At 35.6% G+C, this 57,815-nt stretch overlaps 5 protein-coding genes, 3 long non-coding RNA genes and 1 pseudogene across 10 annotated transcripts; 4 read left to right on the forward strand and 5 right to left on the reverse strand.

Moving 5' to 3' along the window:
* Nucleotides 1-7,424: 7,424 nt before the first annotated feature.
* Nucleotides 7,425-9,190, forward strand: LOC149498722 (uncharacterized). Its single transcript, XR_016318478.1, has 2 exons — nucleotides 7,425-7,576; nucleotides 9,001-9,190. It is a non-coding gene; the product is annotated as an uncharacterized LOC149498722 (long non-coding RNA).
* Nucleotides 9,191-14,383: 5,193 nt separating this feature from the next.
* On the forward strand, nucleotides 14,384-16,148 carry LOC149498723 (uncharacterized). The gene is made up of 2 exons (XR_016318493.1): nucleotides 14,384-14,535; nucleotides 15,959-16,148. It is a non-coding gene; the product is annotated as an uncharacterized LOC149498723 (long non-coding RNA).
* Nucleotides 16,149-24,240: 8,092 nt separating this feature from the next.
* Nucleotides 24,241-24,838, forward strand: LOC105629353 (protein CHLORORESPIRATORY REDUCTION 42, chloroplastic). Its single transcript, XR_005178684.2, has 2 exons — nucleotides 24,241-24,542; nucleotides 24,640-24,838. It is a non-coding gene; the product is annotated as a protein CHLORORESPIRATORY REDUCTION 42, chloroplastic (long non-coding RNA).
* Nucleotides 24,839-24,969: 131 nt separating this feature from the next.
* LOC149498724 (wall-associated receptor kinase 5 pseudogene) lies at nucleotides 24,970-26,329 on the reverse strand (annotated as a pseudogene).
* Nucleotides 26,330-27,201: 872 nt separating this feature from the next.
* On the reverse strand, nucleotides 27,202-29,900 carry LOC105629351 (wall-associated receptor kinase 2). The gene is made up of 3 exons (XM_089726363.1): nucleotides 28,916-29,900; nucleotides 28,662-28,808; nucleotides 27,202-28,572 (listed from the first exon to the last, which is right to left on the reverse strand). The coding sequence occupies exons 1-3, from the start codon at nucleotides 29,805-29,807 to the stop codon at nucleotides 27,413-27,415; spliced, it is 2,199 nt and encodes a 732-aa protein (XP_089582489.1). The 5' UTR covers nucleotides 29,808-29,900; the 3' UTR covers nucleotides 27,202-27,412.
* A 375-nt stretch (nucleotides 29,901-30,275) lies between these two features.
* On the reverse strand, nucleotides 30,276-34,197 carry LOC105629423 (uncharacterized). 2 transcript variants are annotated; one of them, XM_089719720.1, is made up of 9 exons: nucleotides 34,083-34,197; nucleotides 33,506-33,987; nucleotides 32,672-32,762; nucleotides 32,319-32,455; nucleotides 31,973-32,216; nucleotides 31,748-31,852; nucleotides 31,397-31,579; nucleotides 31,115-31,319; nucleotides 30,276-30,962 (listed from the first exon to the last, which is right to left on the reverse strand). In XM_089719720.1, exons 2-9 carry the CDS (start codon nucleotides 33,937-33,939, stop codon nucleotides 30,475-30,477), a joined length of 1,887 nt encoding a protein of 628 aa, XP_089575846.1. In that variant the 5' UTR covers nucleotides 33,940-33,987; nucleotides 34,083-34,197; the 3' UTR covers nucleotides 30,276-30,474. The 2 variants fall into 2 exon arrangements, with proteins under 2 accessions (XP_089575846.1, XP_089575845.1); XM_089719719.1 differs by having other exon boundaries at nucleotides 33,506-34,180.
* A 1,225-nt stretch (nucleotides 34,198-35,422) lies between these two features.
* LOC105629347 (uncharacterized) lies at nucleotides 35,423-40,599 on the reverse strand. The gene is made up of 10 exons (XM_012210924.3): nucleotides 40,418-40,599; nucleotides 39,794-40,049; nucleotides 39,400-39,604; nucleotides 39,109-39,199; nucleotides 38,854-39,002; nucleotides 37,378-37,621; nucleotides 37,160-37,264; nucleotides 36,791-36,973; nucleotides 36,493-36,697; nucleotides 35,423-36,101 (listed from the first exon to the last, which is right to left on the reverse strand). Exons 2-10 carry the CDS (start codon nucleotides 40,014-40,016, stop codon nucleotides 35,617-35,619), a joined length of 1,890 nt encoding a protein of 629 aa, XP_012066314.1. The 5' UTR covers nucleotides 40,017-40,049; nucleotides 40,418-40,599; the 3' UTR covers nucleotides 35,423-35,616.
* A 2,756-nt stretch (nucleotides 40,600-43,355) lies between these two features.
* Nucleotides 43,356-46,411, forward strand: LOC105629346 (Tetratricopeptide repeat (TPR)-like superfamily protein). The gene has a single exon (XM_012210923.4). It carries the CDS (start codon nucleotides 43,440-43,442, stop codon nucleotides 45,999-46,001), a length of 2,562 nt encoding a protein of 853 aa, XP_012066313.1. The 5' UTR covers nucleotides 43,356-43,439; the 3' UTR covers nucleotides 46,002-46,411.
* Nucleotides 46,412-46,665: 254 nt separating this feature from the next.
* Nucleotides 46,666-56,643, reverse strand: LOC105629345 (indole-3-acetaldehyde oxidase). 2 transcript variants are annotated; one of them, XM_012210920.4, is made up of 10 exons: nucleotides 55,908-56,643; nucleotides 53,441-55,129; nucleotides 52,255-52,514; nucleotides 51,875-52,084; nucleotides 51,201-51,419; nucleotides 48,977-49,942; nucleotides 48,571-48,666; nucleotides 48,248-48,346; nucleotides 47,913-48,102; nucleotides 46,666-47,164 (listed from the first exon to the last, which is right to left on the reverse strand). In XM_012210920.4, the coding sequence occupies exons 1-10, from the start codon at nucleotides 56,065-56,067 to the stop codon at nucleotides 46,947-46,949; spliced, it is 4,107 nt and encodes a 1,368-aa protein (XP_012066310.1). In that variant the 5' UTR covers nucleotides 56,068-56,643; the 3' UTR covers nucleotides 46,666-46,946. The 2 variants fall into 2 exon arrangements, with proteins under 2 accessions (XP_012066310.1, XP_089582946.1); XM_089726820.1 differs by lacking the exon at nucleotides 55,908-56,643 and having other exon boundaries at nucleotides 53,441-54,543; nucleotides 54,669-54,807.
* Between the last annotated feature and the right edge of the window lie 1,172 nt (nucleotides 56,644-57,815).

Consider the following 57,815-nt stretch of genomic DNA (forward strand, 5'->3'; position numbering starts at 1 on the left):
CTGCAACCAATGATTTCAAGTTAACTGCATACTGTGATGCTGATTGGGCATCATGCCCACTGACCAGAAAATCAACAACTGGGTATTGTGTCTTTCTTGGAAATGCTTTGATCTCTTGGAAATCAAAGAAACAAAGCACTGTCAGTAGAAGTTCTGCAGAATCAGAGTATAGAGCTTTAGCAGTTACTGTTTGTGAATTAATATAGCTTTCATACATCTTAAAAGACCTCCAGATTCCATTAACTCTTCCCATACCCTTATATTGTGATAACAGTGCTGCTTTACACATTGCCCAAAATCCAGTTTTCCATGAGAGAACCAAACATATTGATATTGATTGCCATCTTGTGAGGAATCAGTTACAAGCTGGATTTATCCTTCCTACTCACATAAACACCAAAAATCAAATAGCTGACATCCTCACTAAACCCCTCCATTCTCCTTTATTTAACCACATCCTCTCCAAGATGGGTTTGGCAGATTTCTCCCCAACTCCATCTTGAGGGGGGTGTGAAAAATATACCAACATCACTCATCTTTTTCTTCTTTCTAAATAACTACCACCAATGCCAAAACATCCATTTTCCACCTTGCTTTGTCTTATTTCAGTTGATACAGCTCATCAATACCAGTACATGCTCTGTTAGCATTTACTGGTTACAAATAAATTACAGCTAGCATTTTAGGAATTATTCTTGTATATTCTTTTCTTTTAATCTAAGGGTCAGGATAGTTTTTAGGTTTACTTGTACAGCTATCTCAGTAGTATATATAGCAAACTTATTGTTGTAATTAAACAACTTTTCTGGAATACATGAGAAGTTCCTCATTTTGAGCCTCCATTAAATCGAAGCACTGATTTTTACAGAATCTGAAATTTATCGATCCTTTTTTTTCAGTTCAACTTTGCAGTTCCAATGTCAATGGAACGGTAAGATGATTGACCTAACAAATGTTCAGTCTCTTCACTATTTTGATGATAATCCCCTGATCTCTCATGCAATTTTCTCAATCTGCCAAGCTCTTCTAAAACTTGTTTCATAGTTGGCCTTTTCATGCCACTAACTCGTACACATTGTTTTGCAAAGAAAAAATGGTACAAGGCTTACCAGACATCTCGCTCCCAAATCAAATCTGTGATGGTTGTACTGTGGGGAAACAACATCGGAAAGCCTTTCCACATGCTACGATGTATAGAGCAAAAGAAAAACTTGAATTGGTGTATGGAGATCTCTGCGGCCCAATTACGCCAACAACTCCAGGAGGTAACAAATTCTTTTTGCTTCTAGTTGACGATTATTCACGATACATGTGGATTTTCTTGTTGAAAGGCAAACATGAGGCTTTCGAAGCGTTTAAGAAATTTAAGAAGACAGCTGAAATTGAAACAGAAAAGAAACTGAAGTGTTTCAGAACAGATCGAGGGGGAGAGTTTCTCTCAACCGAATTCAAAAAATTTTGTGATGAAGGGATCAAAAGACAATTGACAGCGCCATATTCCCCACAGCAGAACGAAGTCGTAGAAAGGAGAAATCAAACTGTTATGGAGATGACACGAAGCATTATGAAAAGCAAAAATGTGCCAGCAAATTTGTGGGGTGAGGCGGTAAGAACCTCTGTGTTTTTATTGAACAGATGCCCAACCAAGAGTGTTGAAGGAATGACACCCTACCAGGCTTAGTATGATAAGATACCAAATATACAACATCTGCGTGTATTTGGATGCCTTGTTCATATCAAGGTCGTGTCATCTCGTCAAACGAAGCTTGAAGACAGGAGCTTAAAGGGAATATTGCTAGGTTACGAAGAAGGTTCAAAGGCGTACAGGGTGTTTGATCCTAGAAAGGGGAAAGTTCTTATTAGTAGAGATGTAGTTTTCGAAGAAGGAGCAAGCTGGCCATGGCAGAACAACAAACAAAAAGACGAATCTGATTGTACTGAAACATTTATAGTACAAGTAAAAGAATTTGGGGGTGCTGGTATACCCGAAGCAGTGGATGCGTTTCGCACTCCATCTACGCCATCCTCTTCTTCAAGTATACCAAATTCAGAAATTAATTACCCTCTAATTCAGTCATCTTCTTCGAACACTACAGGTACAGGTTCAGATTCGAGTTCAACTCCACCACGAAAATTTCGATCATTGCAAGAAATTTACAATGAGACCAGAGAAGTGGATGAAGAAGTCGGGTTGTGTTTCTTATCAATGGAGGAACCAACACGATACGAAGAAGCAGTTGGTGACAAAAACTGGAGACGTGCGATGGAGTCTGAAATTGATTCAATTCAAAAGAATGGAACCTGGGAACTCTTTGATTTGCCGAAGAATCAAAGAGCAGTGGGACTCAAATGGGTCTTCAAATTGAAGAAGGATCCAAACGGCAAGATTATTAAACACAAAGCCCGTTTGGTGGCGAAGGGCTATGTGCAGAAATATGGTGTTGATTATAAGGAAGTTTTTGCTCCTGTAGCAAGAATAGAAACTGTTAGAACTATTCTTGCTTATGCAGCTCAAAAACAGTGGAAAGTTCACCACCTGGATGTGAAGACTGCGTTCTTAAACGGAGAGTTAGAAGAAGAGGTGTATGTGAGTCAGCCAGATGGTTTTGTCGACAAAACAAATCCACAAAAAGTCCTGCGGTTACACAAGGCATTATACGGCTTAAAACAGGCACCTAGGGCCTGGAACACCAAGTTAGATCATAGCTTAAAGTCATTTGGTTTTCATAGGTGTCCTTTTGAGCATGCTCTTTATATGAAAAAGGAAGAGGATGACATTACTGTTGTGGGAGTTTATGTCGACGACTTAATTCTCACCGGCTCAAATGGAAAACATATTGAAAGTTTTAAACAAGAGATGATGAGGATGTTCGAGATGAGTGACTTGGGGCTGCTGAGTTATTATCTTGGGATTGAGGTAAAACAAACTCCAGATTGTATATCTCTTTGTCAAGCAGGTTATGCGAGCAAGATTCTTGAAAAAACAGGGATGCTAAATTGCAACAGCAGCCGTGTTCCAATGGAGCCGAAATGTAAGCTAAAAAAACAAGATGGTGAACCATTTGTTGATGCCACTGAATACAGAAGAATTATTGGCAGCTTGAGGTACTTGGTAAACACACGTCCTGATCTTGGATACTCCGTTGGTGTTGTCAGCCGATACATGGACACACCAACGGTGACACATATGAATGCTGTGAAATAGATACTGAGGTATGTGAGAGGCACTATTGGAATGGGAATTGTCTACAAAAAGAATCAAGAAAAAGAAGAACTTGTAGGCTTTAGTGCTAGTGACCTTGTAGGAGATACGGATGACAGGAAGAGTACTTCAGGGATTATTTTTTTCTTTGCAGAAAGTCCAATCACATGGATCTCACACAAGCAGAGAATTGTTGCGTTGTCTTCTTGTGAAGCCGAGTACATAGCAGCAACAGGTGGAGCTTGTCAAGGGATATGGCTGACAAAGATAATTGCAGAATTGGGAGGTGATGATAAAGTCAAACCAGTGTTGAAGGTTGACAACAAATCAGCTATATCACTAGCCAATAATCCGGTTTTTCACGATAGGAGCAAGCATATTGACACAAGATTTCATTTTATTCGTGATTGTGTTCAACATGGAGATATACAGCTTGAATATGTAAAGACTGAAGTACAGGTTGCTGATTTGTTAACAAAGTCGTTAGCACGGCAGAGGTTCAATGAGCTGAGAGATAGAATTGGTGTTAAACAAGTTTAAGGGGGTGATTGTAGTAGTTAAACTTGTTTTAAATTTGTTTTATTTATTTTTTCTTATTATTGCTTGGTCAATAGTTAGTGCCTATTTCGTAGGAGTAATTGCTGTTAGTGCAGATATGGAACAAATCTGTTGTAACAGATTACTGTTAATTCTTATATATATATTGCTGTGTATTTTAGAGGTAACTATGCAGAATAATAATAGAAGCAAACTTCTTCCTCTATTCTGGTGTGTTGTTCTCAAAATTTCTGTTGGTTTTTCTTTTGTGCAATCTGATATTCTAACAAAATTCACACGGATTAAACTGCCAAACCCTGCTATGATTATCAAGGCTGTTAAAGTTACAGCTACAGCTATTGATGCAAGTGTTGTTGACAATTTTTGGAGGTATTTTGTTAAAGTCATTTAGATTTTGTTGTATTTTGTTGAAATCAAGAGGTAGGTGAACTACCTTGCTTTTAGGTAGGTTTGGTGAACAACCTTCCTTGACTTATGGAAGGTTGGTGAACAAACTTTAGACTAGCTCTACTATAAATGTTTACATTATGCTGTAATGGAATTAATAAGAAATTAATTGTTTTCTTCACACTCACAAAATCTGCAACTTTTTCTTTTTCTGCAGAATTTCCTTCTCTTCCTTAATTTTCTGCTCTTCTAAACCAACAAGTGGTATCAGAGCAACCTTGATCTCAAAGGGATGTGTGTGTGTTTGAGTGAAAGTCATAGAGAAAGCCACCAAATAAACCAGAATTTGTGAAGTTTTTCTGTTTATTTGCTTTTCCTCAAATGGCTTCCAGCAGCATGTCTCTTTCACCACCTCATTTTAATGGGGAAAACTATCATGTTTGGGCTGTGAAGATGAGAGTTTATTTCAAGGGGCTTGCATTATGGCAGTATGTGGAGGAAAACAGAGTACCTCCACCTCTTAATCAAAATCCAACCCTTCAGCAGATTAGACAACATGAAGAAGAGGTTGCTAAGGCTCCAAAAGTTCTGTCCTATATCCATGCAGCTGTTGCAGATCCTATCTTCACCAAGATTATGACATGTGAGACAGCACATGAAGCTTGGGAGAAGTTAAAAATTGAGTATCATGGATCTGAAAAAACTAGACAGATGCAGATATTCAATTTAAGAAAAGAATTTGAAATGTTGAAAATGAAGGAAAATGAAAAGGTGAAAGATTATGTTAATAGAGTTATGAAAATTGTAAACCAAATTCGATTGCTGGGAGAAGAGTTAGAAGAGAAGAGAATTGTGGAGAAAGTTATGGTGACTCTCCCTGAAAAATTTGAAGCCAAGATTTCTTCTCTTGAAGAAACTTGGCACATGTCACAAATATCCTTGAATGTGCTTTCAAATGCTCTACAAGCTGTAGAACAAAGAAAAGCTTATAGGGAAGAAGAAACCATTGGAGAGAAGGCTCTTGTTGTGACTCATAAAACAAAAATGCAAGAAGGAGGTTCAAGAGGCCAGCAAACTGACAGAAAACCAAAAATGAAGAAGAATTTCAGAAAAAATTGGAGGAAGGACAGATTTCCACCTTGTCCACATTGCAAAAAAAACAAACCACACTGAGAACTACTGCTGGTTCAGACCTGCAGCTCAATGTAAGGTGTGTAAGCAATTTGGTCACACCGAGAAAGTTTGTTCTACAAACCAGAATCAGCAAACACAAGCCCATCATCATGCACAAGTCACCGAAAATTCTGAAAAGTATGAAGAACAACTATTTGCAGTAAATGAAATTGAAAAATGTGGTGTCTCAATTGAAGCTAAAGAAGCATGGCTTGTTGATAGTGGCTGCACTAACCACATGACACCAAACTTGGTGAATTTCGATAGCTTGGATACAACCTATTCTTCAAAAGTCAGACTTGGAGATGGTAGGCTTGTTGATGTCAAAGGCAAAGGAGATGTGATTGTACAAACTCCTTCAGGTACAAAGCTTGTTTCCGATGTTCTTTACGTACCGGAACTAAATCAAAGCTTGTTTTCGGTTGGTCAATTGCTGGATAAGAATTACAGTTTGCTATTTAAAGATAAAACTTGTGAAATAAGTGATCCTTCTGGCTCAAAGTTATTTGCTGTCAAAATGAAACGGAGAAGCTTTCCTCTAAATTTAAGAGACTTCAAAGAAGAATCTTGCTTGAGTCATAAAGAAGAATCTGATTTGTGGCATAAGAGACTTGGTCACACCAATCTCAATTCATTAAAATTGCTACAATCCAAGAAGTTAGTTGCTGATTTGCCATCTATAGTTGAAGAAGACAGCAGTATATGTGAAATATGTCAGTTAGGCAAACTCAGCCAAACACCATTTCCATCTGATCAAGCATGGAGAGCTTCTATGAAACTTGAATTAATACACACTGATGTGTGTGGCCCTATGAGTGTCTCATCTTACAATGGCAGCAAGTATTTTCTATTGTTTATTGATGACTACACCAGATTCTGCTGGGTATATTTCCTCCAATTCAAATCTGAAGTTTTCAAAATGTTCTTGAAGTTTAAATCAATGGTAGAGAATCAAGCTGGCTCCCCAATCAAGATTTTAAGATCTGATAATGGGGCTGAATTTACATCCAATCAATTCAAGCAATATTTGCAAGAAGCTGGCATTCACCATCAATTAACAGTAGCTTACACACCTCAACAAAATGGTGTAAGTGAAAGAAAGAATCGATCTGTGATGAATATGGCGAGATGTCTCTTGTTTGAGAAAAATCTACCCAAAGTTCTTTGGGCTGAAGCTGTAAACACTGCTGTATATCTTCAAAATCGGCTTCCAACCAAAGCTATTGATGGAAAAACTCCTTTCGAAAGCTGGTTTGGAGTTACACCATCGGTTGGTCATCTCAAAATCTTTGGAAGCATATGTTATTCATTTATTCCAAATGCAAAAAGAGGGAAATTGGATCAACGACCTGAAAAAGGAATTTTAGTAGGCTACAGCAGTGAATCCAAAGCCTACAGAATTTTGAATCCTGTTACTAAACAGGTGTATGTCAGCAGGAGTGTCAAATTCGATGAGAAAGGTGAATGGGATTGGAGTAAAATGGAACCAGAAAATTCTAAATCAATTCTTGATTTTCAGCAAGAGCAAGAACTTCCAGTTGACAATGAAGAAGAATCAAATGAAGATGATTATGCAATTAGAGGAACTAGATCCCTAGAGGAAATTTACAGCAGATGTAATGTTGTCTCACTTGAACCAACTCAGGTGGATGAAGCCTTAAAATTGCCTGAGTGGAGAGCTGCCATGGAGGAGGAGTTGAAGATGATTATGAAGAACGAAACATGGATTTTAGTTCCTAGACCATTGAATAAGCAAGTAATTGGAACTAAATGGGTATTCAAATTGAAATTAAATTTGTAACATCCTCTTGAGTTGAGTCGGGTTGAACCAAACCTGGTTGGGGTAGAATGGATGATAAGTGGACTTATTTGCATGGAAAGTTTAGGCCTTGTTTGCAGCCAAACATACAGTGTGGGTATTAAGTTGTGTCTTTGTACACTTGAGGTACCAAGTAGATATGTTACACAGCCAAATCACTTTTTCTAGAGTCTACCCGTTCCTATCATTTTCACTTTCCTATTTTCACGTTTTTCATTTTCTTCTTACGTTTCCCTTCCATTTCCTTGCACTTTTCATGCAAGTTACGCAGTAAGTCCACTCCAAGTAAGTAGAATTCCTTGAAGTTATATGTTATCCACTCTTTAATTGAGTTATATTGGAGATGAGTTATGAGAATTCTTGTGTATAGGAGAAGAAAGTTCAAAGGTAGCAGAAAAGAGAAGTTAAAACAGAGCCCCAGCTTTGTGGCAAGACAGGTTTGATATCTCTTGTTATTTCCCATGTTCTTTGCATGAAAAATTGTGTGGAGTGTTGCTCATGAGATGATATGTTGCTTGTTGTTGGGTGGAAGTACTGGAAATGATGTGAAAACAGGGGATGAATATATGAAGCGGAAACAGAGTTTGCTGGAAATGTTACCAGCAACTTCATCTTGATTTTGAACCCATATAATGATGGAATTAGGAATTGTCATAGAAGAGTTATTTGTTCCTTTCTGTGTTAGCTTTACATGGGCTTTTGAATCATTTAATTTGAAGTTGTATATTGAGAGTTATGGCCAAAAGAATACAGACTGCACAGAATCACGTCGCGCGCTCGCGCATACTGGAAAGCAAGTCGCGCTCGCGATTTCCTATTGCGCGCTCGCGACTTGAGTCAGGTAGCTCTCTGACTCTCAATTGCACAACTCGCGCTCGCGAGGATCACATGCGCGGTCGCGACTTTGGCCAAAAACTCTCTGACTCTCAAATGGCACAACTCGCGCTCGCGACTTTCACATGCGCGGTCGCGACTTTGGCCAGAAGCTCTCTGACTCTCAGTGTGCGCATCTCACGCTCGCGAATCACACAAGCGCGCTCGCGACTTCATCTCGCGCTCGCGACTTGTGCTGCGCGGTCGCGACTTCAGCCAGAAACACACTGACTCTCAGGATGCACAAGTCGCGCTCGCGACTTTCACATACGCGGTCGCGACTTGTGCTGTGACACTCTTTTGCCTTTCATTTGCTATGTAATCACATTCCTTTGCTCAACATACATGCATCCAATCATTTTACAACAAAAATACAACATAAGAACATGGATTAAATCAACATACAAGCATTCATACGATGTGAAATCAAATCAATATGATGAACGATGACGTTGTGAAACCATTTATGTGCTATTGTGTTACATTGTTGACATGCTAATCTTAAGCTCCATTGAGGTTAGGTAGAAACCATGTAGATAAGGCTATGTCGTGACATAGAATAGCAGATCTGCGCCCCATACAGTTTGGGACTCCGGCTACAGGCCGTTGAGTGGATATGATTAAACCGTGCGGTGCGAATCCGGTTAGGGGCACCAAAACGGACAATATTGGCATAGGCGAATCCGGTTAGGGGCCTATAGCATACAGTTTTACCCAGTTTCATACAGTTTATCTTATCACTTCGGTTTCACTATAACCTTATGGAGCCATTCAGATATCTTGACATAACATTTCATGAATTATACAGGATTATAAACAGTACAAAAGGTAATCAAGATATCATGAAAGTATCATAATGTGTGAGCTTATATGTGCCATATATGTTTCCATGGTTCTTTCTATATATGTATGTGTTTAATTGTTTCTTTAATTGTTGAGATATCCACTGAGCATTATTTGCTCAGCGAGTTACCTGTTTAACTCGCAGGTTTTGAGACTGGTCCATAGAGAGTCCGCGTACAACTGCTGCAGTTCATCTGTAGAAGACTCGGTCTTCAGGGTAGAAACTCATTTTGTTTTTCTTTTTATGGCATGTACAGGGCACACAGTTGGGCCCATTTCATTTTGTAAACTTGTATCATGTTTTGTAAATATAAATTACATTATTTTTGGAAACAGTACCAGCATGTTATGATATTCAATATACAGTATGTTTTCAGCATGTCAGACCATACAGTCAACCAGTTTTGTAACATCTCGACTCGGTTCATTCGGGTTATCGGGTGGACCGGGAAGGGGTGTTACAAATTTTGGTATCAGAGCCCTAGGTTTAATTTCCCCGGGCTTGAATGCATAAGTCAGTATATGTACATGCCATGACTACCCTGATGAACTAAGCAGTTGTTATTATTTTAGGAGGATGTCTCAGGAAGGTGAAAGTGAGTCACACGCCTCCAGAGCAGTGGAGGGTGAGGCTCCAGCAGCACCAGGTCAAGCTAGAACAGTGGAGGGTGAGGCTTCAAGAGCACTAGGTCAAGAGGTGCTGTTAAAGCAACTTGCAGACACTTTTAGACAAATTGCAGGAGTGATGCCTCAAGCACCCGTAATAGTAGAAAGAGAGAGAAAGCCCCCACTGGAGAAGCTGAGAAAATATGGTGCAAAGGAATTTAAAGCTAGAAAAGATGATAGCCCAGAGCTTGCTGAGTATTGGTTAGATGGGACATCGAGAGTCCTAGAACAATTGCAGTGTACAGCAGAAGACAAGTTGATTTGTGCCACTTCATTGCTGATAGAGGAGGCATATACATGGTGGACCACTGTGCAACAGAGAGTAACAGCAGATCAGCGTACTTGGCAATTCTTCTTGGATGAATTCAAGAAGAAGTTCATTACCGAGGCTTACCTAGATGCGAGAAGGAAAGAATTCTTATACCTGCGACAGAACAGAATGTCTGTAGCTGAATACGAAAGAGAATTTACTAGACTCAGCAGGTATGGTAAGCAGATAGTGGCTACAGAAGCCGAAAGGTGTAAGAAGTTTCAAGAAGGCTTGAATGATGAGATTCAGATGGGAGTGGTAGCTTCCAGATTCAGAGAATTCTCAGCCTTGGTAGAGGCAGCTCAAGAGATAGAGCGAATACAGGTCAATCAGCGTTCTAGACGCCAGCGGTCTCAGCAGAGAAGAGACCAGACTCAGAGTGCACCCAATATATCCCAGTCAGAAAGCAAGAGATTCAGAAGTGCAAGTAGTTCATCTGGTTCTAGGCCTCCTTTTAGTCAAGGCTTAGTCAGGGGCACTAATATGCCAGCAGCATCAGTGGTGGCTAGTTCTACCAGTGGGAGTCGAGGTTCAGGCAGAGGTTCTGGTAGAGGCACTGGTAGAGGTGCAGAGTCAGCCGGTTATACTTCGTCACCTTGTGAGCACTGTGGCAGACGACATGGTGGAGATTGTTGGTTGGTGACCGGTAAATGTTGGACATGCGGAGCATCAGACCATCAGAAGAAAGACTGTCCGAAGAAGGCAAGAGTTCCTACCCAGTTCATAGCAGGTAGAGGTAGAGGTGAGCCTTCCGGAGTGCAGAGACAGCAATCAGAGACTGTAGACAGACCCGATACCAGGGGTCCAGCCAGGGTTTATGCTATGCGAGCCAGAGAAGAGGAGGAAGCTCCAGATGTCATAGTTGGTGAGTTTTCTTTATTTGAGCATGTAGTTTATGCTTTGATTGATCCTGGCTCATCTCATTCATACATTAGTGTGCCTACACCCTGGGTTAAAGGGTTAGCGGTTGCACATGTGGGTCAGGGTATGTTGGTTACCAATCCATTAGGAGATGTAGTAACAACTCATACAGTGATCACAGACTGTCCAATTGTTATTCATGGAAAGGAATTTCCAGGAGCTCTTATGGAGTTGCCATTTAGAGAATTTGATGTTATTTTGGGTATGGATTGGCTATCTAGACATAATGCTCTAGTTGATTGTGCAAAGAAAAGGGTGACATTATCTACACCAGCAGGGGAAGAGATTACAGTAGTCGGGAAGCGGCGAGAGTTTTTGAGTAATGTGATATCAGCCATGGCAGCAAAGAGATTAATTCAGAAGGGTTGTGAAGCATACTTGGTATGTGCGTTACAAATAGAGAAAGAAAAGTTGAAAGTGGAACATATACCAACAGTATGTGATTATCCAGATGTGTTTCCAGATGAGTTACCAGGGTTACCACCAAGAAGGGAAGTAGAGTTTACCATCGATGTCTTTCCTGGATCAGCACCGGTATCAATTGCACCTTACAGAATGGCACCAGCAGAGTTAAAAGAGTTAAAGATTCAGCTGCAGGAGTTATTGGATAAAGGCTTTATCAGACCGAGTGTATCACCTTGGGGAGCACCGGTCTTATTCGTTAAGAAGAAAGATGGATCATTCAGACTATGCATTGATTACAGACAGCTGAATAAGCTGACAATCAAGAATAAGTATCCATTGCCTCGCATCGACGATTTGTTTGATCAGTTAAAAGGTGCAAGTATATTTTCTAAGATTGACCTCAGATCAGGATACCATCAGGTGCGGATAAAGGAAGAAGATATCGCTAAGACTGCATTCAGGACCCGATATGGTCACTATGAATTTTTAGTAATGCCATTCGGTCTCACAAATGCACCAGCGGTTTTCATGGATCTCATGAACCGCGTATTTCATTCATACCTGGATCAGTTTGTGGTGGTGTTTATAGATGACATTTTGGTTTATTCCAGAGACAGGGCAGAACATGATAAGCATTTACGGATTGTACTTCAGACTTTGAGAGATAAACAGCTATATGCTAAGCTCAGTAAATGTGAGTTTTGGCTAGAAGAAGTTTCTTTTTTAGGACATGTGGTGTCATCAGAGGGTATCAGAGTGGATCCTAAGAAGATTGAAGCTATTATTGATTGGAGACCACCCAGGAATGTCACAGAAGTTCGAAGTTTTCTGGGTTTAGCCGGTTATTACAGAAGGTTCGTAAAGGGATTCTCCATCATCGCATCACCTTTAACAAGATTATTGAAGAAAGAGGTTGTATTCCATTGGGATAATAGATGTCAGCAGAGTTTTGACACTTTGAAGAGAACGTTGACTGAAGCACCAGTGTTAACTCAGCCAGTGTCAGGTAAAGACTTTGAGATTTACAGTGATGCCTCTCATACTGGGTTAGGATGTGTACTCATGCAAGATAGGAAAGTGGTCGCCTATGTATCCAGACAATTGAAGCCACATGAATTGAATTATCCAACCCATGATTTAGAACTAGCAGCCATTGTTCTAGCATTTAAAGTATGGCGGCATTATTTGTATGGTGAAAAGTGTTACATTTACACAGATCATCAGAGTTTAAAGTACTTACCAACACAGAAGGACTTGAATTCAAGACAACGGAAGTGGATGCAAATTCTGGCTAATTATGATTATGTTATTAATTACCATCCGGGCAAAGCTAATGTAGTAGCTGATGCCCTTAGCCGGAAATCCTTGTATGCTTTGAGCTTAATGAGAATCATCATGGAGTTGCAACAGCAGGGAGTTATTCTAGCACAGATGCAAGTCCAGCCATCTTGGATTCAGGAAGTTGCAGAAGCACAAAAGAAAGATGCACAAATAGCACTATGGGTTAAACAAGTACAGGAAGATCATGGTGGGAAATTCAGATTGGATAATAATGGAGTCTTATTCTATGAAGACAGAGTTGTTGTTCCACAGACAGGTGAGATCAGACAAAAGATTTTGCATGAAGCTCATAACGGTCTATATACAATGCATCCAGGTAGTACCAAGATGTATCAAGATTTGAAGACAGGCTATTGGTGGCCGGGCATGAAGAGAGACATCGGAGATGTTGTAACAAGATGTTTAACATGTCAACAAGTAAAAGCAGAACATCAACTACCATCCGGGTTACTTCATCCAATAACAGTGCCAACATGGAAATGGGATCAGATCACGATGGACTTTGTTACTGGCTTACCTCAAACACAGCGGAAGCATGATGCAGTATGGGTAATTGTGGACAGATTAACCAAGTCAGCTCACTTTCTACCAGTCAAGACGGACTATTCTCTCGACAAGTTAGCAGAAATTTATGTTAGTGAGATAGTTCGACTACATGGAGTTCCATCATCCATTATCTCTGATCGTGATCCAAGGTTTACATCGAAGTTCTGGGGTAAACTTCAAGAGGCATTAGGAACGAAACTGCATTTCAGCACTGCATTTCATCCGCAGACAGATGGGCAATCAGAGAGAGTGATTCAAATCCTGGAAGACATGTTGAGATCATGTGTTATTGAATTTGAAGGCAGTTGGGACAAATATGTATCTCTCATGGAGTTTGCCTACAACAACAGCTATCAAGCGAGCATCATGATGGCACCCTATGAAGCATTGTATGGTAGAAGATGCAGAACACCTGTATGTTGGACAGAACTTAGTGAGAAGAAGATTTTGGGTCCAGATTTGGTGAGAGACACAGAAGAGAAAGTAGAAACCATCAGAAGACGGCTGAAGGAAGCAAGTGATCGACAGAAATCCTATGCGGATTTAAAGAGAAAGGATATTGAGTATTCGGTTGGGGATAAAGTATTTCTGAAAGTTGCACCATGGAAAAAGATCTTAAGGTTTGGACAAAAGGGTAAGCTTAGCCCTAGGTTCATTGGTCCATACGAGATTGTTGAACGCGTAGGACCATTAGCCTATCGCCTAGCATTACCTCCAACCTTAGATCGAATCCATAATGTATTTCATGTATCCATGTTAAGGAGATACAGATCAGATCCCTCACATGTGTTATCAGCGGAAGAGATTGATATTCAGCCGGATCTCACGTATGAAGAAGAACCAGTTCAGATCCTAGCCAAAGAAACTAAAGAATTGCGGAACAAGAAAATAGCATTGGTGAAAGTTCTTTGGAGGAATCATAAGACAGAAGAAGCAACTTGGGAATCAGAAGAAACCATGCGACAACAATATCCGCATTTGTTTACAACAGGTAAACTTCGGGACGAAGTTTTTATTTAGAAGGGGAGAACTGTAACATCCTCTTGAGTTGAGTCGGGTTGAACCAAACCTGGTTGGGGTAGAATGGATGATAAGTGGACTTATTTGCATGGAAAGTTTAGGCCTTGTTTGCAGCCAAACATACAGTGTGGGTATTAAGTTGTGTCTTTGTACACTTGAGGTACCAAGTAGATATGTTACACAGCCAAATCACTTTTTCTAGAGTCTACCCGTTCCTATCATTTTCACTTTCCTATTTTCACGTTTTTCATTTTCTTCTTACGTTTCCCTTCCATTTCCTTGCACTTTTCATGCAAGTTACGCAGTAAGTCCACTCCAAGTAAGTAGAATTCCTTGAAGTTATATGTTATCCACTCTTTAATTGAGTTATATTGGAGATGAGTTATGAGAATTCTTGTGTATAGGAGAAGAAAGTTCAAAGGTAGCAGAAAAGAGAAGTTAAAACAGAGCCCCAGCTTTGTGGCAAGACAGGTTTGATATCTCTTGTTATTTCCCATGTTCTTTGCATGAAAAATTGTGTGGAGTGTTGCTCATGAGATGATATGTTGCTTGTTGTTGGGTGGAAGTACTGGAAATGATGTGAAAACAGGGGATGAATATATGAAGCGGAAACAGAGTTTGCTGGAAATGTTACTAGCAACTTCATCTTGATTTTGAACCCATATAATGATGGAATTAGGAATTGTCATAGAAGAGTTATTTGTTCCTTTCTGTGTTAGCTTTACATGGGCTTTTGAATCATTCAATTTGAGTTGTATATTGAGAGTTATGGCCAAAAGAATACAGACTGCACAGAATCACGTCGCGCGCTCGCGCATACTGGAAAGCAAGTCGCGCTCGCGATTTCCTATTGCGCGCTCGCGACTTGAGTCAGGTAGCTCTCTGACTCTCAATTGCACAACTCGCGCTCGCGAGGATCACATGCGCGGTCGCGACTTTGGCCAAAAACTCTCTGACTCTCAAATGGCACAACTCGCGCTCGCGACTTTCACATGCGCGGTCGCGACTTTGGCCAGAAGCTCTCTGACTCTCAGTGTGCGCATCTCGCGCTCGCGAATCACACAAGCGCGCTCGCGACTTCATCTCGCGCTCGCGACTTGTGCTGCGCGGTCGCGACTTCAGCCAGAAACACACTGACTCTCAGGATGCACAAGTCGCGCTCGCGACTTTCACATACGCGGTCGCGACTTGTGCTGTGACACTCTTTTGCCTTTCATTTGCTATGTAATCACATTCCTTTGCTCAACATGCATGCATCCAATCATTTTACAACAAAAATACAACATAAGAACATGGATTAAATCAACATACAAGCATTCATACGATGTGAAATCAAATCAATATGATGAACGATGACATTGTGAAACCATTTATGTGCTATTGTGTTACATTGTTGACATGCTAATCTTAAGCTCCATTGAGGTTAGGTAGAAACCATGTAGATAAGGCTATGTCGCGATATAGAATAGCAGATCTGCGCCCCATACAGTTTGGGACTCCGGCTACAGGCCGTTGAGTGGATATGATTAAACCATGCGGTGCGAATCCGGTTAGGGGCACCAAAACGGACAATATTGGCATAGGCGAATCCGGTTAGGGGCCTATAGCATACAGTTTTACCCAGTTTCATACAGTTTATCTTATCACTTCGGTTTCACTATAACCTTATGGAGCCATTCAGATATCTTGACATAACATTTCATGAATTATACAGGATTATAAACAGTACAAAAGGTAATCAAGATATCATGAAAGTATCATAATGTGTGAGCTTATATGTGCCATATATGTTTCCATGGTTCTTTCTATATATGTATGTGTTTAATTGTTTCTTTAATTGTTGAGATATCCACTGAGCATTATTTGCTCAGCGAGTTACCTGTTTAACTCGCAGGTTTTGAGACTGGTCCATAGAGAGTCCGCGTACAACTGCTGCAGTTCATCTGTAGAAGACTCGGTCTTCAGGGTAGAAACTCATTTTGTTTTTCTTTTTATGGCATGTACAGGGCACACAGTTGGGCCCATTTCATTTTGTAAACTTGTATCATGTTTTGTAAATATAAATTACATTATTTTTGGAAACAGTACCAGCATGTTATGATATTCAATATACAGTATGTTTTCAGCATGTCAGACCATACAGTCAACCAGTTTTGTAACATCTCGACTCGGTTCATTCGGGTTATCGGGTGGACCGGGAAGGGGTGTTACAAAATTCTGATGGCTCCATCAATAAGCACAAAGCAAGATATGTTGTTAAAGGCTACGCTCAACAGCAAGGGGTTGATTTTACAGAAACCTTTGCACCAGTTGCAAGATTTGACACTATCAGATTGATTTTGGCACTAGCAGCAAGTGAAGGTTGGCAAGTCTTTCAATTGGATGTGAAATCAGCTTTCTTAAATGGTTCTTTGAAGGAAGAAGTGTATATTGAGCAGCCTGAAGGTTTTAATGATGGAAGCAATAGAGTGTGTTTGTTGAAGAAAGCACTCTATGGTTTAAAACAGGCCCCAAGGGCCTGGTATGCCAAGATTGATCATTACTTGCTGAATTTGGGTTTTAAACGAAGCTTGAATGAGGCAACACTTTACGTAACTCAACAAGGAAGTGATGTGCTTATCGTTTCTGTGTATGTTGATGATCTACTTGTCACAGGTAACAATTTACAATTAATTCAAGAATTCAGATTGAAGATGCAGCAGGTTTTTGAGATGAATGATCTTGGCTTAATGTGCTATTTCCTTGGGATTGAAATTGCTCAAGATGAGCAAGGGATTTTTATTTCACAAAAGAAATTTGCTTGGGAGCTGCTTAAAAGGTTTGAACTTAGCAAATGCAAACCAGTGAGTACACCTACAGCCCATGGAATAAAATTGCAAAAGGATGATGGTTCTCACTCTATAGATGCTTCAACTTATAGGAGCATGGTTGGTTCTTTGCTGTATTTATCTGTAACAAGACCAGATATCATGTTTGCAACAAATTTACTGTCGAGATTCATGAATTCTCCAACTGAAAACCATCTTACAGCAGCCAAACGAGTTCTGAGATATGTGCGAGGAACTGCTGAATTTGGTTTGTTTTATAGAAGATTAAATGGTGTGAAGTTGTTGGGGTTCTCAGACAGTGATTGGGCTGGTTCATTGGACGATATGAAGAGCACTACTGGTTTTTGTTTTTCACTTGGTTCTGCTGTCATTTGCTGGGAAACAAGAAAGCAAGCTTCAGTTGCTCAATCAACTGCAGAAGCAGAGTATGTTGCAGCATCTGCTGCTGTAAACCAAGCTATATGGTTGAGAAAGGTATTAGTTGATCTGAATTTTCAGCAAGAAAATCCAACTAAAATACTTTGTGACAACAAATCAGCTGTTGCTATGGTTAAAAATCCAATCTTCCATGGAAAAACCAAGCATATCAAAATCAAGTATCATGCAATTCGTGAAGCTGAAAAGGAAAATGAAATTCAGATTATTCATTGCAATTCTGAAGACCAAACAGCAGATATTTTCACCAAGGCATTGCAAAAACCAAGATTTGAATTTCTTAGGAATAGACTTGGTGTTTGTCTCAACTCTTGCATCAAGGAGGAGTGTTAAAGTTACAGCTACAGCTATTGATGCAAGTGTTGTTGACAATTTTTGGAGGTATTTTGTTAAAGTCATTTAGATTTTGTTGTATTTTGTTGAAATCAAGAGGTAGGTGAACTACCTTGCTTTTAGGTAGGTTTGGTGAACAACCTTCCTTGACTTATGGAAGGTTGGTGAACAAACTTTAGACTAGCTCTACTATAAATGTTTACATTATGCTGTAATGGAATTAATAAGAAATTAATTGTTTTCTTCACACTCACAAAATCTGCAGCTTTTTCTTTTTCTGTAGAGTTTCCTTCTCTTCCTTAATTTTCTGCTCTTCTAAACCAACAAAGGCTTGAGAGTTGAATGTTTAGTGTTGTAAGATTTCGCGGTAGCGGTGTCTGACAGCATCCACGGCCTGAGCAAGAACCTTCTAGAGTAACATTACTGTCACACAACGAAATACAGCCGCTACCAAAACTCGCTTCGTCATCTTCCATTAAGGCTACAGTATCGCAACCAACTACTGTGAACTTGTTCCGAGTATCAGAGAACCGAAATGGCTGGCCGCTTTGCATTCTAATATATTGACTAAAATTGTACGTTATTCCTGTCTTGTTGTAGCAATTGTTTGCTGATTCAATTCCCACGGAGATGGTTCCTTCTTCTATTGATATATTGTGAATAGGCATGTTTCGCCCAAAAAATAGACTCGGAGGATCATCACTTACATTGCAAGTAAAGATAAAATGCTTGTTTAGCGCGCAATTGTAGGGATTAGAAATTCCAGATGTGAAGTTGATTCCAAATGGGTATGGAACAAGAACGTCCCCACATCTTTCAGGACAACTAGAAGAAATTACATCTATAGATGTTGCGGGTTGGGAGATGAATGTCAATATCACAAACCAGAAAGGTAACATATTTTTCTTTCTCAGATTTCTCAATTACACAATCTAAAGAAATTTAAAGGAAAGGTGGAAAGGTCTTAGCTATGTATGTGGAAAATAAGAAGAAGAGTTGACCAAGTAAATTTCTGTCTGCTTGCCAGCTTCAGTCATTTTTACCTGTTGATGTTGATATGTAAGACAGACTTATATTCACCAATGAAATTATTGAAATATTTTTAAATATTATTAAATTTTCAAGATTGAAAATTCAATGGAATTTTGGAAAATATATTTATAATATCAAGTGATGGCTCAACTGGCACCGCAGGCTAGACATGTGAGAAGAGCTCTCGAATTCGATTTCCACTAAATACACTTACAGTGAAAGGTGAAGAGATCTTACTGTGACTAAATTTCGAGCTGAATTAAGCTCTCCCTGAAAAATTGTTGTTGAGCATGAAATTCTACAGTATCACACACAAAATTCTACATTAGTACACGGATTGATACTGAATCTTTTTAACAAGTTGAAAGAAGCATTGATAGCTAACTATTGTGCTACGTTTTGACATGGTCAAGCACCAATAGTAAAATAGAAACAAACAACACAACCAAAACTTATATTCATTCACTAGTACTAGTATGTGTGTATTTTTAATGAATAAAAAAATCATAAAAAATCAAACTCTAAGTACTAGTACAAATGTTATATAATGAACACAATTTGTCTATTTATCTATACCATATATAAATGTGGGAATAGAGGGTAATAATGAGATTTTCGATATCGCTCTTAACGAAATTTAGAATATCTTAAAATAGCTTTAGTCATAGCTGATTCAAAAATTACATTTTATACTAATGAGTGTTTAGATGAGTGGTTTGACACTTTTTCCTTTTAGGTGAGGTCGAGTGTTCCATTCTCATGGATGGAGCAAAGAACACTTTATCCTTATAAAAAAGACTTTTAAATAATAAAAGTAAGACCTACAGGTTGTGGCTCATTTGGCACCGCAGGCAAGGCATGTGAGAAGAGCTCTCGGATTCGATTGCCACTAAATACACCTGCAGGGAAAGGTGAAGAGGCCTTACTGTGACTAAACACGATTCCCACTAAATACACTTGCAAGGAAAAGTGAAGAGGTCTAACATTGAGCCGAATTAGGCGGTCCCTAAAAAATTGTTGCTGAGCATTAAATTCTACACTATCACACATTGAATTCTACATTAGTATACAGATTGATACTGAATGTTTTTTTACAAGTTGAAAGATGCATTGATAGCTAACTATTGTACAACTTCTTGACATAGTCATGCAATAATACAAGTTAAATTGCATGAATATGGCCAGCTTTTTTATGGAGGAAGCACAAAGAAACAAAAATTATTTTTATGGCCAGATTTTGCAAGGAGTATTATTTGTCCATTTTGAAAAATTTTTATAATTAAAATATGTGAAAATTATTTTTTACCTTCCTAATTAATCAATTTTAAATTTTCTTGAAGCGACTCATAAAATAGACAAAATAAAAAAAGAAAATTATTTGTCTTTTACCTTCCTAATTAATCAATTGTTGCTGAGCATTAAATTCTACACTATCACACATTAAATTCTACATTACTATACGGATTGATACTGAATGTTTTTTTACAAGTTAGAAAGATGCATTGTAGCTAACTATTGTACTACGTTTTGACATAGTAAAGCACCAATAGTAAAATAGAAACAAACAACACAACCAAAACTTATATTTATTCACTAGTACTAATATATGTGTATTTTTAATGAATAAAAAAAAGTCATAGATCCAAATATTTTTTTAAATTTCAAAAATCATGGATGCATTTTTTATTGTTGAGAAAATTCATCATTTTTCATAAATATATATGTAAAATTCACCAAATCCCTTGATAACGAGAGCCGGTTCTCTTCTTTTTTTCCTCACCTAGATTGCGTCAAAATAACTAAATATTAATTAAATGATTAATCAAATAAATATTTCAATAATAACAATTATTAAAAAATAAATAAATTAAGCAACGTTTATTAACTATTCATTTTTTTTTTATACATGAAAAGTCTAATTGGCCTAAATAACATTGTGGACTACACAGAATGAGGCAACTTCCCCCTTTAAATAACATTTACCAAATATGCTATAACTTTTGTAGCAGAGAGAACTCGAACTTTCTATATCTTCTACAAAAGATAAGAAAACTAATCATACCACACTTGATTAGTTTTATTAACTATTCACTGACGTTAATATTAGTATTAGTATATGTAAATTGACCGGTTATTATAAGTCTTCATTGTGTTAATCAGAAACTAATGAGTTTTTTTCTTTTTAATTTTTAAATGGAAATTATGATGTCATTTCTAGTAGCAAAGACTTGGTCCATCAGTTGACTTAGCGTGCCAAGTTGGCCTTTTATTAGAAAATGAAAACGTTACGAATGATGTTTTAATTATTGTTTGATATTACTTGCAGTCAATTAATTGGATTTGACCCCTATAATTTATAAACATTCTCTCCTAAAGCAAAATGATATCCTAATTACATGACTACACACCTAAAATCATAACTAAATTCCAATAGCATTACAAAAATAGAAAAATAATTTTTATTATTCATAAAAATGTTAAAGCTAATTTTGTTATATATATTAAAATAAAATCCAGTTTAATTGATTCAAAATAAACTATATTTATTATATTTATTTACCAAATTTCTAACTCCATGAAGACAAAATTTATGAAAATAAGACATAATTAATGATCAAATTAAATCTAAAAAAAATCAATTTGCTATTCTTAACATCATAGAAACATTAACACAATTTATCTCTTATTACAAAACTACCTTAAACATCTCCACTAATCCTGTGATTAAAAACTTATCGGATGTTAATCATCCCACTAATCTACTAATTAATGAAAATTCTTGCTTTCTAGCTTGATTTTGCACCTTGAGTAGTGAGACCAAAACCATAGGGAAAAAGAGGATCATAATGTGCGTCACCAGAATTCATGGGCAGCTGATCTACGGACTTGAGCCAAGTTCGAGACAGCTTCCCACTAAATCCATAGTCTCCGAAAAGCACATCAGCAACTCCATGTCCTTCAGTTCCTGGAAGCCAAGCGGCAACAAGAGCATCTATCTGGGGCATGTATGGCTCAATCACCAAAGGGCGGCCGGAGATTACAACGACAACGCATTTAGTGGTGCCACAGACATTGTTGATCACAGAAGGACCGGGTTCTGTTATTGTCAGGTTGAGATTATCTCCGTTTGTTTCTGGTTCTGTTATGATATTCTCTTGAACATGATATTGATTTCAATACTTATATATGGGCATATCAGTGAATACCTTCAGACTGTGCTCTGATCAGTAAGAATGAACCTATTGAATGTAGCCTCAAAATTTTACTTTTTTGATTTTCCTTCACCTTCCCTTATCAGGAAAGGATCTCGATGCTGTTCTTAAAGCAACACCTATACTGCCTGAGAGAGAAGCTCGGATCATTATTGTACAAATATTTCAAGGCCTTGTATACTTGAATAAAAGAACACAGAAGATTATTCATTATGATCTGAAGCCTGGGAATGTTCTATTTGATGAGCTTGGTGTTGCTAAAGTTACTGATTTTGGTCTGAGCAAGATAGTGGAGGATGATGTTGGATCCCAGGGAATGGAACTTACATCCCAGGGAGCTGGAACATATTGGTGAGTAATGTGAAGTCTGCCGTTTGTGATCACGTGGATGCAATTGTTGTATCCCTTGTTTGAATACAACATAATTCCACCAATTTATGGAGCTAATCTTGGACAACTTTCCTCACATGCAAACCAAGGTCCAATCTATGCACATGGGTAAGTCATGATTGAAGAAAATGGAAACCTAAAAGAGAGCTTTACAACCTAACAAAAGAAGACTTTAATCATTAACCCACGTGGAATCCTCTCTCAAAGAAGTCTACATAAAGAAGAGTAGAGTTCATCTCAAAGGGAGAACCCCCACGCATCACACACATTACACTACACTTCACTTATCCTTTCTCTTATAGCTTTGTATATGGTTTTATTCTTTTAGAAGTTAAGTATTCAAGAGTTGTGCAAGATTTCAAGGAAGTCATTCAAGCAATTTATCACTAGTTCTTATTTCTAAACTCTTAATCTTGTTTATTTCTTTCATTATTCTTATTGATTATGGAATATTTATCAAGTATTATTGGATTTTATTTAAGTACTATGTGTAACTAAATTCTTATACTAGGGGTTTAATGTAGCTTAATCTCTTTTCCAATTTATGCAATTAGATTTATTTTTCCTTATTCAAGTTATGATTTATTAATGAACTTAATGCTTCTAGGCAGAATTTTCCCCTAGATTGATTTATTTCAATTATCACTATATATCGGAAGAAGGATCTTTGATAAGAAAATGTTAATAAAACACATGAGAATAATAACTTGATGCGGAAGCTATATGGTTTGACTCATGGGGGGTTTTTATGATTTATCAACCTTAAATTGTAAATTCATAAACAACTACATAACTTAATGATTTAATTCATATTTGATTGCGCTATTGGAATATAGGTAATTAAATGGAATTAAAATAGCTAGCAATACATCGGAAGAGCTTGTTAGTGAATTCAGAGTTGTTTCCCAACTTGAATAATTAAATTGATTAATGAACTAATGAAATAAATTGGATAGAATTAAGTGAAATCAAAACCCCTAGTAGTTTCACTTCCTTAATTTCTTTTAATCAATTTTTGTTTACTTGACTCTTGTTTATTTTACATTTATAAAAACAATTCTCTCAATTATCGTTTAAATAATAACAAGATAACATAATTTTGGTATTTGAATTACAATACTCGTGGGAACGATATCATTCAATTCAATTTTTCAGAAAATGGAGAAGAAAAGCTCTGTACTTTTTACATACAAGCTTCAGACACAGGCATCTAGTTTTCCTTGCTTTCAAGGAAAATGATATTATCTTTTGGCAAACTCATTGAAATACATTCTTGTAATATAATCAAATGCATTTTATGTATATTTGATTATATTCCATTTATGTTAGAAATACATTTGACTAATGGCTTTTCAAATGTAGCCTTACTATTTATTGCTTATGTTAGAAATGCATTTGCTAAATGGCAAATTGGCTTGCGAATGTAAAAGTTAACATGGAATGGTAAATTTAGATGCTTAATAGATTTAATGTCTTGTGTCTGTTAGTAATTTTTTTAATAAATTTTTATTTTAATAAAAAAATAAATTAAAATTATGCTCAGGGAATTGTGTTAGAGTGTAATATAATGTAACGAGATGTATTTCGTTATATTTACATGCTAGATATATTTTCAATAACAATTTACTATGATTCACCAATGTAACAAGGGTTTATAAAATTCGGTTTTGATGTAAGAATTAAGAATCTATACACCCTTTTTTGTTTTGCTTAAAAAAGTTATTTTTTATCATTTTTTTTTTTCATATATTTTGATTTTGTTGTAAAAAAAATTAAGGGTGCATAAAGATACTTATTTCAAGTACAAAAATAAAATAATAATGTCTTTTTTCATGTGCAGAAGTAAAATAATAATATGAATTTGACTACATAAGAAGGCATTAGTGAATATTTTGTATTTGGACATCCTCTTTCACATCCATCATAAAAGGACATCAACGCATCCTACATGAACCATACAAATTCTATCTTCTATTCTCATGGCATTATCTCTCTCATCTACCTCTACAATTCCATGCACAAAACTTCACAATTCAATCTTGCAATTCACCAACTCAAGTTCTAGGAACCAAAACTTCAATTTCGTCACTAAATGTGAATCCAAAGAATCATCACCAGAAAAATTTAAAAAACTTGAGATAGGCTCTCCTATTGTTGTTATTGAGGCTCCAAAAATGATAAAGACTGCAACTTCAGTACCTTGCCTCAGGGTTAATTCTGGGTTAGTAAAGCCTGGAGATGTTGGAAGGTGCATTTCTAACCCTTCTCTTCTTCCTCACTTTTTCCATCTTCATATATGATTTTTGGTTGATTTTTGATTTGTTTAAGTATATGGCCATGGCCAGAATTGTGTCGAGAAAGCCCAAGGATGTGTGGGCAGTTCGTCTCAGCATTGGAACCTATCTTATAGATGGCAAATACTTCAAGCCCTTGGAGCTTCAAGAATGAAACTTGTACTGTTTTCAATTCAAAGCTTAACGTCAATGAAAGTATGCAAATTTCAATTCAATTTGAAAAATTGAATAAAATCAAAACTGTTTTTAATGGGTTTCATTCAGTTTTTTAGCCAAATCAGTTAACTTGGTGGAAATCTCTAGCTTTTATCAATCGATGTGATCTCCCTGGGAAAAAAAAAATGTTTCTTTACTTCAAAAAACCTATCATGTTCTTCACAATTCACAAAATGAATAAACTCAAATCATATTTCGAAGCCTCAAATCAGTAATACAATGCATAATCTGCTACAAATAGGCCTCAAAACACTCCCTGGGATCATTGGAACCTCTCTATGTAAGTGAGTCTACAAATATACAAATAATAAAAAGAACGTTATAGAAATTTATAACCAAAATATTCAAATGCTATCTGTAGAGTACTCGACATCAAATGTTGTCATACTAAGGGTTTCATGTTGGTTCAACTTTGTAGTTCCCATGTCAATGGAACAGTAAGTTGATTCACCTAACAGATGCTGAGTCTCTTCACTGTTTTTATGATGATCCCATGAACTCTCATGTAATTTTCTCAATCTGCCAAGCTCCTCAGCAACTTGTTTCATAGTTGGCCTTTTCATGCCACTAACACGTAGGCATTCTTTTGCAAGCTCTGCAAAAACTTCAATCTCTTCCATTTCACTTTCACTGGCTACATTAAAAGAAAGAGTTTGAGATAGCTCATTATTTTCTAGGGACGAGAGAAAATAATGAACGATATTACTCTTTTCTCCAGATCTTCCGCTAGAGTTTGGGTTCTCGCCTGTTAACAGCTCAACAAGAACAACTCCAAAGCTATAAACATCGCTCTTTTCAGTTAGATTACCTGTCATAAGATACTCTGGATCTAAATATCCAATAGTCCCTTGTATTCTTGTAGCCATATCAGATCGACCAGGAGAAATTAGCACTGAAGCTCCAAAGTCAGATACTTTTGCAGTGTAAGTATCGTCTAAGAGTATATTGGATGACTTGACATCGCCATGGATAATTGGGGGATCTGCTAGAGAATGCAAATAATCAAGTGCAAGTGCAGTCTCTGCGGCTATTCTTAGACGATATTTCCAGTTGTCTAATATTTTAGACTTGTTGTAATGAATATGTTGGAAAAGGGTTCCATTGGAAATGAACTCATAAACTAATAAAGGAACTTTAGTCTCCAAACAAAGGCCTAATACCCTGACAACATTTCTATGGTTGACTTGAGAAACAATGCCAAGTTCTTGTTGAAATTCTTGATTTATTTGAGTCTTGTCTTTATCTTTAGGATTCTTTACTGCAACTTGGGTGTTATCTGCCAAAACTCCTTTGTATACATATCCAAAACCTCCTTCGCCAAGAAGTAGACTTGGATCATAATTTTTGGTAGCCTTCACTAATTCTGCTTCTGTGAAGATTCTTACCCTTTGGTGCTTCAACAACAAGCCGCCATTTTTCAAAAAATTCCTCTCATTTCTTCGCCTCTTGTATAAAATGATGATCAGTAAGGCGATAATCATAATGGATGCAACCCCTCCAACAACTATAAAAAAGTCGAAAGATCAGTTACGTACTGATGGTTAAAAAACTTGATTAAAGAAGAAAAACAAGAGGATTGAGTTGAGATAGTATTAGTACATGCTTATCTCACCTGCTTGATGCCTGATTAAGAATTACATACGCAACATAAATTGATCCCTAAAATCAGTGTTACAAATGGAAGAGTTTGACAATTTTGACTTAATATCTCTCTTTTTATTGTTTGGCATGATATTTTGAGACTATAATATTTTGTTTATTGACTTGTACGAAGCATTGAAATCTTACTCGGGTCATATCATGCCGAAGCTTACGGGCCAAAAATCCAAAGGTATATCCTTTTGGTCTAAGAAGTCTTGCAATTAGTCCTGCTCCGGAGCCGTATTTTTCAAATTTTTAAAATGACATTTTCATAATTAAAATTGTAACATCTATAAATAATTTTATCTATAAAATATTTTTATTTGAAAAAATAAAAATATTTAAGTAAAATAAATTTTTATATTATACTTTAATAAATAATTAATTTTATTATTATAAATATATTATATCCTTTATTTTAAAAAAATTTTACAAAATGATAAAAAATGATATTATTATTATAAATAATCAATAGTAAAAATTCAAAAACTTTTGCATACCAAATTTCTAAATTTATTTAATAATATTTTATTTCTTTTAATTATAAAAGTTATAAGTAATGTTTGTTAAGTTAAATTAAAATATAATTTTTTTATTATTATCAAGTGAACATATTTTTCATTTTGTGTTTTCTAATTTTCATTTTGTAAAAAAAACTGTTTTATTAAAAAACAGAAAATAGAAAACAGAAAATTGTTTTATTTTATGTAAGTAAACACACCCTTAATTATGATTATTTTACAATATTTTCCCTCCTTTACCAAATAAGGGGAAAAAATGCCATAACTTAACAATATGACTTTCAAAGTTTTACCAAATTATGATTATTTTACAATATTTAACTTAATGCAACATCTAAAGACATTTTTTTTCCTTATTGAGACAACATTCCTAGGATTAAGGACATAAACACCCTTTGACAACTAACATTACATTTCATTATGCTCCTTGGATGATTGGTGAGTCTTCAAATGCTACCAGTAGAGTACTCGACATCGAACGTTGTCAGGCTAAGGACTTCTTGTTGGTTCAACTTTGCAGTTCCAATGTCAATGGAACGGTAAGATGATTGACCTAACAAATGTTCAGTCTCTTCACTATTTTGATGATAATCCCCTGATCTCTCATGCAATTTTCTCAATCTGCCAAGCTCTTCTGAAACTTGTTTCATAGTTGGCCTTTTCATGCCACTAACTCGTACGCATTGTTTTGCAAGCTCTGCAAAAACTTCAATCTCTTCCATTTCAGTCTCACTAGCTACATCAAAACAAAGTATCCTAGATAGCTCATTATTTTCTAGAGATGACAGAAAATATTGAATGATGTTACTCTTTTCGCCAGATCTTGCTCTAGAATTTGGTTTCTCCCCTGTTAATAGTTCAACAAGAACCACTCCAAAGCTATAGACATCGCTCTTTTCAGTTAAATTACCTGTCATAAGATACTCTGGATCTAAATATCCAATAGTCCCTTGTATTCTTGTAGCTATATCAGATAGACCAGGAGAAATTAGTACTGAAGCTCCAAAATCAGATACTTTAGCAGTGTAAGTATCGTCTAAGAGTATATTACATGACTTCACATCGCCATGGATAATTGGGGGATCTGCTAAAGAATGCAAATAATCAAGTGCAAGCGCAGTCTCTGCTGCTACTCTTAGACGATTTTTCCATGTGGCTAATATTTTAGACCTGTTGTAATGGATATGCTGGGAAAGGGTTCCATGGGAAATGAATTCGTAAACTAATAAAGGAACTTTAGTCTCCAAACAAAGGCCTAATACCTTGACAACATTTCTATGGTTAACTTGTGAAACAATGCCAAGTTCTTGTTGAAATTCTTGATTTATTTGAGTCTTGTCTTTATCTTTAGGCTTCTTTACTGCAACTTGGGTGTTATCTGCTAAAACTCCTTTATAAACATATCCGAAACCTCCTTCGCCAAGAAGTAAATTTTGATCATAATTTTTAGTAGCCTTTACTAACTCTGCTTCTCTGAAGATTCTTACCCTTTGGTGCTCCAATAACAAGCCTCCATTTTTCAAAAAGTTCCTCTCATTTCTTCGCCTCTTGTATAGAATGATGAACAGGAAAGCGATAACCACAATGGATGCAACCCCTCCAACAACTATTTAAACAAAATGAAAGATCAGTTATTGATGGTTAAAACTTAATATTAAAGAAGGAAAGCAATAGGATAATGAATTGAGATAGTACTCGCAGCAATAGTTGTAATGCGAAATCCTTGACAGCCAACTTTACCATCACCACGCATCCCAAGTGGGCAACTGCATGTGTAGTTCCCAATTGTATTCTTGCAAGTACCATCGCACTTGTACCCTGGTTCTTTGCACTCATCAATATCTGTTATATAGATATGGAGCGATTCATTAGAGAAGGAATAGAAACCAAGAAAAATGAAAAAGCCAAAGAACAATAAAACGAGAGGACGATTGCTTTTGAATAACTACCTTGGCATCCCTGTGGAAGATAAGGATTTCCTGTAAATCCATCTGTGCAGTTGCACCGATATCCTCCGACATTTTCAGAGAAGAAACAATCAGTATTTTGGCCACAAGCATATTTTTTATCCGGATTTGAAGGCGATTTCGCCTCATCACATGTCTCCTCTCTTACTGCCCATTCAATCACAACATCAGATTCAAAATACTTTTTAGTCTCTCGCGAATATGGATGAGAAGAGAGCTGCAGATTCGAAAAGTTAAAAGTGCTTTCATCGGCTAGAAACGCAAATTCACACGGATTAAACTGCCAAACCCCGCTATGATTAAAAATGCTTGAGACTCCAATGTTTATTGCTGTAAGATTTCGCGGTAGCGGTGTCTGGCAGCATCCACGGCCTGAGCAAGAACCGTTTTGAGTAACATTACTACCACACCACGAAATACAGCCGCTAGCAAAACTCATTTCGCCATCTTCAAATAAGGCTAAAGTATCGCAACCAACTACTGTGAACTTGTTCCGAGTATCAGAGAACCGAACTGGCGGGCCGCTATGCAGTCTAATTTGTTGACTAAAATTGTGCGTTCTTCCTGTCTCGTTGTAGCAATTGTATGCTGAATCAATTCGCACGGAGATGGTTCCTTCTTTTATTGATATATTGTGAATAGGCATGTTTTCCCCAAAAAATAGACTCGGAGTATCATCACTTACATTGCAAGTTAAGATGAAATGCTTGTTTAGCGCACAATAGTCGGGATTGGAAATTCCAGATGTGAAGTTGATTCCAAATGGGTATGGAACATGAACAGTGCCACATGTGTCACGACAACCAGAAATTACATCTGTAGCTGTTGTCGTTTGGGATATTAATGGCAATATCACAAACCAGAAAGCCAACATCTTTCTTGGACAGATTTCAAATACACAATCTAAAGAAACTTAGACTTGTATAATGTATTTATGTAGATGAGTTATGCAAAGAAGATGATATTCATATAGGGTCTGGGAAGGGCAGTTTATTGACTATTCACTAATGAGTTTTTTTCTTTTTAATTTTTAAATGGAAATTATGGAATAGCAAAGACTTGGTCCGTCAGTTGACTGACTTAGCATACCAAGTTGGAAAAGTTGGCCTTTTATTAGAAAATGAAAACGTTACTAATGATATCCTAATTACATGACTACCTACCTAAAATCATAACTAAATTCCAATAGCATTACAAAAATAGAAAAATAATTTTTATTTTTCATAAAAATGTTAAAGCTAATTTTCTTATATATATTAAAATATAATCCAGTTTAATTGATTCAAAATAAACTATATTTATTATATTTATTTACCAAATTTCTAACACCATGCAGACAAAATTTATCAAAATAAAACATAATTAATGATCAAATTAAATCTAAAAAAGTTCAACTTGCTATTCTTAACATCATAGAAACATTAACACAATTTATCTCTTATTACAAAACTACCTTAAACATCCCCACTAATCCTATGATTAAAAACTTATCGGATGTTAATCATCCCACTAATCTACTAATTAATGAAAATTCTTCCTTTCTAGCTTGATTTTGCACCTTGCGTAGTGAGACCAAAACCATAGGGAAAAAGAGGATCATAATGTGCATCACCAGAATTCATGGGCAGCTGATCTACGGACTTGAACCAAGTTCGAGACAGCTTCCCACTAAATCCATAGTCTCCGAAAAGCACATCAGCAACTCCATGTCCTTCAGTTCCTGGAAGCCAAGCGGCAACAAGAGCATCTATTTGGGGCATGTATGGCTCAATCACCAAAGGGCGGCCGGAGATTACAACAACAACGCATTTAGTGGTGCCACAGACATTGTTGATCACAGAAGGACCTGGTTCTGTTATTGTCAGGTTGAGATCGTCTCCGTTTGTTTCTGCATAAGGAAGCTCTCCAATAACAACAATGGCGTAGGAGAAGTTGTTGGCCTTGACAAAAGCAGCTTCAGGATTTTCACTGTAGGTTATTTCTGTGCTTGGATCAACAGCAGCTGAGATTCCACTTAGAATAGTGGTTCCTGTTACATTACAATACAACATCAACAACTAAGGCTTAGTACAAAACTATTTAGGCTGAATATATGAATCGTTTATTTCAAATATTCATGGTGATCAAATTAATATCGACGCAAAGCAAAGTATAAGCCGGAAAGAGGGTTTTAGTATCTACCGGCTGTATAGTTGTTGCCATTAACGCCTTGCCAAGTGATAGTCCAACCACCACACTGATAGCCCAGATTGCTGGCATGGGTACCAGCAACAAGGATCCTGCCTGCATTTTTAGGTAGAGGAAGCAATGGGGCATCTGCGTTCTCTCCATTCTTCAATAGAACTAGTGACTTCCTCACAGCTTCCCTTGCCAAATCTCTATGAGCCTATTTATGAAGAGTGAGATTGATTCATAATCCATAAAAAAGAAATTAAAGCTCAACATTAAGTTTATTAACTAAACCTGGCTTCCAAGGCGGTCTGTAAAGACCTGATCAGCCCATGGATCTTCAAACAGACCTAGAGTGAATTTTACTCTTAAAATCCTCCTAACAGCATCATCAATACGGCTCATGGGAATGACATTCTTGTTGACAAGGTCGGTCAGTATACCTATGAACTCTGTATAATTGTAGGGAACCATAACCTGAAATTGCCAAAGGAAATATTTAGTCTCAGTGTCATATAAGCTAGCCTAAGAATACCCTAACTGTAAATGAAAAAGAAAAAAATTTTTTTGAACATATAGATATTAATTTTCATTTTCGTTGATTTTCAAGAATGAGTTCAGAAGAGGAAAGAGTTGAGCAATAACCATGTCAATGCCAGCAGAAATTCCTTCCAGGACTGAGTAAGTATAGTTTGCATGAGAAGGTGAAGTAATCTTATCAATACCCTGCCAATCAGATATGACAAAACCCTGCAATTGTCAAATAGAAAGATTAGATTAAGCAACAAAATTTTCAGAATGATAAGTGAATATCAAATAGAAAGAATAGCCAAGAAACAAAATTTCCAGAATAGGAAAATTTTTGAGTACCCTGAACTTGAAAGTGTTCTTAAGCAAATTGGTGACAAGATCATGGTTAGCATGCATCTTCTGTCCATTCCAGCTTGAATAAGAAACCATAATTGTTGAAACGCCCTTTATAACAGAGAGCAAATAAGCAGGCATATGAATTCTCATCAACCCACGATAATCAATCACAGTATTGTTTTCATTAATGCCTCTGGTCGTGCCTCCATCACCCACAAAGTGCTTTGCACATGCTGCCACCTTATCCCTATTAGAGAAATTACAGAACATTAAAGGAAATTAAGAGTGGTTTTTGGTGAACAAAAGGATAATGTATAATTGAATGGAGTGGCTATGAACTTAAACTTACTTTCCAGATATATAAGGAACACCATTTTTAGGAGCATCACCTTGTAATCCAGATATAATTTCTGTCATATCTCTAACCAACATAGGATCTTCACCATAGCTCTCATAGCACCTTCCCCATCTCGGATCTCTACAGACCTATCATGTGTATAAAGCATATAAGGGTTGATTTTAATTAGCATGAAATGTATAAATAATTTCATAATTTAAGATACACAATAAGTTAGGGCCCTAAAAGTTATTTCATCAAGCTAGAGGGATGTAAATGCTAGTTACACAATAATAAGTTGGGAATGTTAAGTATTTTGTTTTCTTATCAAAAAAACCGGCTCTAAGATGATTTGATTGTGTTACCGCAATGCATGGAGCAAAAACATAATTAATGCCTGTTGCTCTAACTTCAAGAGCAGTTGCAGCCCCAATCCTCTTCACAAGATTAGGATCCCTGCAATAGATTTTTAGATATAAGGTTCTTATCATAGTAGAGAAATTATAATCTTATGGTAGGAGCAATGCTTAGCATGAAATCTACATTTTAATCTAAAATGGTTATTGCATAGTTGACAAATTTCAGTGATTATAGAATCAGATTGTCAAGTATTGATCAATGCTTTGAAGGCTGACAATAGGGGTGAGCAAACTTTGGAAAAAACTAAAAACTGAACCCAACCAAATTATTTTCAATTTTTGGTTCGGTTATTTTCAGTCTTTGGATCAGTTATTATAAACATTTATTCTCTGAATAAAACCGAATCGTTTGACTGAATCAGTGAGTACCGAACCGAAGTGACCGGTTTGGTTCGGTTCCGAGCATATTTCAGTTTCAAAGAAAAACTATTTTCGTTCTTTTTTTTCTGTGGTTCAGTTTCAATCCGAATCACCTGTTTGCACAGCCCTAGTTATCTTATTTTGGCTTAGTGGTTTCAAATGGTAAGTCTTTCCTCGGTGCGATTCGAGCAAATTTCATTTGTGTTTGTTAAGAGATAGCAGAACCACGCTGCTCGTACAATTGCAAGAGCATTTATTTCTATGTCTGATTTCCAACGAGGGTATGCACTCCTTCATATTTCTATGATGTTTGATATTTGATTCCAATAATATTTTCAAAGCCTATTTCCATTCAAAAAGTTGACAAATTTCAGGATGTAAAAAATGATCATTAATATATATATGTAAAAAAAGGTATACCTTGTGGCTCCAAGGCCTATATTGTGGGGAAACACAGTGGCTTTATAGACATTATTGTGTCCATGAACAGCATCAATCCCATAAATCAAAGGAATACCAAGCCGGCTTGACAAAGAACCATTTTGGAACCAATTAATCATTCCAATCCAATCCTCTGGAGTAGCCTGAGGCTTTGGGACACTGCCTCCACCGCTCAATAGACTACCAATAGAGTAATTTTTCAGTATATCAGGAGTTGCAATGGCTCGATCCAATTGCACCATTTGGCCTATCTTTTCTGCTAGAGTCATTCTGCCCATAAGATCCCTTATTCGATTATTAAATGGCTGCTTTGGATCTTTATATTTCAAATAATTTGATTCTGCTTTTGTTGTTGCTATTGAGAAATAGCATAGCAGGATAAATCCCAGTAAGGGGATGGAGATCCTCGTCATCTTTGGCTTTGTAGCAAGCTCTCAGCTCTTTTGAAAATTCAATGGATACTGCAAAAATGTTTCAAGAAGGATCAAAATGAGGGATTTATGATGTAGTAGTGAAACCCAAAACATGTATTTAAAGAAAAGAAAACAAGATGTACAAGGAAAAGGCTCCAAAAATGATAGCAGAAACAGAAAGATATCAAGAAAAGAAGCTGTTGTTACTGAGAATCTGAATTTTGTGTGCATGGAAGGATAATAAACATGTAACTATATATATATATATATATATATATACACTGTATGAGAATGAGATGTAATGGATAAGTTCAAAGAGAGATGGATGAGTTGGACAAGAACAACCTTCTTTTTCTGCTGATTTTGTTAGTCTTATAGAGATATTTGGAGACCTGGTATTAAGTAGAATTCCTATTCTTCTTACCTAAAAAATCTACAAAGTTAGATAATATAAATATTAACATTCTTTCCTTCTTTATCAATTAACTCGATTTTTTTTTTTTTTTTTTTTTTTTTTTTTTTTGCATATATGTTATTCAAGTAAAACTATCTCAATATTTGCAATTCTAAGAACTGAGGATGGTATTTAAGTAAAATTATCTCAACAATATGACTCTAAGTTTCGCTGGTCGATCTCAATTAGCTTGAATTTAGGAGAAAACAAAAGAAAATAAACAAGTAATGAAGAGAAATCTAATTAAACCCAATAAAGGGTAATATTGGCACATACCATAGTAGTGAAATCTATTGGAAACATTATTTATAATTTATAATAAATCTATTAGAAACTCAATTTATTCTAAACTTATGTGCAATATGTAATTTATCTAAAATTAACCCTTTATATAATTATCAAATGAATAAAAAGGCCCTATTTTTTTAAAAAAAAAGTAAAATAATAATTTTTAATATTTTTAATTGATAAAATTATTAATATTATTTTAATCTAATGAAAGCAAAAAAAAAAAAAAAGAATTTAATGTTGATAAAATATAGTTCTTTTTTAGGATGTTAATAAAATATAATTTAGTTGTAAGAGTTTTTTATCAATTTGATTAAAGTTATTAAAAATGAGTATTATCCCCTGCTGTATAATCTATAATCCTCTTTGTAGGTGTGTAATGACTTTTAATAAATAAATGAATTTCAATGCAGTATGAATTTTGTTACTTAAAAAGAATGACATATAAATCTAAGTTTTGCAACACAAATTATTTATCAATTATTATTTATTAATTTTAATATATTGAGACTTTTATTGTGGTTTATAATTTGTCAAAAAAAGGTTTTCATGCAACATAGAGCCTTGTAAGCCAATCAGGTCATAGGTTGATTGATCCTCACTTAAGTGTAATGAGTGAATTTTGAGTTCTAGTCCTCTCAATCACAATTGCTTTCGGCTCATTGTGTCTCAATGAATTACAAAAAAAAAAAAATAGAGCCTTGTAGCAGATAATATATCTTTGGAGAGAGAGGGGAAAACTGGAAAGCATAACAGCCAGTCATTTATCATTCAATTGGTCTGAAAATCATACATCCCAATGACATCCTTTGTTGAGAGCTTGACCCTTTGTAAAGCTCCTCATGAAGAGGGAAAAATAGCTTCACAGAGTTTTAACCATGAAAGTGCAAAACAGATAGTGTCTAATACAAGATAGCTCTCCCATTTGATGAACCTTACTTCTTGGTAGGCTTAGTTGCTAGACCAAACCCAAAGGGAAACAAAGGGTCATAATTTTTATCCCCCACATTCATAGGGAGCTGGTCTACTGTCTTGAACCAGGTCCGTGCAAGCTTGCCAGTGAATCCATAATCACCAAACAGCAAATCAGCAACACCTTGGCCTTCAGTTCCAGGAAGCCAAGCAGCTACAAGAGCATCTATATATGTGAGATAAGGCTGGATCACAACAGGGCGACCGGATATGACGACGACCACACATTTGACAGCTGCACACACATTTGTGATAGTACTCGGTCCGGGTTCAGGTATTGTCAGATTGAGGCTGTCACCATATGTTTCTGCATATGGTGGCTCCCCAACTACAACAATGGCATAGGAGAATTTATTTGACTTGACAAAGTTAAAATCTGGGTTTTCGTTGTAGACAACTTGGGTGCCAGCATCAACTGTGTTCTTCACTGCATCTAGAATTGTCGTACCTGTCAATGAGATGGCATTCCATTAAAACCATTGTCATAAACATAATGGCGAAAACTTACAACAGATGCTAGTATTTCGAAAGATATAAGACAAGCTATTGGGCTAGCAATCCAATGGTCTAGTGCCTATTTCATAGTGCAAAGGCTTTTGAGTTCAAGTTTTGGCAGTCTATTTCCCATTTAAGAATTTCCGGTGTACCAAAAGAAAGAAATGGAAGAAAAGCATTTGATGCACATCCCAGAATTCCAATTTTCCAAATTATTATTCATGCAGATAAAGGTGATGATTTCAGCACCAAAAATTTGAAAACTAATGAAGTCTTCCAAATATGAATTTAATTTGGAAATTATAGCGATCCCCTGGAAAGGTAATTTTAGAAATTAAACATACCAGTTGTGAGGTCATTGCCACCAAGACCCTGCCATGTGATTGTCCAGCCTCCACATTGATAGCCCAAATTTTCAGCATGGCTTCCAGCAACTAGTATCTTTGGTGCTTTCTTGGGAAGTGGCAATAATGGTTTATCAGCAGATTCACCATTCTTCAGTAGCACAAGCGATTTCCTTACAGCTTCTCTTGCTAATTCTCTATGTTCCTATTCAAGGTACATCATGTGATGAACAAAAGCTTTCACATTTGAAAAAGATAAGTGAAAAGGCTTTTACAGCAAGAAGATTAATCACCAAACCTGACTGCCAAGTTGGTTGACCAAACTGAGATCAGCAAGTGGGTTCTCGAACAGACCCATGGTAAATTTAACCCTCAAAATTCTTTTTACAGCATCATCAATCCTGCTCATTGGGATTATCTTGTTCTTCACCTGATAGCTCAGATCATCAATGAACTCTGTGAAGTTATACGGAACCATGACCTACAATACAAAGAGAGACACATTAGATATAAAAATTTAAAAGAAAGAAAACTCTCCTATGTCTCGGTTTGCAGGACAATAGACTCATTCCATTTCGATTCTTCAATTCTCTGCTAAACCATAGTCTACTGAACACCTAGACATTTTGAAATAATATTTCCTAGATCATGCAAAACTTTCACTGACCATGTCAATTCCGGCACCGACTCCAGCTTCAACAGAAAATGAATAATTAGCATGTGGAGGAGAGGTAATCCTGTCAATTCCTTGCCAATCTGATATTACAAACCCCTGAAATATACCCACAGAAACAAATTATGGGCAAGAAACAAGACTAAATTATTATATTCAAAACCAATAATTTGAGAAAGAAATGGATAATTTATTTAAATAAATGTCTGTACCCTGAATTTCATCTTGTTCTTCAGGAATCCAGTGACAAGATCCTGACTAGCATGCATCTTCTTTCCATTCCAGCTGGAGTAGGAGACCATGACTGTGGCAACTCCCTTGCTAATAGCATTGTAGTATGCCGGCATGTGGATATTGAGCAACCCTTGCAAATTTATCACAGTGTTGTTCTCATTGATGCCCCTGGTCGTGCCACCATCTCCAACATAGTGCTTTGCACAAGCTGCAACCTTAGTCCTAAGAAAATAGTCAACTAAGCAGGGGAAATTGCCAATCAAAAGCTCTCAAATATAATTATTTGATATTGCTAATGGAAAGTTTCAAATGTAAAATTATGTCCTCCATGAATTATAGTTGATTTTGGATTCTTGATTACAAAGCCTCTCTCCATTATTAATAAACCCATGAACAAAGAACGGATATAACCATAAAACCAAAACATATCATTTTCTTCATGATTAGTATCAACAGGAGAAAATTATCCAAATCCAAATGGTCTATTTCATCATACAAAATGATACCTCTGGAATTAGTTGAATCTAAATTGGTACTTAATGATTAGCAATATGATTAATGTAGTCCAATAAATGGATTTAACATGTTGGAATTTTTCACTCTGCATATTCTAGTGATTTCTTTCACAAAATCTTTTTCCTGAAATGATCTCTCTGGTATGAAAAGGCAAAGCAAACAGTTCTCTCCAGAAACAACTCTTATTGGACCACCATATTAAATTAGTAGAAAAACATTCAACATTTTAGACTGACGTCAGCAAGAGATCACATTAAGTTGGGCATGTGAAACGTCAATTCTCTAAATGTTATTTCTCTCTATGCCCTTAGAGACTGCATGGCCCACCACTGATGCCATCCACATGGCTTAGATTTTGAAATCATCCAAGAGTTACATGTCATGAAACTGAAAGTGATACATCATGCATGCAAGGGACTAGATGTTTTCCAAGCTGCGGTTAAGATAAAGGAAGTGCTAGATATTTGGCTTTTTTCACTTATTGTGTTTCATAATTGGAATATTAAAATGGTCCACTATTTGGCCTATCTCACAAAATGTCCAAGGAAAGTACTTCACATAGTGGTTAGAACTATTGGTGATATATCAAAAGGGGTTGAGCCTTTCTACTAATGTAAATTAGACAATGTTTGATATTTCTATACAATTACAAAGAATAGAATATAGAAATATTGAATTGTGGAAAGAAGTAATGTGAAATTTAGACATGTGACAACACAGGGAAAAATGCATAAAAGTTGAAGAAAAACTGGGTCAAATAAAAAAATGAAACAGTAAAGAAAAAACAAAAAGAATATATGAAACTACTTCAATTTTCAATTCCAGCACAATAAATTTAAAGTACAAACTGATTAGACATGTTTATTACAATAAATTTGTCTCATATTAACAAGGCAAATCCAAAGGCTGAAGCAGTTATTCATTAGCAGGGAACTTACTTTCCAGGAGTGACAAAAGGAATACCCTTTTTAGAATTTGCAGGGAGGTATCCTTGTAAACCAGGTATAATCTCAGTCATTGCTTGAACAATTCTATGATCTTCACTGTAGCTCTCATAACACCGTCCCCATCTAGGATCCCTGCAAACCTGTGAAAGCAGAAGAAGTCAAGAAGATAGCAAAAAATATATATTAGACAATTTGGTTCAGACTGTCTACAGTATAGAATAATCAATTTGTTTTCATATTACTTACTGCGATACATGGAGCGAAAACATAAGGGATTCCTGTAGCTCTAACTTCAAGAGCAGTTGCTTCTCCAATCCTTTTTACAAGATCAGGATCCCTGAGAGAAATAAAAATTGTTATGACTCCAATAATAAAATAATATGGCTTATTATTTTGGTAAAATAGATAGGGACAGTACAATAAAAGTCAAAAAATCATTAACTCAGATTGACATTGTTGTTTCATGAGAACTAACACAAGTTCATAAAATAAGATACACAATCCATTAAAGAAATTCATCGTCGCATATGTACATGCCTGGTCACTCCAAGACCCACATTGTGAGGAAATATTGTGGCTTTGTACACATTGTTGTGTCCATGAACTGCATCAATCCCATAAATCATAGGAATTCCAAGCCGAGTCGATAGAGCCCCCTTTTGAATATTATTCACTGCATTTACCCAAGTCTCAGCTGAAGCCTTTGGTGCTGGCACACTTCCTCCACCACTCAGCACACTCCCTACATAGAATAATCACAACTTCCATTACAATGCTACTCATCATTCAATATCACTACTTAAGCACAATGACTCAATAATTTAAAAGTATTTTATATGCATTAAACATTGGTCCAACTAAACAAGACAATATAAGATGTAAATGGGTAAGTGAAAAAAATGGGAATTACTTTAAAAAGAATTATTTATACCTATAAAATACTTTTTCATGACATCTGGAGCAGCAACACTGCGTTCAATCTGTACCATTTGCCCAATCTTTTCTTCGAGAGTCATTCTGCTCATTAAGTCTTTAATCCTAACACCTAATGGCTGTTTTGGATCTTTGTATTTTAGATGCTTTGTTTCACCAGCTGCATCTGCCAAGTAGCACAATAGGAGAAGTCCTAAAATGGGTATTAACAACTTCCCCATTCTAGTACCCAGATCGAGCTATTTACTTGAAATCTGGAAATCAACCACAGTCAGCAATTAAACTCAAATGTGAAAGCTAAAAAGCAACATTTTAGTCGAAATAGCTAAAATAAGCCTGTTAAAGTATCAAATCAATCCAGTAACTTAAAGATTTGAACTGAAAAGAAACAAAAAAGAGAAATAAAGAAGCAAGAATAGAACAGAGCAAGAAGATATCAAGTTCTTGCGAGGAAAAATCAATTACGTAAAAGCAAACTTAATCGGCATATCCAATAACATATAACTAGCATTATATTGTTTAGTTTATCAAGTTTCCAACGTTTATTTTTTCTTCTAAAGTATATCAAGTTTACGAACAAAAAAGAGGAAAAATAAAGATAACGTAGTTGTTTTCAACTTACATAGTGAAACCAACGCAGAAGCTAAAACTTCAAAGAGGGAAAGAAAAGGAGAGAGAGAGAGAAAAAAATATGCAGGAAGAGGATAAATTTGATTGTAGATTTTCAGAAGAAAGAATGTAGTACTGGTCTCCTCTGCTCCAGTTTATAGTTTCAAGGAGACAATGAGAGTGTGAAAGTGGAATGCAATAAGCTGATAATCCACTGCTTAATATAGACAAAGCTCATGATTTTTTTGACCCTGTGATTGATAATTAAATATTCTATTCAGTCCTCGCTATTATTTTATCATTTGCCCCAACCACAAAATTAGGAATTTTGTCTTTTTATTTATTTTTTTTTTTTTTTTAAACACCAAACTTCCTCTAGTACTTACTAGTGGGACCATTAGGCACCAACTTTAATAAAACTTTACTTCAAAAAAATATCATAAAATTAATAGAAAATCTTAAAATTAGAGGCTTAATAAAAAAAAAATTATCTCGATAGGTATAATCCCCTTTGAGGCCGAGGAGAGTAAATGAATAAAATGTATTCTCTGGAAATTGAATTTATATTCTTATTCTAAAAATTAAATTTATGTTCTCATCTTTACGAAATTGAAATCGCTTACCACTTTAATTAATAATTTATTAATATATTTTTTATTAATTATTGTTTCTAAGATCGGTTACACATAACGGAAAAGAGTTACAAGCAGTAAAAACAAATGTCATTAATTTATATATTCAAATTTAAATATTTACTATATATATTTTTTATTTTCAAATGAGTTTAATAAAGAGTATGTCATGCTTCAGTTTATAAGAACATGTACGTCTATTACAAGTAAATAATATTTTTATTGGTAATTAATTAATAATTAAAGCTAAATCACACCCAGAACCCAGCTGTCTTCCTTGGAAGATGATTCGTCTACGTCTTGCCTTTCGGGCAACTATCATCATCATGTTTTATGCATCATCATTTCTTGCTGATTCAGAAAAAAATTAAAATTATGAACCATTTATTTAAATTTTCAATTAAAAATATTATTTTTTCCGTTCCATAAAAAATAAATTTATTTTTAAGTTTGACATATATTACTATTTTTGTGATAGAGTAATATATTTATTGATAATGATATTAAATAGGAATAAAGCAGAAAATTGTAAATTATCTTTTAAAGAAGGAAATAAGATTATGTTTGGGCAAATGAAAAAGGAACACAAATTTTATTTTTTAGAATAAAGGGAATTGTCAAATGACCTTCTTCAGCAATAATGTTTAACGTAGATTTTAGTATTTATTTTATTATTTATAAATTATAGTATTTATATATATAATATTTATTATATTAGTGTTTATGGTTTGAGATAATGTATGACAAAACGTTACTCTCGTTTGATCAAATACTATACTTAAATTACTGACAATTATTAAAAAAATAACTATTATTAAAATAATTAATTTGTCGAGCAAAACTGAATATAGCTTAGAGTGCAACCATAATTATTTTTTTATTTTTTGAATATCTCATAAAAAAATACTAGATATGTTCTTATATTTAGACTGAAGTGATATTGAATTAAAAACTTTAACGTAGTAATTTTATGTTTTAAATTTTAAATTTGTAAGTATAATCCATTTGAATACAATTTATACCTATTGAAAATAGATATTGTTTAATATTATTATTTTAATTATTATTTGATAAAGATTATTATTCCCACCAAACTCCTCCACCAAGTTTGTTATTTCAATTTTTTTTTTATTTTAAAATGAAAATTGTATCAAAAATGTCAATATTCGACGAAAGAAAAAAAAAAAAAAAGGATAGTTGGAATTTCGTGAATAAGTTAGTCATTGCCGACTTTAACGGCACATCAAACGAAACAAATTCCTTATTAAGACAAAAAAGAAAGAAAAAACTGATTGCTTATTTTTGGGTCCACCTTTCAAAAATATTACCGTTGTGATAATAAAAGTTTTTGGTAACGGAAATCTAATTCCATCACCTTGTCTCACGTCCCATTACACTTTTTTTTTTTTTTTTTTTGAGGGTACCCATTACACTAATTTTATTTCCATATGATTATGCAATTTAATTTCTGCTGCTTTGTCTTTTTTTTTTTTATACTTTTATAAAATATTTAGATTCATATCTATTTTAATGGTCCATAAACTTAATTAATATCTACTCGATTTTAAAGACAAAAGGGCTAGTCTGTAATTACCGCCTCTTTATAGTACTTAAACTTTTTATAATGTATAATACACTGTGTTATTGAATTGCTAGAAGACTAGCCTGGTGTAATGTTATCGATATTGATAAGTTTATGTATTATATGATAAATTATTCAAAAAGTTTAGAATAACACACATTGTTTATACCAAGTTTGAAGGTGAATTCAGCGTTGATCTATTATTTTACCATAAACTTTTCAAATTATAATTTCATCCTAAATTGATTTTTTAACCGCTTTGAACAATTAAAAAATTTTAAAAATTAATATTTAAAAACATATAATATTTCAATATATTTTGAATATATTAAATTTTTTTACATCTTAAATCGATTTGGGTGCACGAGGAGTCTATCGACTATAATTAGTGTTTGAATATATTAAATTTTTATAAAATTAACTTTGCCCATAAAAAGAATAGAATCCTATTGCAAAATTCCTATTACATCCTTATTGTGAAGCAATCAAATCAAACATAAGCTACAAAAATCTAGTTGGTAAGCTCAAATAATTAAAATATTCATTAAATATTATTTCTTCCATACATGAATATAAATCTTTTAACACAGTGAATAAAATAATTAATTTTCTTAGAATCACGTGATTTAATTAAATTATTATTTATATCACATTATTAATAATTTAATAATTGAAAAAATTTTATTAATCACTCCTTAATATTCTCAATTAATTTTAGACCGAAGGAGGTATTATCAGTTTATGCTAAAGTGCTAATTCCTGGAGTATGTTTCTCTTTATGCTTCATGCGGTATGTGTATTCACTGTAAAACCAAGTTAGCATGCGCTTCCGCTTCTTCCTTAAGCCAAGTCCAAAGCAAAATCTCTTCTGTTACTTCTCCACAACCTCCATTTCATCAGCTCCTCTAATCTCCCCGGCGCTACTCAAACAATGCAAATGCCTTCTCCAAGCAAATCTCATTCACCAACAAGCCTTAATCCAAGGCCTATTCACCCACTTCTCCATCAATCTCATCTCCACTTACTTGGCCCTCAATGCTCCCTCCTATTCGCTTTCGCTCCTTCAACGTCTTACCGCTTCTTCCTCAGCCGTCTACTGGTGGAACGCTCTCATCCGCCGTGCCGTCCGCCTTGGTTTTCTACATCAGTCCCTCTCTCTTTTCCGTAGAATGCTAAGGCTTGGATGGTCACCTGATCAATATACTTACCCTTTTGTTTTCAAGGCCTGTGGCGAGCTTCCTTCCTTTCGCCATGGCAGTTCTGTTCATGCTGTTGTTTGGTCTAATGGGTTTGAATCCAACGTTTTTGTTTGTAATGCAGTGGTTACTATGTATGGTAGGTGTGGCGCATTGGATCATGCGCGCCAAATGTTTGATGAAATGTATAAAAGTGAGATATTTGATTTGGTTTCCTGGAATTCAATGGTTGCTGCTTATGTGCAAAGTGGGGATACGAAGAGTGCACTTGGTTTGTTTCAAAAAATGTGGGAAATGGTTGATGTTGATATCCAGCTAGATGCTGTTAGTCTGGTCAATGTGCTGCCTGCTTTTGCTTCTATGGGTTCTTGGTGGTTTGGCAAGCAGGTGCATGGTTTTGCCGTAAGGAGTGGGTTATTTGAAGATGTGTTTGTGGGCAATTCATTGGTGGATATGTATGCAAAGTGTGGAATGATGCATGAAGCTTCCAAGGTTTTTGAGCGGATGCAGAAGAAGGATGTAGTTTCTTGGAACGCAATGGTTACTGGATATTCTCATATTGGTATGTTTGAGAATGCTCTAACTTTGTTTGAGCAGATGAGGGAGGAGAACATTGAGTTGGATGTTGTTTCTTGGAGTACGGTCATTGCAGGATATGCACAGAAAGGACTTGGGTATGAAGCATTGAATGTGTTTAGGCAAATGCAGTCTTGTCACTCGAAGCCAAATGAGGTTACCCTTGTGTCGCTTCTTTCTGGTTGCGCATCGGTTGGAGCATTGATTCATGGGAAGGAGACACATTGTTATACCATAAAATGCATTTTGAACTATGACAGGTGTGATCAGGATGAACTTTTGGTGATTAATGCCATAATTGACATGTACACAAAGTGCAAAAGTATAAGTGTGGCTCGTGCCATTTTTGATTCTGTTGCCCCAAAGGATAGGAATGTAGTGACTTGGACTGCTATGATTGGTGGATATGCCCAACATGGAGAAGCCAATGATTCCTTAGAACTCTTCTCCCAAATGTTAAAACAAGATAGATCAGTGAAGCCAAATGCTTTTACCATATCTTGTTCCTTGATGGCATGTGCTCGTTTGGCTGCATTAAGATCTGGTAGAGAAATACATGCCTATGTATTGCGAAATCAATATGATTCTGATGTACTTTATGTTGCCAATTGCCTAATAGATACGTATTCTAAATCTGGAGATATTGATGTTGCTAGAGTTGTGTTTGATAACATGAAGCATAAAAATGCTGTTTCTTGGACATCCCTAATAACAGGTTATGGCATGCATGGTCAAGGTGAAGAAGCAGTCAAGGTTTTCGAGGAGATGAGGAAAGAAGGCCTTCTTCCTGATGGAATAACATTCCTTGTCATGCTCTATGCTTGCAGCCATTCAGGAATGGTTGATGAAGGGATTAAATACTTCAGTTGCATGAGCAAGGAGTATGGAGTTATTCCTGGAGAGGAACACTATGCTTGTATGGTTGATCTATTGGGTCGTGCTGGACGCTTAGACAAAGCAATGAAGCTCATTGAGGGAATGCCTATGAAACCGGGGCAGGTAGTATGGGTAGCACTGCTTAGTGGTTGTAGGAAACATGAAAATGTGAAACTCGGGGAATTTGCGGCGAATAAATTGTTGGAGTTAGAATCAGAGAATGATGGGTCATATACATTGCTATCGAATATATATGCCAATGCCAGGCGTTGGAAAGATGTGACCCGGATAAGATCTTTGATGAAACATACAGGAATTAAGAAGAGACCTGGTTGCAGTTGGGTACAAGGGAAGAAAGGAACTGCAACATTCTTTGTTGGCGACAGGACTCATCCACAATCAGAACGAATGTATGCAATCCTCACAGAATTAATTCAACGAATTAAAGTTCTTGGATATGTTCCGGAGACGAGTTTTGCACTCCATGATGTGGATGATGAAGAGAAAGGTGATCTTCTTTTTGACCATAGTGAGAAGTTGGCTCTTGCCTATGGCATTTTAACATCAGCTCCAGGTGAACCTATCCGAATCACCAAGAATTTACGTGTTTGTGGTGATTGCCATACTGCCATTAGTTACATATCTATGATCATTCAACATGAAATTATATTAAGAGACTCCAGCCGCTTCCACCATTTCAAGAATGGATCCTGCTCCTGCAGGAACTATTGGTGATGCTGGAATGTTTGGATGTACAGTTGATTTCTCTTTCCTTCCTTTTCAGCAATGCAAAAGGGACAAGTATCCTTTTAACTAAATTTTCAAATCCACCATATGCTCAATTTTATTAATTGATAAAATGCACTTTCACCTATTGTATTAACCTCATCCTTTGGCCTCATTGCCTATTAGCAAGGGAAGACAATGCCCTTATATATGTCAAATCCTTCTCGCTTGAGAGAGGCTTTTCATGAGCTTCGACCGAATTGAATGAGAACCTGTTAGAGTACTGGATAGAGAATATATAGACCACTGTATATATATATATATATAGGGTTGCTTTGAGAATTCAATGGAAGTGTACGGATTCTTTTGCAGTTGGACTTATTTTATTTTCTTTCTGATTCACAGATGATTAACTTGAATCCTTTTTTTTTTTTTTTTTTTAATTATCACAAACCTTTCAAATTTTAAATATTCTATAACCAGGGGTAAATATATTTTACAAAGCATTGCCAAAATTTTGATACAATTCATATTCAGGTCCTCTTTCTGCTTAAAGAAGATCCTGTTTTTAGTAGTCTAGTTTTGTGAAATTCCTAACCTCAAACCTCGATAAATATCTATTGAAAAGAATATAACTTTGGTTTAAAACACACAATTTACCTGATAGAAAGAATTCAATTCAAAACATTAGTCTTATAACAAATCAAATTTCAGGGTATTTCTGAATCCCCAATAACGTTGTATTGTAATTACAGCAATTATAACAAGAATTTTATTCTAATATGATATACAGGTTAATTTAACAGCATAGGCCAGGTAAAAAAAAAAAAAAAAATTATTTCACATGGTATTATTGTATCTATATTGATGGTCAACTTACTCGGTGTGATTTGTGTACATATAAAATCAACAATTCTGCATCCATTATAAAGTCTGCTTTTAAGAATTCACCATTCACTTGCTGCTTATTTTCCATTTTAAGTACTTCTCCACACTGTCTAGCCCACATAGTTCCTTCACTATAGGCATGGTGGCAGGGACCTCCAAGTCGAATGTTGAACGGAGACCATCTTGGCAACCCCATAACTGAAGCTGTTTCCGGGCATCCTTAATAGCAGCTCTTGTTGCACAGTGAACTGATGCAGCTAGGAGCAATGGTGGCTCACCAGAGGCTGCAAAAAGCATATTTGATTCAACAACTTCATGAAACTACGCAGAACCTCCAACAAGAATTATACAGAAGCTTTTAAAAGCACAGGATTATATTTGTAGAGTAACTATAACTAGTACTGGAATTTGGGGTCAGATGTAATTGATTGACAGATGTTCAGCTTTCAGCAGTAACTTGTATCATTTTAAGCTTCAGTTTTAGTTCTTTTGTAGCGTGTAATAATTTATAATATCATAAATTTTCTTCATTGTGTTTTATCACATAAAATTTTAAAGATGTTCAAGAAAATTGCTTTTTTATTATTTCTTTTCCTGCCTTCTCTCAGAGTGGAAGAATTAAAGATTCTGCTCAGTAGGCTATACTTATGTTGCGAAAGAATAACTTTACAGCACAGTCATCAACTCATGGAACAGGAAAATCTCAGTTTCAGGCAGACATCACCCTTTCTTACTTGCTCATCCCGTTATTTATAGCAACAGTGATTCTTAATCTTATCTCTAACCAAGCTCAATAGTAGGTGTGCTACTACGCAGCATAAATTGGATAGCATAATCAATTTGGCAGCAAAGACAATATGTCTCAATTTTAATCAATTTTTTATCCTTGCTTTCTATAAACAATTAGTCCTCATTCTTCTGCTCCAACTAATCAGATAATTAATTTACCATTTGAATATTCATACTTCACATCCCTCCAAGAGACTTCAACAGAACATTGACCACTTGATTTATGATATATAAACAGTATACCTTTTGAGGAGAGAACACGCTTTTGGTGATGTCCACTGTTAAGAATTTCCACATTGAATTGTCTTGCAATGGTGTCTATTGTAGGGATCTTGTATGTCCATGTACCTTCCTCAATCACTAGTCCATCTGAGTTTGTAGTGTATTCTTCAAGCATGAAAAACCCAATTCCCTGGACAAAAGCTCCTTCAATCTGCAAAAACCAATTCCAACTCAATTAAAGAAGACCGTGAATATTGACCACCTACAATCTCTCTACTTATAAAGCTTCCAGGTAAGCAATAGATAGCATAATCTCTGTCCTTTAACTTGGTTATATATGTAGGAATGTAGCTAACCTGTCCCAGATCCACGGCAGGGTTAAGACTTTGTCCACAGTCATATATAATATCTGATCTCAAAATTGTTGTGTGTCCTGTAAGAAGGTCCACCTCCACCTGCATCACCAAAGCTTCATATTAAGCACTTAATACTTTTGACAACTGTTCAGTAGCTATCCACATCATGAGAATACAAAGCTTGATGTAAGCTTTAACATGCAGTGCAATGCCATTCAACTCTCAGCTTATATTGAGAAACAACACTACTTTGGTTTCAAGAAAAAAAAAGTAAAAAGAAAAAAAAAGGTAGAAGAAAGAAAGGTGTTGTAAAACAAACTTGCCTCACTCACTGCAGCACCATAATTCAAGTATTTCATGGAAGTAGAGTCAGGAACAAAAAAAGAACTCGCTGACAAGTGCACTGCTTCTTGATAGGCCTGCATGTTTTGTTGACTATAGCAGTTAGGTGGCAAAAATCTTCCATTTCTATAAAGAAGATCAAATTTGATAAAGAGTCTGCAGTTTGCAGAAACCATTCTTCTTGCAGAAGGCCCCACACAAAGAGAATAAGTAATTTAAAATCTAAAAATACCAGTGAAGGAAAGATAAAGTTGAGCGACCAAGTAGAAAAATAGAAAAAATAAAAAAGCACCATGGTTTTGATGATTTCTTCTAGTCATCCAAGACTTAAGTTCTAAAAGGGGCTAAGAGGAACCAAGGCAATGTTCAGAAAATGCAAATAGGTACCTGGCGAATAAGCGTCTCCCATCTTATAGAACCCATTTGCACCTGCAACCTATCTTTTAGAGGAGTTAGTCTGTCAACCAAAACTTTACAGCACATTCTAACTGCTTCACAGCTGGACTCAGATGTAGTGCTCCCAGAGGTAAACCCACCTTGAATTAAACTCAAAGTATCAGACTGTACAACTCGTACTTTATCAAAGAGGTCTCCTGCTCCGGCACATTTGATTGAACCAAGAGCAAATGCAACCATCTGTTTTACTTTTGTCCAGAGCCCCTGGCCCAGCTCTATTCCCCCAACTTCAACAGCAACAGATCCATCACTTAAAATGCTTACTTTTCCTGGAGTTGGCCTCAGCATCACTTCATGCACAATAGGTATTCGAGAAACACCTCTTTTCCTCCACAAATTACAGCTGTTAAACTCTTTTACCATTTCAGTCCTTTGGAAAAAGCTAGAAGTTGTCGCTACCTTATCCCAAATTGAAATTAAAGTGTACTCCAAAGGTTCTCCAGCTCCAATATCATAGAATAACTTTAAGCTATCATAAGCGTGGAGATTTATGGCTCTCACGGAATCTGCATCCATGGAGAGAGATGATGCTACATGTTCAATTACAGCTTCCGCAATATATGATCCTTGCACCTCTCCAGGGCCCCGCATTGCTGATCTACTTGGAAGGTTTGTTTTGCATACTTTTATATCAAAAGATAAAGCACCCCAGTCATACTTTTTCAATGCGCCCATAATATTATGTGGCACCACTGGACTTATATCTGGTGCTATGCCAGCATCAACCAATATATCAAGCTGTAAGGCTGTAATTTTCCCATTAGATTTGAATCCCACATTATAAGTTATTTTCATGGGATGCCTTCCTCCGGCCATTATCATATCGGTCTTGCGACTGAGATACATCCTGACAGGGCGCTGTAACTTGAATGCTGCAAGTGCACAAGCTGTTGCAACCTAAGAAGTGCATCCCATTGTAAGAACTTGAACCAACAGTTAAGAGATCGATGGAACTAGTAAATCCCCAATTAAATAATGCAGAGAGGAGGCATCAATATTAATAGAAACATCAATGATATGGAGACAGAGTAATTAACGGTATTAAAAATGATGCTTTTCAGAAGATATGTATAACATTGAATCATCCATTCTGCATATAATGCCTCATATTTGATTAGGCATTTTTCCCGACCATATGATACGTAAAAGCAAAGAGATCAAATTTGATGCTTGTTTCTTCTGGGAGGAGGTTACCATAATAACCAAGTTTACATTCCATAAATAAAAAAATTATTTTCCCTTTTCTTTTTTCCTTTTTGCTTCATTTTCTTTTACAGATGGGGAAAGGAACAAAAAGGCCTTTGCATGATTAGATATACAAGTTCCCACCATGGAATTTAATCTTGATTCTCAAATGCTGCTAAAAGATTCAAACTCGGTTACCCTATATTTTTTTCCCCTAAAAAAGCCATAACAATGTGAGAACATTATTGAAATATAGCAGAATCCTGTGTTTGCCGACACCAATATGCACATGATACAAGATTAGAAGTCTACAAAAAATTTGCTCCCTGAGAAAGATAGAAGTTTATGCAACAGTGGAGCCAATGTTTATGCCCATTTTAACTGAAAGCACAGGCGTCAACAATGTATTTTCTTTAATCACCAGTTTAGCCCCATGATAGCATTTATTTAGATTTATAACCTTTGCAGACCCTAAACCTAATGAAATGGATCACCAGGACTAAGTGAAACAGCAGCTTACTTAAATGAGATCTGCTTGACAAGTAGGCTAATAGATTTGTGTGTACATAGACACATATTAATAGAATCATATACAGTTTCGGTTCAAGACTAAGAGCAACCATGGTCTTTTATCATGCATGTCAACTTTAAAGTTAGCTGAAACAATCTGAAAACAGCTAAACTATTGTCTCTAGAGCAATCATTTGATCTATCAAAGAAAACTCAAAATCAACTGTGTAGAATTATAAATATTTAACCTAAGATGGTAGATTTGGTTTGTACTAATAAACAAAAAGATTGTGGTCAATTCCCACAGTTAGATATACTTATATAGATGTTTTGTGAGGGATATTTTCAATCAATGCAATTCCACTATTGTGAATTTCATCTAAAGTGATTATATGTCTCTTTCTAATAGAGAAGTAATTAGAATACATAACTACAGAGTTTGTAAAAGAAAGATGCTCACAGGCATGGCTTTTATGGCCTTTCCGCCAAAGCCTCCTCCAACCCTTCTTGCAATTACTCGCACATTATGTTCAGGAACCCCAAGACATCTTGCAATCACAGCATGTCCATACTCAGGGCATTGAATTGAACTGTAAACCATTATGCATTTGTCTTCATCAGGGATGGCAAGAGCAGTTTGATTCTCCATATAGAAATAATATTGGGACCCAAGTTTTATCTGAATGTCATAATTCAGCAGAAAGTTGGTTGTGAGTAGCTAGCACAAATCCTAAAGTTGAAAGATGATTCTCAAAAGATAAACAAGTCTAATTTTAAGGCTTGTACTTCTACTTCAAAAGGAGGCATATTTTTATTTCCTTTTTGGAGGGAAATACTCTATCAGTCCACAAATATAAGTCTTTTAACGTTTTTGCACGGTAATTAAGAAAACAATTAATTCCCCTAAATTATAAGAAAAAGTTTATCAATTTGACTAAATCACCTTTTATCTCACATCATTAATTATTAATGTGTTTAATATATACAAGTGTAAAATTGAAAAAAATTCATTAATTACTCCTTAATATTCTCAGAATACAACTTATACTTGTGGACAAAAAAACTACTCTAAAACTACTTATATTTGTGGACAGAAGGAGTAAGAAAAAAGAGGGTTGAGAAAGTGAAGAATACCTCAGCAGAGAGTATCTTGTGATCAGCTTCAGCCATTCCTTTTGATATATTGCCAACTTGTTTGGGGTAGACAAAAGGAGGGACTTCAAAAAGGCTACATCTTTCAACAGCCTCTTCTACAGTTAAAATGGGAGGTTCTAGATTTTCCAGGTCATAATCAACCACTGCAACATTTGATGCTATATCTGCATGTTTTTGTGTATCTGAAAGCTATGAAAATTATTTGGTCAGCTAAATCACGCAAAATAGCTGCCACGACTTAATCAAATGCATATTTACGTGCTTTCAAAAATAAACCATCTCAAAGGATGAAATTAATAATTTACAACCCGAAGTTGAGGTAGATTTTGACAAACATGAATGATGGAGAAAGAAAGTACCACAAGAGCAAGACGTTGTCCAGAAGATCGAGTAAACTCATCAGCAAACAAAGGTTCAGTACCAAATATGGTCTTAGAACCTATATTCTCCCCATTATTTGGTATGTCTTTGAAAGAAATAAGTGTATTGACTCCATCAGGAAGCAATTTAGGATTGAATTCTATACTCTTTACCCTTGCAAAAGGCTTTTTGCTATAGATGAAGGCTCCATATAGACAATTTTTAGGAGAGGGAATGTCATCCACAAAAACAGCCTCACCTGCATAATTTGTTAGATAAGTAAGATAGTCGTCTGCTTATTGGCAGCTCTCAGCTATGAGTCAAAGAAGCAATTTCAAAGCAATGTAGATCAAACCAGCACAAAATCATGGCAAGAGAAACAGACTGGTGCCAGTCATCAACGTGACAAAGTGGACAGCTGGGGATTTGGGAATAATTCTATTCATTCATCTCATTATTTACTTTTTGGGAAAGGGCCAACAAAATGAAAATTATCATGAAATACAAAGTTTGCTTGCATCTAAAGGAGAAAATGAAATCATAATATCATGATTAAATGACACGGATCATTAAACTTAAAGGTTCTTTTATATTTGATCACAGCACAAGATGTGATGCAAATGAGTTACAGAGGTTTTTTCTTCTTTTTTTTTTTTTTTCTTTTTTTTCACTTGATCACGTTTGAGATTTTCCAGCAACAATCTACCGGAAATGCTAAATGGACAGCCCCCTCACTTATATAATTGGCAAATACGTGGGGCTCATGCACGATAAAAAATACACTTTGCGACTTGAAGTCAATTTAAATGGGTGAGCTGACTCCTATCAAAAAAAAAAAAAAAAAAGGGTGAGCTGGCAGTTCATGTCAGCTACTTTGGTGAGCACTTTGTTGGAGAATATCAAATGCGATAAAAAAAAAAAAAAAAAAAAAAAGAGTTTAGTGAATCAATTGATATTTTGTGATCAAATTAGAAACAAGCACAAAATTTAGTAACCTCCAATCTCATTCATCTGATACATCAAGAACATAAACCTCAATATGATCAGTTAAAATCCCAGTCGGACATGCTACCAGAAACAGTATAGTGCATAGGAGAGATAACTGTTAATTTTACGAAGCAACCCTTGACTGCAATATAATGTACAAATGATCATGTAATATATGATGATAAAATGTATACAAACCAGAAGATTGAAGAGCAGCTCCTGATTTTGTAACTGGCTTACCAATAGGATGGTATTGTTTATTTATTTGAATCACCTGCTTTGATGATGATATCAAAGGAGGGAAGTTTGTGGGGTCCAGGGTATCATAATTATGTTTCAATTTTACATCCTTGGATATTGAAGTTGTAAAATATTCGCCCAACCAATCATTTCGAAGAGTTTCTGTTAAGGGGCTAAGAAACTTAAAAAGAAAACCAACAGCCAAGCTTGACCTATAAGCAGGATTTCTAGTCCCATCTTCAGGTACCACTGCTTTAACTAATTTAACAGCTCCATATATAACATCGACGGTCAACAATTTTCCAGTTAAAAATTCCTCAACTTTCCTTGCTCTAATTGAATGTTTGGTTCCAAGAGCACCAAAAGCCAACTGACAGTTTCTTAGCACAATTCCCCCAGATAAATTTGAGTAGGAAACTTCAGCCAAGAAAGCAGCATTCAGATAGGACAGAGCATTTCCGAGGGGCCGCAGTGCAGCTCGAAAGGTTTCAAATAATAATTTGCTATCTCTTTCAGGAGTTGTGGTCTTGATTGATTCATAATTTGGGATTTTAACAGTCAAGAGTACATTTTTGGGATCCAAAGGAGGCCTTTCCAAAAACTCCTCCAAGGTAAGCTTTTCATGCATGGCACCAGCTGTTAAATTAACAAATGAACCAGCTGCAAGAAGTATCGTAGCAATATCTGAAGGAAAACATTTCCTTTGTGCCATCACCAGATTTCCCCCAATACTGCCGGTATTTCTTACAGATTTGGTAGCAATTTTCTCCATGTGGGCTGCTACGTTTTTGAACACCATGTTACTTTCTGAGAGAAATCCATCCTTCCTTTCTTCCCTCAGAGCTTCAATAGCTTTAGAAATGGTCACTGCAGCCCCAATTTCAATCCCAGACTCATCCCTCCTAATAATTGAAAGCTCAGGAATATACCTGACATCAATGTATTTATCATAGCGTTCTATTTCCTTATAGTAACCAATACCTGTATTACCAACCACTAGCTTCATTCGGACTCCATTGTTGGCATCACTTGTTTTTAGTAAGCTCTGAAGTTCCTCAAAGCTAGAAGGTTGGTACCAAGAAAATCTTTTAGACTCCAAATGTAAGGAAGACTTGACTTCCCTCATTAAAAATTCAGGGAAAGTACAAATCTGATTATTACGATCATAGAAAGGTAATGTGTTTACCTTTTCTTCTTGAGTCTCCTCCTTCTTCCAAAATGAGTTAAATCCCAAATCCTCTATATCAACGTCAGCTGCAAAACTTTTGCATGCATCAGCAATTGGTCGATATCCGGTACAACGACAAAGATTTCCTGCAATGGCTTTTTCAGCTTCAGTGGCGGTCAGTTTGGAGAATCCTGGAGGGGGTTCTGGTCGATCAGTCTTTTCAGCATTAAGAAGTGCTCCAAAGAGTGAAACGCACATTCCAGGAGTACAAAAGCCACATTGGGAAGCATGGAATCCAGTAAACCTTTCATGAATTGAGTGGAATCCATCTTTGCTATTCCCCAGGCCTTCAGTAGTGGTAATTGAACATCCATTTATACTGCAAAGAAGTGTCAGACACGAGCTTACTGTAAAATCCTCAACTTGGTCAAGCACTGGATCATACTTTGAGACCAAAACAATACAAGCACCACAACCACCTACAATCATGAATCCGAACATATTCTGAGAAACAACTTTAGTCCACATGAAATGCACAAAAAAGGAAAAGACCGAGAAAATTGCTAAAAATAGCTTTTTAAGTATCACGACAAAAGAAAACTTTAAGGCTAAAGATAGATGAACAACAGCCTAAGAAACTGCAATGAATTTTTAACCAATTAGAAACCTTTCCTTTCATTTCCAAAATAATTATCGTAAAGCTTTTATCTCAGCAGGCTAAAAAAATATATTCAATTTTCAAGATTTTATTGCACTATGAGCTGAGAATTCCAGGGGAAAAAAAAAGGTTCCATTCATCCCTTTGTTTTCTCAGAAAAGAAACATAAACACTATTCTGCAAGCAATCACCCCATTATTAAGACAAAAATGAACAGAAAATAAGCAATCTAAATTTCAACTAGTATCCAAACAACCCATTATCCTCAGCAGAGAAAGAGTCAACGCATTTCCAGAATCTTCTCGACAATATTTATATCTCCCACCAAAGTATATCAACATTCCATAAAGAATCAATTCATCAAACACTAAAAGTACATCACACGAAATTAGTAATTACAGCAAACACAGGCAAAAGTCAGTCAAGAACTACTCAAGAAAAAAAAAAGTTTAAAAAAAAACTGAAGTTGCTCACTAACCAATCCAAGTAAAAGCAACCCAGTTCAATATCCAATTAGTTTTCCTCAATGAAATAATTCCAACTTCAAAGTTTCTAAAAATACACATTATATCTTAGATATAGAACAAGAAAGATAGTACCTTCACCACAACTGAGCTTGACACTCTTGAAAGAAGTATCGGAACGCAAGAATTCAAGCAGAGTAGTAGAAGGGTCAATACTTGATAGCTCAAACCTCTGTCCATTAACAGCAAAAACCAGATTCTTGCTTCCTGTTGCTGCTGTTCTATCTTCTTCCATTTCAATGAGCGATGAGTCACGAAGAAACCGATGATATATGATAACGATAGCCACATTCCGTTTAAAGTTGAAAGCAATGGATAAACCGCACAAAGACAAAATTATGTCGCAATCGAAGGAATATTTAATTTTTCTTTAGAATCTTTTTATAGTAACAATAAATAATAATATCGTCATGAACTGGTTTAAGGGAATCTGTTGTGGACATTTATTGATGATGAACGAAAGAGACAAAAGAAGTGAAAACACCGTTTTCTAATTTCAGCAGGAGTATGACTCGCGATGAGCATGCTCTTGCCTGGTTTGATTTGGTTCCCAAATAATTGAATTCTAAATGAAAAAACCGATAATTGCCCAACTTTTCTTTTTTTTGTTAAGCACACGGACCGACTAATCTAAATTAGCATCTAATAGGCTTGCAAATGAGAAAAAGTGCACCCTCCCGAGTATTTAAAAGACTCCAGACTCAGAATTCGAATTCGAAATCCATAATATATTCTTTTCCTCCCATGTCACGCCTCAAAAGTAAAATTGCACAACTTTGGTATGAAATAACTTTTGTTATAGCGGAGCAAAATGCTTAAAATGTCCTCAATAGATTCAATGTGGCGAATTTTTCCTGCAATATACATGGAAGACATTTTAGATATTTTTTCCAAAAACAAATTATAGAATTTTGAGGATTAAAAGTGAAGAAAGGGTAAAAGTCTAACAACATAAATTAAGAAAAAAAAAAAAGAAAAAGAAAAGCAAAAAGAGATAAAAGGTCAAATCTTGTTAAATTGAGATTATAGTTATAATATATAAAGAAATACAATCTAATTAGGAAATTATTTCCTTCTTGTATAAAAAAAATGTAACAAGTATATCCAATATTAGGCCCAAAGCCCATATAATGTCCATCACTCTTAAAGTTTGATCAATATTCAAATTGGAATAAATACATCAATTTTTGCCAAAGAACACATAATAGAAGCAATAATTAGAATATGTAATTTAATTCCTGAACTTTTATAAAATAAATTTTATGGTCTTGAATTTTGAAAATAATTTTGTGGCTTTTGAACTTATTTTCTAATCTTGTGGCTTTGAACTTCACTTTTTTTTTTTTTTTTTCAATCTACGAGGTATAACATTATTATAGTACATGGATTTCAAGAAGCTACAATATTAAAAATTGAAGTTAAAATGTTACAATTTTTTTTATTTAAAGGTTAAATTATATATTTGGCCAAGTAATAATTAAACATAAATAATAATAAAAGAATTATTGACTCTCAACGGGTTACTCAAACTCTAATTTTCTTATATAAAAAATGTAACTTAATCTAATTCAAACACAAAATTATAAATTACACTTAATCAATCAATATATACAAAGAATAATGACATCAAACCAAATCATTAAAGCCAACAAAAAATAACTTATATCCATAAAAATTCTTAATTTTTTTTATTATAAAAAAATTATAATTTAACCATTTTCAAGAAATCTAAACGTAAAAATAAAAAAAAATTATTTTTTTACATGAGAAGCTCAATGGACAGCAGAGGGCAGCTCTCCCCTTCGAATAACATTCACCAAATTAGTGATGATTTTTGTGTTGGAGATGACTCAAACTCGAGACCAATCATACTAGATCTGATTCGCTAAAATTAAATAGAAATAAGACCCAATGAAATTAATGTAATGTGGAGGTAAATGTTTTACATTTCTTTGTTTAGATTTTTTTTAATGTGATTTTGAA

This window comes from Jatropha curcas, chromosome 1, assembly GCF_041381405.1.
Source record: "Jatropha curcas cultivar XTBG-Jc1 chromosome 1, XTBG_Jcur_1.0, whole genome shotgun sequence".
NCBI lineage: Eukaryota > Viridiplantae > Streptophyta > Magnoliopsida > Malpighiales > Euphorbiaceae > Jatropha > Jatropha curcas.

Bases quoted from the DNA above. Each gene is read 5' to 3' on its own strand.
- LOC105629347 (XM_012210924.3), bottom strand. From the start codon at position 40,016: ATGGGGAAGTTGTTAATACCCATTTTAGGACTTCTCCTATTGTGCTAC. The intron at 39,200-39,399 runs GCATGTACATAT...TATTTCTCTCAG, and splicing joins GTGGGTCTTGGAGTGACCAG to GGATCCTGATCTTGTAAAAA. The intron at 37,265-37,377 runs GTACAGACATTT...GGTATATTTCAG, and splicing joins AGAACAAGATGAAATTCAGG to GGGTTTGTAATATCAGATTG.
- LOC105629346 (XM_012210923.4), top strand. From the start codon at position 43,440: ATGCGCTTCCGCTTCTTCCTTAAGCCAAGTCCAAAGCAAAATCTCTTC.
- LOC105629345 (XM_012210920.4), bottom strand. From the start codon at position 56,067: ATGGAAGAAGATAGAACAGCAGCAACAGGAAGCAAGAATCTGGTTTTT. The intron at 48,667-48,976 runs GTACCTATTTGC...CAAAACATGCAG, and splicing joins GGGAGACGCTTATTCGCCAG to GCCTATCAAGAAGCAGTGCA. The intron at 47,165-47,912 runs GTATACTGTTTA...TGCTTTTTGCAG, and splicing joins GCGTGTTCTCTCCTCAAAAG to CCTCTGGTGAGCCACCATTG.
- LOC105629423 (XM_089719720.1), bottom strand. From the start codon at position 33,939: ATGACGAGGATCTCCATCCCCTTACTGGGATTTATCCTGCTATGCTAT. The intron at 32,217-32,318 runs GTAAGTTTAAGT...TTTCTCTAATAG, and splicing joins GTTCCTTATATATCTGGAAA to GGATAAGGTGGCAGCATGTG. The intron at 30,963-31,114 runs GTAGATACTAAA...GTAATGTAACAG, and splicing joins TGGCAACAACTATACAGCCG to GAACCACTATTCTAAGTGGA.
- LOC105629351 (XM_089726363.1), bottom strand. From the start codon at position 29,807: ATGTTGGCTTTCTGGTTTGTGATATTGCCATTAATATCCCAAACGACA. The intron at 28,809-28,915 runs GTAGTTATTCAA...TCTATATAACAG, and splicing joins TCTTCCACAGGGATGCCAAG to ATATTGATGAGTGCAAAGAA. The intron at 28,573-28,661 runs GTACTATCTCAA...TTGTTTAAATAG, and splicing joins CATTACAACTATTGCTGCGA to TTGTTGGAGGGGTTGCATCC.